The following is a 69,783-nucleotide window of genomic DNA, read 5'->3' as shown; positions in this document are numbered from 1 at the left end:
TACAGCGAAGGCTCGAGGTATCGGACAAGCAGCATCCGGAGCTGCAATCGTTGAGGCGCCACATTACATCCTGCTTTTCGGAAATTGCCTGCTTTCTCATGCCCCATCCCGGTCTAACGGTGGCCACAAATCCCAGCTTCGACGGGCGCCTATCGGATATAACGCCCGAGTTCAAACAGAGTTTGCGCGAACTGGTACCGATGCTGTTGGCGCCGGAAAATTTGATCGTGAAAGAAATCAACGGCCAGCGGGTGAAGGCACGCGACCTGGTGCAATACTTCAAATCCTACATGGCTATCTACAAGGGTAACGAACTGCCGGAACCGAAGAGCATGCTGGTGGCAACGGCTGAAGCAAACAATTTGACGGCGGTAGCGGCCGCGAAGGAAATTTACGCACAGCTCATGGAAGACGTGTGCGGTGGCACTAAGCCGTACCTCAGCACGGCCCACCTTGACTCGGAACACAACCGCATCAAGGAGAAGGCACTACATCAGGTAAGATGATCGGCTTCAGATTCGGTTTAAATGTGGTGTTTATCAAAATAATATGCTTCACTTGCTCTTTCTCTCACAATTAGTTTTCTTCGAAACGAAAAATGGGCGGTGAAGAGTTTTCGGAAAAGTACCGCGAAAAACTGGAGCAAGATCTGGATGAAACGTTCGTCACGTTCCGGGCGCATAATGAAAGCAAGAACATCTTCAAAGCTGCCCGAACACCTGCCGTGTACTTCGTTATCGCGATAGTTATGTACATCATGAGTGGCATCTTCGGACTTGTAGGACTGTACACGTTTGCCAACTTTGCCAATCTGATAATGGGCATTGCGCTGATCACACTAGGGACCTGGGCCTACATCAGGTAAATGGGTGGAATTTTCTGAGCTCGAGATGGTTTGGAATATTGCGCCTTTTCTCCATATTATTAACCTCTTCCTCTCACACTTGCAGGTATAGCGGCGAGCTGAGCGACTTTGGCGTCCGGTTAGATGAGATCGCGAACCTGCTGTGGGAAAATGTAAGTTACTTTTGCTATTCCTTTTATATTGTCGGTGTCGGCGCGCTGCTGTACCTGCACCAGGACGAGATCGTGTACTATATGCGTATGCTGAACATACTGTAGAGAGTGTGGGGGCCAATGGAAACAGAGAGTGCCGGGAGGGGCAAGCATGATGGGTCCCAAGTGGATGGGTGGGTGGGTGGTGGGAAACTCAACTCAACTAGCAATATTGTTTACCAAACCGAGTACAGTTTGTGAACGAAAATGCAAAATCTCTAGACCGTAGGACGAAGAAACTAACCTCTGAGCAAACGAAACAAGCAAAAGCGATTGCGGAGCGATGTATCGGAAGCATTAGCGAAAGGAAAGCGCAGTGTGGATTTTGCCTTCCAACGTCAAATGTTGTTGTAATTGAAGGTAAACAGGACGAAAACAAAGATCTAGCAAAAGAGTATTTATGACGATGCAGGTCGAATAGTTAAGCCAAAGCTCTAACACGAAATAGAACTAACGAACACAATTGTGTAAAAGCAAGCAAACAAAGAACGTCAATCAAAATTGACAAACTAAATCTAAAAAAAGGTTTCTCTCTATATGATATATGTTTTGGTGCGTCTTGTTTGTGTGGTTTCGTGTGTTTATGTGTGTTGTTTGGGGATGTATTGTTTTATTTTTGTAGTTATAATTTGACTTCTTATTTGAGTGATTTTGTTTAATGTTTCTTCATATGTTTTCCTTTAGTTTAGTTTTGTGTTTCGTTTTTTTTATTATAACAATATCAATTGGCTTGGCTTTTCATTATGAGGAATTTTAAATTTAATTTTTTTTTCACGCACTGCCGGAGGGGGTGTAGATTCTTGTTCGCTTTCTTTTCGAATCCATTGCTTGCCTGTCGTCTCCGGTCGTTCTCTAGGTAGGTAGGTATATGTATATCAATGTCCGGTTTGGCTATTTGTTTGTCCGTTCGTCCGAAATCTTTCGTGTCTACCGGGAATGGAAAGGGGGGTATTTAATGTCTCCAAGGGTCATATGTGTTACGATGTACCGAATAAATACAATGTTTCGTCTAGCGTTACTAGTGGGTGTTACAGATCGGAAATGGAATGCTAGACATAGCACTTTTACATCAACACGCTGATTTCAATTGAGCTGAGACAAGCGATTTCGAGTTGAAGTGGCAAAATTGAAGGCATTTTCGGATTTCTTTACAAATGTTTTTCAAATGTGTTAAGGTAGATGTGGAATTTTTAATTCTCTTTAAATTGAAATTGGTCATCTTAAAACAGATGGCAAGATTATGAATCTTCTTATACATATTCTACTTTAAAAGTGTATATAATGGCTGTAGTTTTATTAATTGAGCTTGAAATGATAGCAAATGCCTTTAAGATTTATTTGAAGAAAACTGTATTTAAATGTGAGAAACTGCAAGAGTATCAGTTAGTTTGAATATTAGAATAATGGTTTAAATGTTGAAGGAGTTAAAAGTTACACAACGGCAACACGAACATTTAATTCTGATCTGTAATACACCCTCCTGTAAGAGCAGCGTGTCTCTCCGTTCCGGATTCTAATCCATCAAGTACGTACCACCATCCCGGCGATGCGTGTTGTTTTGTTCTCTTCCTTTCAGATGATGAAACCGATCTACCAGTCATGCATGGAGAAGGGCATCCAGCACGTGGCGACGCACGCGACCGAGTACGCGATCAGCGGCGGTACTACAGTCGGCAGTGCCGGCAGCCGTCAGCTGAACGGCAAGGTGAAACACTCTTGAGAGTACGCTCCTAGCGCTTCCACGTCCGAGCACCGCAGCCAGTGGTTGACCGCGCCAACCGACACCACCACCTTCCGCTGGCGACCCTGGCGGTGGTCTTGGAGGTATCGTAACGAGGCGACTGCTGCCACGATGAACGCAACAGCGACACATTCATCGTTCCACCAGCCATCGCTGACAAACAATAACGCACCCGATCGGACATCCGCGTACTGTGTGGCCGCCGCGGAAGGTGACAACCATAAAGCACCACCATCATCGTCAACACCTTTCTGTCGAGGCACCATCAACAGTACCACCAACAACAACACCAATGGTCTGAATAGCAGCAGAAGCCATAGTAGCAGCAGTGGCATGGGCAGTGACAGCAGCGACGGCAGTAGTGATAGTGGCAATGGAGCCGTCCCAAGCGATGGCACTAGGTTTAGTAAATTTATCAATAGCATTAAGTACGCCCTCGGTAGTAGTAGTGGTGGTAGGCAGCAACGCGGTACTGCCGTGCTGGTGGGCGACCATGAGAGCAGCAGCAGCACGAGACCACTGGTGATCAAATTAACGTCAGTCGTAAACGTAAAGCGATCGACGCACAGTTGCAGTAGCGGCGCAAGCGAACTCACCGATTGTACTAAACGAGGAGGACGTCACAAAACATCGGCGGCACCGGATGCTGTTACCCCGGTAGCAAACGGAATCCGCAACAGCCGGCGCACATAAGAGTGAACCGCAAAGGAAAAGGTTGGTGGTGGTCCACCACCCACCCGAAGCACATTTTTCATTCAAGAATAGAGAAAGGCGCGCTTTTTTTGCTCAGCAACGTTAAAACTATGAGATAACCCTGTTATAGTAGACACACAGACACCTTTATTACCTGTTGTGTAGATCGGCTCATTCGGAATGTGGTACACGATCTTCGATCGTTCCTTTCGGTATTTGTTTACGTTAACTTACTTTGTTGAACCGCCCCACCCGACACACCGTTTTGTTACTGCTGATTTGTTTTATACTCTATATTTACACTGCATTTTTGTGTTGTTTTGTTGGAATGATGATGCTGGTGATCATGCAAAAGGGCAAATGAGAGCCAAAACGACCCACGTTCGTATGGGAAGAATTGATAGTGTTATTGTGCCAAAAGGGAGAGGATACAAAGTGTACGTTAGGCAGCTCCTGCAGAAAGTTGATATCTTTGCAACAAGGGCAATTAGAAACAAAGCGTCTCGAGATGTATGAAAGGCTCTATCCCTGTTATTGTTCGTTGCTTGTTAAAACCCACACCCGCTCAAATTCGGACACTGGAACCGTAACCGTGTTCTCGGCTCCGCTTGCATTGCATGTTCTGTATTAAGCGTAGGCGTTTCTTTTAATTCTCTTGCCAACACAGCAGACAAAACGTTGTTGGGAATCGGGAGGACGAAGTTCGAAGGGCTCACTCCTGCAACCGACGACGGTACCTGCAAAGCAGCGTTGTGTTATGCATGTACGACGTTTAAAACTGTGTATCGTGACGATGACAAAAACAAAGGCAAAGGACGCGAAAATTCGCACGAAACCATTTTTGTCAGATCATTACCCACACGTCTCGCCATTTAAGAAAGCATACAGATTTGTCTTTTTTGATTTTGATAGGAATTTATTATTATTTTGTTACATCGCGCGTACCAACGCCGTTAGTTACGATAGAAAGGGTGCAAAGCAAAACGTTTAAAGAATTTCTTGTACATAAAAAAAGAACAATCTATCCTACTTTGTGCTGTTGTGTGTCACGTTGGATGACGTAAAATGAAAGAAATTTGTGATTATATTTGGGTTTACTACTTGCGAATGGATAATTAATCAAACGGTTTCACCAATTCTCATGTGTTTTTTTTTTGCTTGGTTTTGCTTTGCTTCACCGTGTGTTTGCCGTTAACGAATAGAGCAAAGGAATGGCTCACGCATGTTCCTCCATCCCATTGCAAAAGACCTGCTAGCTAAGTGTCGTTAAGCAATAAACAAAAGGCAGCATCGTAAGGTGAATTTTATTTCAACTACACACGCATTGTGGCTGAATTTTGGTCGTGCTATTGCGCTCGCCAAAACAAAATTGATGGTTTTTATTAATAAAGTTTTATGCGTTTTGTCGAATGTAATAAATGTAATTGAAGTTTGCGTATTGTTGGGTGAAGGCAGAGTGCAGTCGTCTGAAAATCCATTATCCCAGCCTTTCTGGCGGAGACATCAACGCTATCACTCCTTCTCAGATTGGACCTACCACGCCTACTCTGTCCATGTGGACGATCTAAAAGGACTTTACAGGTTGGGTCGTCCGGTGTCATTGTCATGACGTGATCAACCCACCGAAGCCCTACGAATTTGCTGTACGATACTCGTAGAACTCATCATTGAAGCGGTTTCTGCATCCTTCCACACATACGAGGTCAGCTTCGTTCGTCGCAACAGGTGTTTTGATTAGAGAAATCGAACACAAACTGCAAGCGTCCATTAGAGTGGTACAATACTTGGTGTGCTATTCGATTGATCTTAAATCTCCAGCTATATTTAAGTATAAAACAATTCCGAACTCAGAGGCAAGAGGTGGGATTATTTCCGCGATAGTAGTGAGAGCTGCGACATGTCCTGGCAGGGTTCTGTGCCATACGAATTGTTTTAGTTTGTAGTGCTCCTCCAAAACCTTAAGCCAATAGAATCTTGAAACCCGACAATTTTGCTGTCCCAAAACATATCTGCCTCAATTAATCAGCAATATCTAGCGATTTCTCAAGGATTAAACATTGTTTTCCACTACACTTCCATGCATACTCGCGGTATGCCTGGCCGTATCGCCTTATTATACCACGTAGGATAGTCAGTCCTTGTTAGGGAAGATTGGTTCGTTCGTCTAAAGACCGGCACCGCACCCATCATGCCACTGAGCCGCCCGAACCATGTTGAACACACCGCCTCTCGGCCATAGATAAAGTTAGACTTAACAAATTATATACTTCTACTTCTACTTAAGCTACACACTGTACAGAAATACTTTTCATTTTTCTTTCGACCGTACGAAAAACCTCCAACAACTCAGATCAGTGTAGAAATCTAATTTCCATTTTATTACATCTTATCAGCGAACCACCCTTTTGTTGCTGGTCTTGGATTTTGTGACTAAATTTGATTCGTTTCCTAGCCATCTCTTCCACTTGCGGAAAATTAAGAAACAAACTGAGGCAAGCTCTATAATGTACAATGGGTACACAACAGAGTTTAATAACAATTTTAGTCCCTTAAAAGTGGGAAATCGTGATTTTTTGTTGTATTTTTTAGGATTTGTTGCACTGTTGTTGTTGTTGCAAAAAAAAAGAATAGAAAGAAAATACACATTGGTGGAACCAGTGAATAATAATAAATGACCCTAATAAGACGTGAAGAAAATAGCTGGAGTGAGATAAATAACACAAAAAAAACGGTTGAAAGTTACAGAAAAAAACAAAACCATCTAACATTAATAAAGCAGCAATTAAAGGTAGAATTGAGAGTGATTAATTATCTTACGCTCTTCCCTTTTAAACTATCTTTGTATGCCGAGTTCTTCCGTTCTACAACCATTCGGATAGTACGTGAATATTGTGACTCTACTTCACTAAGCGTGGCAGGGCAGCTCTGTTGTGTGTTCCACCGGCAGGTTGTTTTGAGTCGACTAAACAATCAACTTTTGCGACCAGACAAGAACAGCAACGAAAAAACCTATTACTAGCCAGAAAGTGGAAGTAAAACAAACCTCTGTAATGAACTGCTGGTCACAGCAATATTTCAGTTCGAATCCTACACTTGTAAGGATGCAAGGATTTGCAAGGTTTAACGCACCTGCATCGAGAACACTTCTTTCCTTGTTTCACTCGTAAGACTTAACTTGTATTTTACCATTGGCGTTGTTTCATGAGCAACAAGGTAGTGGTAGGTATTTACGGCACCTTCTAACTAATGTTTACCATATCTTTGCAACACTTTTTAAACTAACGAGCAGTATTTGTGTCTCCTATGCTAGCTTCCCTTAAAGCACTCCAACAAATCAGCTCCCCTCCCGCTCCAATTAACATTAGAAAACACGATTACGCGATTTTGTACAAAAACGAACACAAAAACACACACACAGTTACTCGCAGTCCTACGGTTGTTGTGTCTGTGGCGCGTTTATAATTTACTGTTGGCCATATATTCCAGAATCAGGATCGCTTTCTCCCCTCCCCAGTTTAGATTCACAAGAAAACGCGGACACCAACCCCGAAGGCCTTTTTATGCTGCCATTTTTTTCTTATCCGAACGATCTAAAACAAAAAATATCGAAGAATAGTAAGAAAGAGCATAAGTACAGCTCCGGATTGTATGTACGCGAGTGTAGTGCTACGCATAATCAAAACAAAGCTACGTGCAGTAGAAAGAACCGAATGAGTAAGCATTAAACACGAGTGCCTAAAATATTGATGGTGTGTATGTGCAAAGGAAGAGGAATTGTAGTTAACGCGCAACACAACAGACACCGGGGAATGTGGGTTGAGAAAGGAAAGATATAGTACAATTTAATGCCAAATTAATTCCCAAAACAACAGAATAATTTTCATGGACCGCCGTGTGGGTTATATCGAAACGAGGACCTTCGCCAGACCGATTAGAAAGATGTCTTTCGTTTACCTTTCCCAAAGGTCAGACACGTTTGAAACGCGATTAATGTAACATGGTTGCAACGTTCAGTTCTCTACTTGGACGCCATTGCTTGATCAGTGCTTGTGTCCACCACTATACGTGTAGTTCGTGGCGAAGAGAATATCGTCCTCATCCATATCACAGTCGATAAAGTAATCGGCAACAACATTCGATGAGGCGGCTGTTGCTACCGTGGATGACGTTGCTGCTGCTTCTGGAACGAACGTTCGCGTAGTAACCAATATGGTTCAGTAAAGAAAACACAAATTGAGAAATAATGCAATGGGAAAGTAAGCTCGGTCGGCGAAAGGAGGGATGGGAATTTAAAGCAAACAAAAACAAAAGAAGTACAAAATAAAACTACAACCTGAGACGATGAACTAAACCTAAGGTATTGACTATTCCTATTCACTAAATGTTCATGCACAATGCAAAACAAAAAGTGTTTCCTCTAGGATAAGTATTAATTAATAAAAAAAAAAACAATGAAATGCAAACAATACTGAACACATTAGATCGAAACCATGTGACAACACCTTTCATTTACAAACGTCAATGTGGTCTTCCGTAACGGTGCCCAAAACTGCTTTTTACATCTCGGAACCGACACATACCGTGAAATCGTTTACGATCGTGGTATGAACTGCGCCAGCGGAACTTGTTGCACTTGGATGTTAATGAGAGAAGAAAGATACTACCGCTCAAATTTTCTTCATCCATAACTCTAGGGGGGACACCCTTCATTGTTGGGCCTAAACTGAGCAGTGGAAAAAGATGCTGCTTCTTCGCTGTACTTACCATGCTGTTGTTGCGATTGTAACGATGTGCTGTCTGATTTTCGGTTTCCACCGCTGACATTGTGCTGCTGCTTCTGAAGCTCCTAAAAACGAGTAATGTCACACATCAGAGTAGTGAACTTTATGAGGCATCTGTGTCACACAATTTTACCTGTAATTCCTTGAGATCCTTCATTATCTGATGGACGTCAACGTCGATGGGTGGAGGTGTATCCTTCAGTCGAACGCTTCCTCCCCCACCGGCACCGGTCATCTCGGGAAGCAGCCCAAGGCTACCACTCACATTACCGGATGGCGCCGCAAAACCAATGACACCTCCCGGTGAGTGTTTTGCGTACTTTCCACTGCTCATGATGGGTAACACAGTATCACCCGCTGCGATCGGACTAGAGCCCGCACTGCTGCTACTTCCACTGTGCGTCTTATGCTTTCCTGCGATTAAGTTCTTATACTTTTCTTTGTTCAGGACTGGCAGATTGGGTGTACTTGGTAGGTGTGAAGCTGGAACCGTTTGGTGCACGGGCGAGGAAGCGGATATTTTGGAACCGGCACCAGATTGGAAGGGCATCGCTGAACCGGTTCTAGGAACGTTATATTCAGCGATTATCTCGATGCTACTGTCACTGTCATCCTCGCGACTGTTCCATCGCTGCCGGTCTGGCGATGGTAATGGGTGTTTTCTTTCAGCGGGTGATAAATTGATCGACGCTGGCGTCGTAGGCGATCGTTTCAGACCATCTGCCGATTGGTCGACAGCATCGAACGAGCGTCGTTGCTCGCCGGATTGCTTATCCGCTGGCGGTGGCGGTGAATTCATGATGTTAATAATGCTATGGTCCGAGGTACGCTTGAAGGAAGAATTGGGCGACAAGCAGGTCGTTGCATTCGGTTGTTGTACGGTGGTTGGTGAGTGATGTGTCACGTTGCTCACAGAACCAACCCTCTCCACCTCCACCATGCCTCCGCCCTTACTGTTCGTCGACTTCACACTCGACGGTGTTGACGATCGGGCAGGTGTGTAGACGTCTTGCGGTTTCATACCGTTCACACTGTTACCGGTCAGTAGAGTCGCATCTACCGACGAAACGGGCGATACGAGGGGCGAAACCGTCGGTGTAGATTTCTTTCCCGTGGGATTATGTGTACCAACAACCCCGCTACTGCCCTGACTTTTCGCCAATGCCTTTTTCCGCCGATCCAACTCCTTGTGGATATCCTCGTACCGTATCCAACCCTTAGGCCACAGTGGCACTACCTTGGTGCGCATATACTCCGCCACCACCTCTTCCTCCGTTTGATTCCGGGGCCTCATCAGTCCGAACATTAGCAGGCGGATGTTGTACAGCTCCCAGAGCAGTGTGCGCGATCGTTCATTCCAGGAGTATTTTTTCTTTGGATTTCTTATCTGTGTTGTTGGGTTTGGTTGGGCATCGTTTTTCTCACCATTTGGCAGTGTGGTGGCGGCTTGTGCTGCTGCTGCTGCTGCTGCACGCAAATCGTTCACCTTCGTACAATCTAACTGGTGCTTGGCCAGAACCGTTGGCATCGTTTCGGCAATGATGTACTCGAGCTTGGAAAGTATCGACTTTGTCTTATTCTCGAGCTTTCGAATGCGAATCTTTTTCAGCTTTAGCTGGAGAGACTGCCGGCTTATCGAAAGCTGCGCCTCCAGATGACGAAATATCGCATTCCTTGTGCTAGAACCCATGCTGGAACGTGCAGTATCGTCGATCCGCAGCAACAGGTCCGCTACCTTGCTTTCGAAGAAATTTAACTTCCCAGACCCGGACAGAGCTCGCGCGTGTTCCTTCAATGCTTCCACATCGTTGCGCAACTGTTCGGGAATATCGTCGGGTAGTTTGCAGTCCTTCTGCTTCCGTTCCTTGGGTGGTTGCTGTCCGCTCGGTGTTAACACCGTACGTCCGTCACTGTCAACCATCCCGTTCGTTGCCGCGTTGCTTACCGGCTGTATAACTTTCCCCCTTGCAGCGGTATCCTTTTCACTTTCATGGCTGCTCCCACTATCCGACACCATTTCCACATCCGAACCGGATGCACGCGATTTTTTGTCACTTCCTACTTCCTGTTCATCGTACTCCTCATCTTCCTCGTCCTCATTCTCATCATCACCCTCGCCAATTTCTTCTTCATCATCTTCCTCATCGCCTCCACCGTCACCATCCTCTTCCGCTTCCGAGCTGGAAACTCGACTCGAACCACTGCTACGTCCTTTCTTCTCTTGCTCCATCTTGCGCAAACTATCGCGCTTGGCCCGCAACATGTCCTTTACGGTGGTGGTTTTCAATTCTTTCACTCCACCATTTTCCTCCTTTTTATTTCCGTCCACAGTGCTTCCTGCTGCGGTCACACCCGTCATAGTCCCTGTACCGGTCGATGATTTCCCTTTTACCCCATTTGCCTTTTCCTTGCCACCCTCACCACCGGTCGAAGGTTTCATTTTCTGATCTACTGCAACCGGCCCATTATCCACCATCTTTTGCTTCTTTGCAACGTGGCCATTTAGGCGAGATTTTTCCTCTTCCGGTGTAGCTGTTGGCGCATTTGTTACGGTCACTCCCACACCACCTTTATCAATCTCGGCAGGCTGTGGGCGATTTTGCTGGCTTTCCGCGGAAGTAGCCGACTTTTCAGCCGGTTGTTTCTGCGCTTGCTGAACGCCGGGCCCACTTTGGGTCGGTTTCTTTTTCGCTCCACCCGGTTCCTCATCCTCGCTGCTTTCGGATGACGTTGAAAGGACACGCTTCTTCGGTTTCGGCATACGGTGTGCATCTTCCGGACGTTCAAAGTTCGACAGCTGCTTAAATTCTAGCTGGCCCGAGTTGATATAAAACCCACCGCCGACCGTTTCCACTTCCTGCGGTATGAGCTCGTCGTACTAAGGAGAAAAAGAAACAGAATAAGTAAACAAACCGTTAAAAAAAAACCTCCCGGAAAATAATGACAATCGTCCTTACCGCCTCAGAATTGTCGATGAAGGAATCTTCCTCGTCGTAGCCCGCACCACGATCATAATAGTCCAGCTTGGACGGACGGGCAGATTTGCCCTTGGTTGCATATTCTGACCCCATACCATACTTTCGCTCCAGCTCTTGGGAAATCCGTTCAACTTCAACGTCTATATCCGGATCCGACAGGAACCCATTGGTCGGTCTATCGTTTTGTTTCTTCTGTGCTTTTTTAAGACGTTTCTGCAATAAAAAGAAAAGCAAATAAAATATCAAGAACAAGGAAAAGAACAGTAAAAAGTTTTTTTTATATAGCAATTTTACATCCCAATGACACATTAGCTAATAGAATTTCCTCATTTCACATAAAAAAACGACGACAGACATCGTAAAATACATGGAACTTTATGCTTCAAAACCTTGTCCATCTTCTCGGATAGCCATCTATTTGATTTAGTTGAAAGTTTCAACGAAGATTTAATTCACTAATCTGCTCAATGTGTCTGATAAAAGGTTTTGCATAAAAACACACTTTTTTATCTCATTAACAAAGCATACAACATCAAACTCGATTGCCGATTTCCCATTTCCCATTTACGATACTGCGCTCAATTATTTGCTACGATTTTTTCGGTCGGAGAGTTTTTTTTCATAAAATCATTTTCATCCTTTTTTAAATTTTTCAATCATTTTCTCCATTTTTTCCCATTATTCACGTACGAAAAACTAAGGAACGATGGCGCATATTTTCCCTATTTTGAGTTCAAATAGTAAGTATATAACAAATAAAACCTAATGGCATGAAGGAATTATTCGAAACAGTAAAAAAAAAACATTCTATAAGAACTAAAAAAGTTTTAGGTGCACAGCAGCATTTAACTACAAACCATCCAAAACTTCGACTCATAAATGAGTTTGAGCATATTGTCAGTATCATCTGGGCTGTTGAGCTATCAGAGCCGAAGCACCCGACGGAGGGCGGTTGAAACTGTCAAAGGTGGCTGCAGGCATGTTAACCAGCCTGGTCAGGGTTGGTGGATATTAAACCGATTCGCACCGGTTTTGCGATTCAATGAGATTGTAGCACGGCGATTGTGGAACATATATTAGCGTTATCAGCTGAGTTATCGGTTGCAGGAACATAGAGGAATTTGTTGTCACGATCACGGTAACGTGAAGATATAGGATAGTATATGGAAATATGGAATAAGTAAGGAGAGGACACAAGACGAAATTGAGGAGATTTAAAATAAGATAATATGATGCCAATTCTCTCATTTTGGTAATTACAAATTTATCTTTACTCATGTGAGTTTAATACAATGTTCATGAAGGAATGTTGCTACATTTTGTTTTATATACAATCTTATAAAGACTTGACTAATAGTTGTAACAACTGTTTACAATTAATTTAGTAAACAACATAAATATTGGATTCCCTATTGATTTCATGAACATTAGCAAACGTGATCTACAGTACACTCTGAATTTTCAGCACATAACTTAAATTATTTACTAGTTTCCATACTTTGGCTCTTTGCTTTGAGAAGTTTGCCGACCACTGGTCTACGCGTTTGAATTCTACTCAACGTACGCACATTTGTTATGCGTAATTTTGCATCAAAAAAGGAATAAATCGTGATCCATTTCTAATTACGGGGATATTGATTATGGGGATGGAAATTTGTTGATTATTTAGGTCATCCTGTACTACCAAAAACAAAAAAAAGGCCAATAATAACAGTTGACAGACAATCAAAATGCGCGCTTGACGTAACTTTCATCCAAATGTCAAAACGCACCTTTTTGCCCAAACACACACTCACACACCGTTACCGCCACCAGCATCACCTCACTGACACACATGTTGGCCATTGACTGCCGTCCATCCACAACATCAAGAACAGTCAGCCCCAGAGAACGGACGAATGAGAGCAGTGGCCACAAACAAAATGAAAAACGCGAGCATACATAATCCCTCTTTCCTTACATGATTCGCGCAATTAGAAAAAGGACCGATCGATAGAGAAGAAGAAACGAAGCGGGGAATGATAAGGGAAAGGCTGTTTGTGAGGCGGCGTGTGGTGCATCTTTTGCACCACTCTGTACCAAAAATGCAACAGAGCCTTACAATAATAGAAGGAAATGCAGGATGCTATCGGCTAGAGTAATATCTGGAAGAAAGATATCATAAAACACTTGCTTTACGCGAAACAGAGAGAAGACCAATTATGAGCGACATACGCACACGCACAAAACATAATGTTTCATTGAAGAGTTCATACCACCCCAATAATTGCATTACAGCAATCAGGCAAATGCACGCCAAGAGGGGTTGCGTGAAAACACAAACTCTTCGCTTTGCTGTGATTGTGAGTGGAATGGTCCAACACACGGCCTACTTCGATGGTAAATCAGTAACGTTTCCAATTTGTGACAAACGCGTTCCGGGACGATGCAAAACGATAGGACCATACACAGCAAAGATGGCCACGTTCTTCAGAAAACCTGTAAATGTGTGTGAGTTTAGTGTTATTTTTTGTTTCACGCTACAATTACCTGTTCGTCGTGGATCAGTTTGGAGAAATTAAATTCCGGAAAACTGTCAGCAGTCGGTTCGAATAGGTTCAGCTCCAGCCGTACCGTAGGGAGCTTTTTTCCAGCCCGGCCACCACCACCACTCCCGTTCGACCCATTGTTACCTCGATCCCCTCGGCCATCTTTGTCGCTATTGCCGAAGGGATTAGCGGATGCCGCGGAACACTCGGACGCCGATAATGTACCACCACCGCCCTTTTTCACTGCATCGCCGATGTTGCGTTTTACATCCGACATTATTCGCCCTTTTGTTTTCCCAATCTCCAACCAGTGTGTGTGTGTGTGTACAACGCACTTTCACTCTTCTTTACGCCGTTTTCGTTCTAGCTGGTCGTGGCTCCCTGCGAGAGGAAGCCCAAAAGGCGGAACGCGCGGAGCGAGTGGCGCGCGCGATGGTTTTCTTCTCCTTCGCTTCGGTGTCGCTTCGTGCTTGCCCGCACGCTACATTCGATTAAAACCGCCACGAAACGATGGTCCTACTACTGCCAGGGCCGGTTGTTCCGCTTTTCCCGTCATTCGCAATTCGCGTATGAAAGGACAGTCCGTGTAGGTGGTAGAGGTAGGTGGTTCTTCTAAACCGGAAGGTGGCGCAGAAAACAGAAAAACGCAATAGGGCCACTCACACTCACACACTTAGGCAGACTCTTCGTCCGTCTGATGAAAACGGTGCAAAACTGCTGCTGCTGCGGTGCTCCGGGGTATACCAAACACGGACCACGCGAATCGAATATCACTTATCACTTAAACGTTCGAGAACACACTAAGAACGCAAGGAAATACAAAATGGTGCACACTTCTAGCGCGTTGCAATTGAACAGTCGGGCACGCAGGGGACTTTCTTGGGTTTACTTCGGGTTTTTTTTCGCAAAATATATTCCCTGAGCGCACTAAAAAGAAACACGCACACACGTTTGACAGCAGCACATACACACATGCACACATGCGCCTCATATATCTACAAGCACGCACGTTGCACCGAGGAAGAAAAAAACCGAGTAGCCGGACGTGCCCGATTTTTTTTTTCCTTTTTGTTTTGCACCTGCCGCCGATTACGAACCAACACTCAACACGCACGCTTTTTTACAAGCAATGCACCGCGAAAACGTTCTTTATTTTGTTACAAAAAATCCGTAATGTTTCCGCTGCTTCCCGGGATGGTCGTGAAAATTGGCGTACACGCATCAAGAAAGCGGACAATCAGATTTTTCTTCTTCTGCCTGTCTGGTGCTTCTGCTGCTGCTGCTGCTGCTGCTGCTGCTGTAAACAATCGGGCAACTGTCAAATTGCCAATACCCAAGCGGCATAATTTCCATCTGTCTGGCGCGATTTTGCCTTGACAGTTATAGTCGTACACAGGTGAGAAGAGAGTCAGACAATGTGATAATGTTTCTGAATGAAAATGTGTGTAAAAATAGAAAACAGTTTGTACATTTGTGTCAAATTGTGCTTCGTAGTGTGAATATTCTTCCGATTTAACAAAAACCGTAAAATGTTATTGAAGAAGTGGCAAAACAGTTCAACAAATGTATCTTAATCCATACGCAAGAAATATTCTCGTTTTTAGCTGTATTTATTAAACTAAATAGCCCAACTTGTTAGATGATAAGAAAGCCATTAGTACCAGGATCATTTCTCGAGTCAATTTTAATCTTTCGTGTAGTTTTTTTCATGTAAAGTTCGGGACGGTTTTAGACGAAAAAATTATCATCTAAACTTTCAAAAATAAAAGCTCTCTTTCTTCTTCGGCGACGAATTAATTTGTGATGAAATGATTAAAGATAAGTTTGGAATATATGTTTGAACAATATTCGAAGAAAATCACGAAAAAATTTAAAAAATAAATGATTTATGTTCTTCACATATTTTTTGGGTTTTGAGGATGGTCAAATGAACAGAAATGTCCTTGCTCCCCCTTTTTGGGTTGCTTCTAAAAGAATTATAAAGTTTCATGTTACTGTTTTTATGTACGCTTTTTTATTTACCTTTCGATTGATTCAGCTGTTTGTAAACTATACCACAAATCTGAAAATATCTCTACCAAAACAATTAAAAACCATGTGAATGGGATGTGTAGATTCGCTTTTTTCTCCCAACATTTACCTACCTGTATCTTTTTTCGGGTGTACACTGATTTAAAAATATACAATTTTTAAAGGTTGACGATGATGTGAAAAGGCCGTGTAATAGCTTCAACATGTTGAACTGTTATTTATGGAGATGATCGTTGTTTGTTGAAAAGCAATCCACTACAAAGCGTAAAAATAGTGTAATTATTGAAATTTACTATCAATATTTTATCCTCTCTGCCTGATTAATACCTTGATATGCGTTTGTTCATTGGGTTTGGCGAACAGCGTCGAGAGAGCAGGAATTGTCAAAAAGACAAAAATTCAAAATTGCAGCTGGGAGAAACTGTACAAATGTGTGCAGCCATCCAGCATTTGTAGTGCTTCGTCGACCGTTGTTATGTCCATACACCACATTTGAATGCTAGTTGAAACTATTTAAGACCTTTTTTGGTTTTGGGTGTGGTTAATTTTGGGAATTCATAAAATACGCAGGTGGACTCATACTTTATTCATAATTCTTTCATTAATCGGATAAAATAAAATCTTTGCAAATTGTATTACACAATTAAACACTGCTCACACGTTTTCAAGGCATTGTTGTAACTTCAAATTTAAATTTTATTCTTACCACAAAACGCATACACGTTTAATACTTTCTTTTTACACGAACAATTATTTCTACAACAAACATAATACATTTCTAGCGAGCTACTTCTTTCACATTTTACAACTTGTGAAGTATGTATTTTCGGAATGTACAATCTTTCCGCAACTATTTGCCACTTTAAAAGCATATTACAACCATTGAGGCCTCATGGTTCCCTCCCTCGACCATTCTACGGGCTACCAAACACGGTTGCATTACGTGCTCCGTTCAGCTCGTTCAGCGAACCTAGGGGTACCAAAAGAGAAAGAACAAACATTCTACCATCAAACTCACTGCACCAGCCAGTCAAACTCACGCTCGGTCTCACATTCGCGCAGCTGGGCCTGCAACGTGTTCACGTAATCATCGTACTGCGTCTGGAAGAAGTTTCCCGCGTACAGGTTGCCAAGATCGTACTTGCGCGTAAAGTTCCGCGTAGAGAAGTACCGCCGCACCGTACCGCACTGTGCCGAGATCCGCGGTTCGTTGGAAAAGTCCAGCTTCTGGAGATGCTCAAACACGAGCAGCACGAACCGATGCAATCCGGTACCACGCGTCGTGACGGCACCGAGATACTCGACGAGCGTTTCACCACGATCAATATCATTGCCGGGAATGTTACCGACCGCCCAGTGGATAAACTCTCTGTAGCGTGGATCGTCACGCGACGGCACATCCGGATCGGTCAGGACCAGCGTGTAGAGGGCACGCTCGTTCGAGTTCCACGTGACAACGGGCGGGTTTCGTATTTGGGTTGGCGTTAGCCGATTACCACCCTCCGCCTGTCGGCCGCTTTTGAACGACACACGGGCCCAACAGTCGGGCGCTTCGTCGACCACATCCGGGACCACCTCGTACGACGCGAACGCACGATACACATGCGCATCGTTCAGTATGTCTGAGGCGCGGGATTCTAGCAGAAGCAAACACATCACCAGCCAAAAAACACCACGTACTGAGGAGTCCATCCTGAACGATCGCAAGAAACGCAGTGGAGGAAGCAAACAGTGCGCACCAACTGTCGCCGGGACGGTGATGAGATTTTCCTTTTAAACAAATCCCCACTAGAAATCGAAGGAATACAAACCGTTGCGAAAAACTGGTTCGGACCTTCTGTGGGTACCAGCTGTGTGTGTGTGTTTCTGCGTAGAATTTCCCCCACAGCGCGTGCAAAGTGAACGGAGAACGCCAAAGACTGGAGTGGATCAGATGTTGTGCTCGTCCCGTGTCTACCTTTGCATCGATTATCTAACTCTCCACAGGTCATTGAATGCTGTGGCTGGTAGGGCAAGCTAAAAACGATCATTAGAGCGTACACGAAGCTCCTTAATTAGAGTATATTTGATGTGATAATGACACTACGCATGCCCCACACGGGACCTTGATAGCTGCCAACATTCTTGTTTCGATTGCATTTTTTTGCGTTACGAACCAGAATCGAAACATTTTTTTTTGCTGAGCATTCAAATAAAAACCACCCGATTGGCTTATCGGCGCTACTCGGTTCCGGACGATAGCTGAGCGTGCAGCGTCGGTACGTAGTCATCGTACTGGGCCTGGTAGAAATTTCCCGCCACCAGCTCACCGAGCCCGTACTGCTGCACAAACTCGCGATGCTTGTAGTTTAGCCGATGGTTGCGGCTGCGGTTCGAGACGCGCGGTGCCTTGGAGTAGTCGATCCGCCCGGCCGGCTGTTCGTACACCAGGAACACGTACCGATGCAAACCGCTACCGTTCGGTGGGCCGGAACCGACGAACGCGTACATATGGTCACCGTCCTCCACCTTAGTGCCGGGAATGTTGCCCACCAACCAGTGGCCAATTTCGCGGAACTTTGGCTCCTTGCGGTTCGGTGCGTCCGGGTCAACCATGAACAGTGTGTAGTAGGTGTCCGGTTTGGCCGTCCATTCGACGCGTGGTTGATCCTTCACCTGTGTCGGACGCAGCTCGTTACCACCGTCAACGCTGACACCGCTCGGGTAGGTGATCTAGTGTACCGAACAACAGGGCAAAGCTAGTCACGCGTGTACTCACACTCTCACTACTTACTCACCTTAGCAAACTCTTTCGGTGCCGCATCGATCACATCGGGAATGACTTCGTGTTGCGCGAAAACCTGTTGCACCTCAGCCATTTTGGTGGTTGTTGTTGATGAAGGCACTGTCGACGTTACGTCACCGCTTGCACTCCAAACACCGTCCAGCAGCAAACACAGCCCGATCGATACTAGCGTCACCGTTGTTCGAAGCATCTTCTTGCCTTCCCGCACGGGGCCGCTGTTATCACTTGCAAACAATGTGCTATCAGAACTGTCACACAGTTTCTCTTTTTATGATGACTGACCAGCAGAACGTATGCAATAATCTCCACTCCACCAATGCTGGACGAGATAAGACACCACCGATCGAGAGTGATTGTTGAGCGTGATTTTTAGTTATGCCTGTGTTTTTTTTTGTGTGTGTCTTGCTCTCAACAGTCAAGTGGTGTGGTTGCTGGTGTACTCGGCCTAATGCCGTGAGTTGTGCTCTCCAGCAGTACGTACCGGTTTTGAGGAGCGTGTAGGGCCCGATCAAACACAAACAAAAACGGTGTGGTTTGTGTGAATTCGTGGCACGCCTTGATACGATCGCAATGCGTATGCTTGTAAGGGAACATCCATTTATTACGTTACGCGTAATCCGCCGGTGTACCGATGTCCTCTCAGATGTTGATTATTGGATTCAGGTGTATAGTGGTTAGCTATCTCATAGCACTTTAGTTTGCATCATTGATCTTTTCATATCTCAATATCACTGAGTGGAAAAGTAATCGATTTTCTACAACTAGAACGTGCTCTTTGTCTTGAACGGTGTTTGTATGTCGGTGTTTGAAGTCGGCATACCAGCTAAAGTAATTGATTTTAATCGTTTTATGTTCCACAATGCTTACCAAGCCACTTTAACCATATTTTATACCCTAAACCTGGTCTAGATATATTTAACCTGGTACATGCAAATGAAATTAATGAACCATACAGGCTGGCTGAAAAATAAAAACATGTTTATGAAGAGCATTATCGTTGCTATATCAATTGAAGAAGGTTCTAAATCCATTTAAAAGTAATAGTATCTATTTATCACCGCTTGTGTTGAAAATGTAGCTAATGGTGCAAGGCAGTTCCTTCTTGCAATTCGCCTTAACCCCGGACATTTCATTTTATTTAACAAAATGCGGGTGGTCGACCAAATGGAACCAAAAAGCCAAAATGGCAGACCAAAAACTCTTGAGGTTGTTGTGCCGATAATGAACAAGGTCTATCGAATGTTAGGTAATTAATAGAGTACTGACGCTTCCATTGTTACAATAAGGGGGAAGGGGTCGGAAATTTAACAATTTTTGCGCTACGTAATAATTGAATGAACCCTTTCCCGCCCGTGTGTTAGTACATTTAGCTCCTTCTCATCTGCTCGCGAGTTTATGAAATTGTTTAGTTTCCTACAACGTTTTGTTATAGCTTGACAAATCTTCATGAAGTTGTACTAATGTTTTGATCATTTTACTATGATTTGTTTTGCAATTGACAATAATTTTTTGATCGATTAATGATCAGATACGTTCGTGGAGGGATTTGGACTGTTGTGTTAGCGTAATTTGATATTTGTCACCTAAATTTCCCATTATCAAAGCATTTAGTTTTACGAGGTGGAAAATAAACGAATAAGTCATGAATTCAACCGAGAGTTCCTGGGCCTTTCCTTCACGGTCAATCAACTGTAAGGGCAACCCATGAGCATGTGCTAGTCGCCCAGATTGAAACACATTAATTATTACCTCAACTACTTGCAATACGTCTGTTTTCAACAACATTTAATGTGCTCTGCATCTCGTACAGTTATTCTGCCTCATGATACCCTTTCTTTTCATCTTGTAACGCATCCTTTCTTTCATTGCTGCAACATTGTACCTTTTGCTTGTGCCACTGTTCCCACCTCTCGCGTGTTCCCGTACATAAATTTTCGCAACAAAAACTCCCGATGAAAGAGGTATGATGTACACAGTGTGCGTGTTCGCTTCAACGTACCACAGACTATGTACTCCGAATAAGTCGCATTTTTTTATTGAACACCCCAAACTGTTGTTAGACTACAGCACAGGCCACACACAAGCACCGTTGCTGCCTGTCTATCTTTTCCCCGTACGTTCGCATCACACAAATAGTAATAAGAGAGCAACATACAACAATCACGAAAAAGAAACACACGCTTTTTCCACTGCCTGATTCCTCAATGTACAAACAACAGTCACTACTTTGGGTGTTTTCTATCTCTCTTTCACTCGCTCGCTCTCTCTCTCCCTTGATTTCTATACGAAAGGATTCCCGTTCGGTCGTTCTATCTCACTTTATCTTACCATTATGCTAATCGTTCTAACTACCATACGAGGAGCTTTGTCTCTACATAAAATCGTTGCTGCAGCTCCCGTTTGGTTCTGTTTCCCTGCTGGCTGAACGTTTTCCTTATCCTTTTTCGCCTTGCTTCCATGCCCGGTCAAGGATTCGGAGGATGCAGAACGCAGCCCTCAACCCTTTTGCGTCCCCGCGGACCATCGGGCACAGACACACAGGTGAGTATGTACGCAACGTACAGCACCAGATCGCGTTCGCTTTAATCGATCGTTCCCGTGATCTGTCCGTGTCGTTTCACGCAGCACACATTATTATTTTCATCTCATCCTCCTATGTATCCTGCCCTATGCTGACCACTGACATTCGTCGGTCGCTGCCGGTGCCATTCCATCCTCGGAGGCTTCGCCTTTTTTACTGCAAACTTCCCAGATGCTGTTGTGTGCGCAGCATCTTCGTCCAAACCCCGACAGCACCACAAACACTGCATTCATTGCGCATCCTCCCGTCCTGGGGTCTGACATGCATCTGGGCGAGGATCCTTCTTCCTTGTCGAGGCTGATGAGTTTAACGACCTTTCGCGTACTTTCTTCGAGCTACGGCTGTGCCTAGTGTGCTGCATTATATCTGCACCATCTTCCAGCAGGACAAGAATAAGGAAATGTTCATCCCCTTCAGCAGCAAAACGGGACAGCCGAGTCGTGTTTTTTGTTTTTTGCTGTTTTGCGTTGTTCTTCAGAATGCGTTTTGAAAGTGGCCCAGCTGACGGTAGAGCTTCGGCACGTAGTCATCGAACTGGGACTGGAAGAAATTGCCCGCCACCGGTAACCCCAGCTCGTACTTCTCCGAGAACTTGTGCGTGGAGAACTTGCCCCGGCCCTGGGTGCTCCTGCAATTGCACGGAACACATGCGGTTATGGGACGTCCCTTAAGGGGTCGCTCGCGGTACCCGGCCCCCTTACCTGTTCGAGAGCCGCGACTCCTTGTAGTAGATGCGTTCGTTCTGTCGGTACAGCAGAAACACGTACCGGTGCAGGCCGGTTTTGCGCGGTGGCGCTGCACCGATGTAATCCGACAGCGTGTCACCCTTGGTAAGATCTAGCCCGGGTATGTTCACCACCAGCCAGTGGTGCCACTCGCGAAACTTGGGCGCGGTACGGCTCGGTGCGTCCGGATCGGTCATGATCAGCGTGTAGTAGGCGTCCGGTTCCGCTTCCGGCCAGCTGACCTCCGGGACGTGCTTCACCTCGGTGGGGGTGAGCACGTTGCCGAGGTTCACCCGCAACCCACCGGGATACACCACGTGCAGTAGACTTTCGGGCGGAACCGGCACCACGTCCGGGACGATCTTGTGGTTGCGCATATCGCGCACAAAGTCCGACATCCTGCCGGGGTTTCGCGACAAACGCGACTGGCACGGTTGGCACCTCGCGAATGTACGCGGGTATACTCTGGGCCACTACCCAGCACCTCACCACGGTCGAGTATCTCTTGCGAGGGAGCTCCGGACATTCGAGAGCGAGAGCGGGAGACCTTTACCCGAGCTTCTAGCGGCTGGTGCGCCAGAATTGAGGATTTGTGTTCTAGGTTTATAGGTCGTTACGTGTGCTGACTGCTTCAATATCGTTGCGCCTACACGTCGAAATGGAAACCAGTGCAACACGCGCTACTCCCTCTGAAGTCGAACTATGGAACGAAGGCGTTGCGTTTTTCATTTTTGACACCCCATCCCTGAATGCAACGGCAAGAAATGCAATTAATTAAACTTTTCCTTTTGCTTAAACAAAACACCCGTACCGACTGCTACCGTACGTACGGTGTCATTCGAGTTGCCTGTCTGCTGGAACACTTGCCGGCCAACTTCATCGATAAAGTTCTCAGCGCCTCTCGCAAAGGGTAACAACCGAGGGCGAGAGGTAAATGACCTGCAATAATTGTTGTCTAATTTTAATGGGACTCCTGCTTTAGTCCGCCCGGCCAAGGGTTGCGCCCTTATAATAAAGAATTAACCAGGAAAGTGCCTGGGGAAGGCACACGAATTCTGGCCACCTTCCGAGCCCGGTGTGGCTGCGATGAGCGCACAGTGTCATCGGGTGGTTTAGCGTGCTGGCCCGGAAACGGAACGAAACGAAACGAACACCCCCGTGAAAGTGGGTCTTCCTACCGTTTATTACGACCTGCCGCGACCAAACAATAATAACAATAAACAAATAACTTCCCCCACCCCTGCCGTGCTGTCAAACGAGGCGGCTCCAAACAGCGACTTCCGAACGCCCAAGGACTTCCCACACTTTCTCGTCACCGAGTGCGGCAACGGCGTACAGCAGGGGATGGTCCTGAAACACGATTTTTGGTGCAAAGGTACGGCATTTGCCAAACCGCCCCCAAAAGGGCACCCTAGAGTGAAACGCTGGGCGAGGTTGTTGGGATTTTTTTTTCTCACGATTCTCGTGTTTTTTTTTATATGTTTTATTGTAACACGGTGATTTTGTGCAGTGGATGGAACCAAAACAAGTTGTGTGGGGAGATGTGGCTAGTGTGCGTGTGTGTGTGGGGGTGTTCGTGGGAGTACCACTGGGAATAGTGGAGGTAGGGAATCGGAGGGACCCGGGATGGGAGACACCAAGGGGGAAAGGGGGAGGTTTTTTTCCAACAGTTACGAACGCCGAACAAGATCCTGCCTCGTTCAGGTCGTGTCCGTAAAGGTGGCGTACAGCTCCGGGACGTAGTCATCGTACTGGGCCTGGTAGAAGTTGCCGGCAACCGGATCGCCCAGCTCGTAGCGCTTCGCAAACTCTGCCGGATTCCATTTGCCACGGTTCGGGTTCCTGGAGCGATAGGGGGGGAGGAGATGCGTATGTACTGATCGTCTTTGCACGAGCTGGCCGCACGGGTGGTGCGGACAAAGACCTACCTGCTGCTGAGCACCGTTTCGTTGAACGTTACACGGTCCTGCTGCTTGTACACGAGAAACACGTACCGATGCAGCCCGGTACCCTGGGGTGGGCCGGACCCGACGTAGTCCGCCAGTATCTCACCGGCCGCCACATCCATGCCGGGAATGTTGCCCACCACCCAGTGTTTCCAGCTGCGCATCTCCGGGTTGCTGCGCGATGGTGCATCCGGGTCGGCCATCAGCAGCGTGTAGAGGGCGTTCGTTTCCACGCCCCAGCACAGCTTCGGCTGCGATCGTACCTGCGTCGGGGTGAGCTGGTTGCCGAGCGACACCTCCACATCCGACTCCGGGTACGTGATCTTGATCGTTTGCTCCGGTGCGACGTCGATCAGATCGGGCACTATTTCGTTGCGCGTGAATGCGTCGCCGGTCGGGTTCGCTGCCTGTCCGCGGGCCATCACCAACGCCAGCACACCGCACATAACGGTCACACGCAGCACCATCTCGTTGCCGACTGAGGGAGCGCCTTTCGTTTGCCGCACACACAAACACACAATGTTCCGGGTTTCTTTCCCGTCCGACGGTTCGTTCCGCTCGGTGCGAGTGCACAACAAAGACTGAGCCGGGTCGCTGTAGTCGGTCCCCCTGTTGACCAGACGGCGAGACAGACAGACAGACGGTCAGTTCGGGACCCTGCGCAAACCGTTCTTGCGCTATGTGGTGTGCGTCTGTGTGCGTACGTCTTAGCAGAGAAGGAAGATGTTTTTTTTTCCCCCTTTTTGAACTTTGGGCACTGATCGAAAAAGACAACGAGACGGCGTCCACCGTGCACCACGGACCGGTTATGTAAAGCACCTTCCAGATGCTCTTTTATATAGAGGTTGCTCGCCGTTCGCCACACATCCAGACACACACACACACTGGTAAATTTGTCAGACGATCGGACGGGGTTGCACATCGATCCATCATCAGACCCTGCGGACCGGACCAAACCCGCCACCATTCACCCAAAGCTACTCCTCTTTCACTTTAATTCCCTCGTTTCCGGCCGCTGACACATAGAGCGATTTTCCGACGATCTTACCTATGGTTTCTGCACGAGTGTTTGTGCAATGCTGCAGCCACCCCGTTGCCGTCGTCGCGCACCCCACATGTACAACCGCGTGCAGTACGATAATTGGTTTTTAATGCCGGCCGGCTTGGGCTGCGGCCAGCGACATTGTGTGCAAATGGTTGTTTGCTTTAGCGAGCGCTTTAAATCGACCCCTTCCGAGCGCAGTGAATGAAGCGCTGGGGCTTTTGATTGTCCCGTCTAGCCGGTGGTAGCCGGTGGTTAGTAAGTGCTGCGACAGGTTTTGCGCATAACAGCGACCATTTTCAATGGTAGATCGTAGCAGCGGCTTTGTTTTGAAGCGAACGCATGTTAAGCGGTGCATTCTGTAAGGGATGGTACTCATTCATATCTTTGCTCACGTTGGTTTGTTTATGTCATTCGTGTGACGAGTGATAATGTTGAAGAATTCATCGCGCCTACCGTCAATCGGAGTCATAATCGTGGTTGTTGAACGGTGGCTGATAATTGTGTCCAGTGTCAGGTGTGTCGATAAGCCGAACCAAACATCGAGTATGTTCTCTATTCTGCAATATCATTGTACGAACAAAGCATAGATAGAAGTGTGGATTTATAATCAACCAACCCAGGGACAAATCCTTGAATGAACTCCCTGAGTAAGTGGAGCACGCCTATGTTTTAAACATTAACATTCGCGAGTAGTTGTCTTACGCTGTTGTTGATTGCTGAAGAAGTCTTCGGAATTGATGACCGTCGAGCGTCGTTATCTGTGAAGCAGCTATCCCATTATTGGTGACACAGCAAAGGTATCACATTATCTCAGTATGGGTCTACCATATTCACTAGTCAGTGAACACAAGACAAGTGAACTGGAGCTACCAAATACATCGTTTGCGGCATAGGTCCCAGTGCTATTTTTAACTTCTTCTTCTTCTTCTTATTATTCTTCTTCTTCTTCTTCTTCTTGGTCAGATAAGGACTGAGCACTAGTGATGGGGTTGGGATGGGAAGTTGGAGGTGGATCGGTTGATCCGATCCGATCCAGGCTTGAAAAATCTGATAAAATCCACTGTTATATAGCGCTGTTGATCCCTAACGATCCGGGATCACCATTGCTTTGAAATAATGATCCCTTGTATGGGGATTGTGATCCCTATCGATCCGGGATCATCGTTGCATGGAAATAGTGATCCCTTGTATGGGGATTGTGATCCCTAGCGATCCGGGATCATCATTATATGGATAAAATGATCCCTTGTATGGGGATTGTGATCCCTATCGATCCGGGATCATCGTTGCATGGAAATAGCACTCTTCCCTCCCCCTCCAACCATTCCACCAGAAATCAGGGATCATTCGATCCCATCCGATCCCGGTATCGTGTAACTTTACACGATCCGATCCCAACTCTGGAATCATTTCCCATCACTACTGAACACGTCGTGTAGACTTGGTCAGCTCGCCAATCCGCTTCAAGGAAACTCGGTTCAGGACTGCATTTGTCCATCCACGGCTGCAAACAATCTCCGACATGTTCGACTCCACCTGATCCAGCCACCGCTGTGCTCCTCTACGGGTCGCTGACTTGAAAATAGCAAATGCATTGTCGTCCTCGGCCCGCATATTCCAAGACTCGTATCCGTATAGAACTACTGGACGTGCGATATATCATGCATTTCGTGTGTTGCTGGAGTCTTCGGGAAGTCTGGAGTCTTCGAAGGAGTTTGTGGAGCCCATAGTGGGTAGGATTTCCCTGAACAATGCGCCTTCGGATTTCGCTGCTTAGGTTGTTGTCCGAAGTTATGATCGTATTAGAATTCCTCTACCACCTAGAGATCGTCGCCATCAACTGATACTCTACTTCTGAGTCGGGATCTATCACGATCAGAGCCTCCGGCAAGCAGGTACTTCGTCTTTGTCGGACAACATCCATTTCTAACTTATTGCAATCTATTAGACGTTCATGTGATTGCAACGAAACTCATTTTCCAGGTTAGGACGTCCGATTCAATTGTCATTATATAATCTACTCATCTATAGCTTATTGAGCACATCGTTAGTCCAACATTTTACTTGTTAAGTATACGGAGATATCTCAAGATATGAGTTCCAGTTGCAGATTATGGGCTCTCAAGATCTCCTTTATATATCTGGTATATGGTTCCTCTTTAAACTAATTTGCTACTGCTGCGAATATAAATCGTGTAGCACTGTAGTCTGTAGTCAGCTGCTGAGACTGTTCCTCGACTAGTTCACATCTTTGTCGTCATCATCATAATCGAAAGCCATACATTTTCTCAAAGGAATCGGAGAAAGATAGAATTTTCCTTGCCACTGACTATTAGGGATCAGCCCATCCTTCAACTACAACCTTAGGCAACAGCTTGTTCCATGCAGAGGTTAATATCTTGTTTTAACACCATGTTCCAATTGCTTATCACGATCTTATAGAGGTCATTCCAGAACTCTCGTAGGATATGTGTCATGTGTAGCGCTGTACTGTGCGATATATGTGAAGACCGAATTTAATTTGGTCGCTCGAAACACCCGTATCTTAAGACACTCTGTAAGTCGAGGTGCCACAGTACCTGGAAGCTAAAAAGAGAAGAAAGCTTGAGAAAGTTTTCGGACTTGATAAGTTGAGATAGTTATTATCTTTGAGAACATTGTGAAAAGTACCTCACTTTTATTCCCTCTTACATCATTGTCTTTTATTTAAAAAAAAATCATCAAATTTCCACCGTTCGTGATGAGTGTATCAATTCGGTTTCTCACTGCGATCGCCCTAAATGCCACGCTTATGTCAGCACGTTCGTACACATCATCTATTGACTAACGTTATTGTTCGCACTTGTAAACATGTTGTGTCTATCCTGCGATCCTACTATCCTCTATCGTCGGAATGTTATCTACCATAGGGAATATGTTAGAACCTTTAAAATCGATCTCTACTTAGCTAACGCTTCGCTCCACTAAGCTATGTTTGAACCGGTCGTACGACAAAACCGGCAATAAAAACTACTACCTTTGTTAATTTGCTAAAAATAGAAAACATCATAATACATTTGAAGGACGGAAGCTACACGTACCACCTAACCGGGAAGTAGAAGAATTCGTTAAAGATTCGCATACGGAAAAAACAGGAAAAAGACATAAAAATAAAATTAACTAGCACTTTACACCTTGCAGAACGCCGCTTCGGGCCCGCTTATTCTATGTCCTATGTAGAGGCCTGCACAGTGGAAGGCTAAACCCCTACGTGTGCTTCCCGGAGCGGCCCTTGTTCTTCTTTCGCAGTAGCGACTGGCAGTTGAGTAGGAAGACGAACATGGTGAGAGCGAAGAACACGATACAGGTAAGCAGCAGACCCAAAACGGTGGAGGTGTACATGTCACTCGCATCCAGCACGTGATCTCGGGGCAGCAGTTGATGGTCGGCAAGTACGAAGGTACCGTTCGGTGGTGGACACGGTTGCTGCACGATGATTTCGGTGTATTGAACCTAAAATGTCCCAACAAACGGATCAGTTAGTATAAAAGATCCGGGCAGCACCTCACATCACCTCACACATACCTGTTTGTTTCGGCACTGCTGCTGGCTGGTGATGCTCATCAAAGTTTCCGCGCTGTACTCGTTTTCGGTCAACAGTGGTGTAAGCCATTTCTGTGGTGTCACTAACTCCATCCACTGCAGGTAGTCGGGTATGTTTGCCACATGTACGGCAAAACCTCCGACAGCTGCCATCAGCAACAGGACGAGCGTGGTGACTATCGATGCCGTTACACCGCACGGGATCAGGTGGGAAATGAAGAGCACTATCGTTTGTATGGCCATTAGGTAGAGCAGCATGTAACCTGGGGAACAGATCGAGTATCGTGTTGCAATACGGCACGTAACAACTGGGAGCAAACGCAAACGCTCTCTTACCCATATACAGATAGATGCCAGTGTCGTTGTTGGTTGTGTACGAGTATAGTCCGGCCATGCTGTGTGCGGGAAGCAAATACGCCAACCATATGCAGAGGCTAGGCATTACGCTCAGTATGCTCTGAATGATGATGTACAGGAAGCGGCCGTACAGGTCTAGTTTAAGGTCTTTCTCTGCATGTCGACGATCCTCCTGTACGTCCCGTATCTGAAGAAGTAGCAATGGCCACAGGGCCACCATCATCATGCAATGGTGATAGCTGCAAGGAATAGCAGGAAGGTTAGACACCGTTCAATGTTTGATCAGCAATATCTCCGGAAGATCACCTACCCAAGGCGATCGTTCAGATTCAGCTGTGGGTCGGAAGCCGGCACATCCCAGAAAATGCAACCGATAAAGAGTGAGAGCACCGCGGCCAGTATCAACCGACTGATCCAAGTGAGTAACGATCCCGGCTGTTTGTACGTCATATACCTGCAAATGGATCATTGAGGTTAGTTGCATTTCGAGCTGCCTGGTTCCAGGAGCAATCATACCTCTTGGCAAGTGCGTTAATTTGACTGAAGAATCCGGCACTGCGGGTTGGTTCTGGTAGATTGGCCACGGGTGCCGCAAGCGGTGGTTCAGCATTTACGTGATCCCACGAGTTGGCCAGTGACTCAATGCGCGCCGATGACTCCAACAGTGCTGCCGCGGACAGATCGTCCAGCGTGACCAGGTCGAGATAGTAGTCGGCGGGATTCTTGAACGGTGGGCACGGATAACCGAGCTGCCCCATATGTCGTGGCAAATCGGCTCTGCTGCCCGAGTAAACGGTACGCCCGCCGGATAGCAGCAGCACGCCGGAACACATCGACAAGATCTCGAACGTCGGTGGTTGCAGTGTCATGATAACGATTCGGCCGGCACTGCACCACTGGCGCAGATACTCCACGAGGAAGAACGTGTCGAAGATGTCCATGTTGATGGTGGTCTGATCGAGCAGCAGGATGGATGCCTGCGTCAACAGCTGGCAGGCAACGTTCAGTCTTTGCTTTTCCGAGTGCGTCAAGCGGGACACGTTGGCGGAGCGGACCGCCGTTAAGCCGAGATCCTCCACCAGAATGTCGATGCGTTCCTTCAGATCCGCCCGATCGTATGGACCGCGCAGTGCGGCCGCAAACGAGAGTGTGCTCTGGACGCTCATGCGTGGATCTAGCGGTGCGGCATCTAGCGCAGGTACGTACCCGCACAGCTGGCGCAGGATGCGCTTGTTCACCTGCTGACCGTTCACCAGGATCTCACCGCCCATACGTTGCCGCACGCCTGCCAGCGCTTCTACCAGCGCCGTTCCTTCGCGCTGTGCCGTCGCCATGATGGCAAACAGATCGCCTGCCTTCGCCTGGAGCGACACACCGCGCAGCCCGGGCAACACGTCCAGACAGTGCACCTGTATGTTGGGATATACTAGCCCTGCCAGCGAGTGTCGGCGGCTCTGTGTGGCGTAGAGGGCATCCTCTGGGTAGAGCCGGGTTTCGCCGTACGTCGGCGAATCGTCGTAGTCCCATTCGGCCAACAGATCAGCTTCACTCTGCGAGCGCAGGTTGTGATGCCGCAGGTTTGTCGCGTACGGGTTGTACACGTGCGTTCCGGCTATGCTGGCTCGACTGTTGGCTTGTTTCAGGGCGGCTAGTGGTATGCCTTGGGCACGGGAACTCGGGCGCGAAGTGTTTGTGGCACCGATGGCTCGGAAATCGGACTCGCTGCGATATTTTCTACAATGTAAGAAAAGAAATCCCCAATCAGTTAGCATGTAGCGGGCGATTGTAAGTCGGAATGCACCACGTACCTTAGATTAGCTGGCACACGACCACGGTTTGTTTCGTTGTCGCTACTGTCGTAGCCGGAAGAGCCCGGACCCGGTCCGGTACTGTCCCGGTATCCACGGTTCACACGGCCACGACCGTTTGCCTTGGAGGAGGCACGACCCGGCCGCCCATTTGCCATCGGTTGGCCACCGTTCGGGGGGAATACACGCGGCAGGCCGAACTTGAGGTAGGTGTACATGTTGGAGTTGATCGGGTTCTGTTTGGGACCGTAGCGCGGATGGTTGAGAATGGCTGTGTCTCGTTGGTGGTACTGAGAATTGTACGGTTTCGGTGATTTGTCCGACGAGCCGAGTGCCGAATCTGCAAAGTCCGAGTTGAGGTTTTGGCTGCAAGAAGAATTTACCCGAGAATTACTACGTGAAATTCACGCATTCTTCCACGCGCAGAATTCGCATGCGAGTCATATGCATCCCTGTGGGTAAACCTTTGCAGACGTGAGGTAAATAATGAACAACAGCAAGGCATTGTGGCGGGCAATTATAATTTTACATTCCAACGGCACAGCCCTCGAATTGCTCAACTTCCCTTCGGTGCTGAGGTAGCCCCGGTCTGGTCCGTGGGCTTTGTGGCATAGATTTGTTTAGGCGTTGGTGTGCGCCTACCGAAGGTCACCGTGGCTGTGGGCCAAGCGCCTGCAGGAGATACAGCTTCTGGGACGGCCCTCCCCGATTCGCGACGCAACTTTTGCTTTCACGGGTCAAATTAAGCTTCAAGCGTTGACGTTACGTGTTGAGACGTTGAGCGCTAAAGGCGTAGCATTTCAAGGTTATGTCGCCTGTCTTTGGGTGGAACAAAAAAACCTACTAAACAACCCATAAGTACCGTGAGACTAGCGCAATCGATCCCACTTTAAGCGGGTGACAGTCTATGGCCCGTTACGGTGCCGGTGTCCCCTTAAAGGTAATAGAACTGCAGCAACCCATTCGCCAATCGGTCCATGGTGCGTTACGTTGCGAAAGGTCCACGGTCTGAAAAGCCAAATCATAACAGTGCAGTGGAAACGATCATTTCCAATCGTAGGACAATCTCCGCCCTTGCTTTTCCCCAAATCGAACGCCACCGGCCACATTGGTGCTTTGGTCGTGCATCTTGGTTGGCTGACCGACGCGACGAAGAACAATTCGGGCTCGCGAGCTCGACCGCAATCAGGTCAGCTTGAACCGCTCACGAATCGATTAGGTTTGACTGCTTTGCGGTGCGTACCACACCTAACGCTGCCACATTTTCCGTGGCCCTGGCTGAGATGGGGGAAAAACCGTAGCGCCATCAGGCGCTGGAGAAGCGAATTCGTGCCCCGATTTGCGCAATTTGTTTCGATCCGATCGGTGATCGGTGTGGTGGGAGTTGGTATCATGATCAGTTTTCCCGCACGATTAACGATCGATACGCCTGGGGTAAGGCAATATTTTCTTGCTTCGCTAGAATTCAACTCAGCAAATAGATATTTTTCATTTAAACATACTTAATATCTTGCTGTCCAGATGGTAGAAATGTTGTCCTTGTTAGTAATTTGTTTCATTATCAACACTGCCTTCAAAAGAGTTCAGTTGTTTACCGATCTATTGTGCAGTTGTTCTACTTCGTCTATAATTACCCAATATGTTTGCACTAGTGAAACAGATTTTGTGTAGGCCACTTCGACGCAACAGGTTCGTACGCCCGTATGATTCGATTAATTACGGCTTATGGTTAATTATTGGCCTAGAATTTGGCACAGAATTGATTTCATTCCTTTTCCACGCCTCATTCGGTAGCTGTGGCATCTTCCCAAACATTTCTTACCGATAAATGGACCATGCGTGCAGATCATCCGTTGCCCCGGGTGGTAGTGTGCCGTGCATTCCGTGTGGCATCGAGTATCGACGATCTTCGCGCTGCTGTAGCTGCTGCTGCTTGGCCGTACTCATTTTGCGCAGTTCCATAACATGCAGAAATCCCGGTGAAGCTGAAAGCAGAGATTAGACGTTGTTGAGCATTACATTTAAATACAAAATTCGAAACTCTTCTAACGTTATGTAGCGTCTCATCACCCCGTTTGGCAAGGTTGGCTAGCACACCTACAGAGCACAGAATGTGTCGCATCAATCTTACAGTGTGATGATTAAATGCGTTTTTTGTTCCCAGGGACACATTCGGCCACCACCTTCGAGCGTAATGGGGGCTTCATCTCCGGTTCCGGTTTGTTTTCGGATTCCCAAGAGTGCGCCACCCAGCCCGGCATGTGGAACCATGGGCGGTAAGTTCCCTTCGCTGTTAATGATCCAACACCCTTCCGGCCATTCATTCCAACTGTGCCTGCCGCAGCTAATATTAAAAGCACCACCGATCCATTAGACCGCACGGACTCAATGGACATTCCTTTCGGTTGATTTCATCATGACATTTCTTGAGGCGGCGGGCAGCAATCTGACTTTATTTATCGTCAGTTTTAGTGAGCACCGTTCGAGTTCGACTAGCGACTTTTTGTACCGATTGCGCTTTTGTTTCATCAATCGCTTATCAATAAATCATAACTTCGCCGACCGGGCAGAGGAGTTATGAAATGAGACAACCGGGTGTTGGAGATTTGTACGTTTGCTTCACCAGCTGGAAACGAGACCCTCACGTGGCACGGTTTGTTGCGCAATCTGGACTCCGTTGGCCGTTTGTGACGCATTCGCCCATAGATGGTTTGAAAGTGAGCTGAAACAGTTTCATCCGTTCCGTTCCTTTCTTGATGCGGGGATGCATTTTACGATGCATTTCGTGAGCGCCCGCGCCGGTGGTGGTTATGCTTCAATCCGTAGCGGCCCTATCTGTCCGTCCGTGTCTGGACGTTCGACAATGGACGTGACGGCGTTGAGTGAAGTGACTAGATCTTATCTGACAGTAGGAAGTAATATACACCCCCCGGGCGGGGCTTTGAACATTCCAAACCAACATGCATGCAATTGTTGTGGTCTGCTGAGCTGCAAGATGCAGTTAGTAAAGCAACGCAACACAATAGCTCAAGAAAGAGTAGCAAGTAAGAAAATCTGTTTCTTCCTTTGTTTTAACAAAGTGTTAGTCCTTTTTTGCCTATCGTTTTGCTTGATCTGTCAGTAGTAGCCATAAAAACCACACAGCACAGCATCACTTTCATCGCGAATGTTAACCGTCCATCAACTTTCACCTAGTTGGCACCGTCGCGGTATTCTTCCTTTCCATTTGATTGAGAGAATTAAAGCAGGAGCAGTGATAAACTGCAATGTTTAGCAATCGTTAGATCACTATTATGACAGAAGCGTTTGTTAGTTTGTTAAATTGAAATAAATTGGATGGAATTTTTGTGCAGATGGGTCATGTCAGAAGCTGCATAAATTGTTTGCGCTTGTCATACACTTGTCAGGGCTTGTCATTTCTTACCTAGAAAATACATAAAATGACTCAACACACACAATGATCACACACTTCCTGTCTCGCGGCTGATGAAGCCTAGATGTACCTAAACTGTCAAATAAATGCACGCAACGCAACGGCGATTGCTTCCATTGCATTTCCGCCCGCAAGCTGACTAAACGTCTGTGTTTTCCCATCAACCAACAGCACACCTGACGCATCCAGCGTGGTGACCCTGGTGCGCGTCACGTCACCCAAAAAGCCAACTCACCACGCAAGAAGCTTCACCGGGTAGCCGGTTTTGAGGGCTCCGTTATCATACGCGGGCTGCACAGCACGGATGAAGAAATTATGCCATTGCGTGTGCCCTCCGCACGCTGACGCTGTGGGGATGGCGTTCGCATGCTACATCCTTCCCTATGGCACCACGGGGAAATGCCACAATTTACACGCCTTATCACGTACAGTTAAGCGCAGCGCAGTGTGTGTGTGTGTGTGTGGGGACCAGTGTGGACGAAAAAAATAAATTCCGTTAGCTGAGTCAAGTGGACTGTACCAACCGGCAGAACCGGGCTGGTGAAGAACCGAACGGTGAACATAAAGTGAAGCATCAACGACAGCCTCCGTTAGAAGATTTTAAAGGGTCTGCCTGGTTGCCTGCACCTTCTGCAGGGCTCATTTGCATTTGCAGCTCCGTTTGTAGCTGCCTCATTCGCTTTAACCACCAGCCCGAACAGAGCAACTTGCAACTGCAAAATGCACCCCACGTGAACGTCCGTTTCCGAGAACGATGAGTAGGTGATGATTGTCCAATATGTTCCTTCACTTCCTGCCCAGAACACTCACGGACCCCGGGTCCGTTAATTACATTCGTTTGCATCCCCCGTTGCAAAAGTGCTGCAAATTCTATGCTGCTTTCGATTTTCGAGAGCAAGCGAGAGAGAGAGAGAGAAACTCCATGTGGGGATGAGGCTTTTGTTTTTGCTTATTTGAAATCCACTCACTTATAACACCCCTCACTTTCACGATCGATCGTGGCGAGGATTGTGATCGACAGGGGGTTTAGGGGTGGTGAAAGAGAAGGTAAGGAGGTAATTAGGTGGGAAAGTGTGTCTATTGTTTTACCACTCGCCTGTGCCTCTTTTGCTGCTGATGATGATGATGATGATGCTAAAGCTAGAAGATAGGCAAGCGTCAAACAACGTTGCGAATGACGTTCGATGAGTCGTCAGTGGATGGAGTGTCCGGGTTTGGTTAAAAAAAACCCCTTGAATATTGAAAATGACTGAGTGAAGATGTCCTAGTCGCTAAGAGTTGCAGATATATGAAATATTCAAAAGCCCTCAAGGTATAAGGTAAGTTTACATTAACGCCTGAATATATGCAACCGGATTAACAAAGTTGTGGTTTTTAATACATTCTTTGTATATTCTAAGCCACGGAAAGGTACGTAAAGTACCGGAAAAATTTAGAATGTGATGATGCTGTGATGATGCTCAACTCCATGCCTGGTTTGTGTTATAATCTCAACTTTATAGAGCCTCTCCTCCATCCTCTTATGACAAAAACTTTAACGTTCGAAAGAATATTTTCACTAAAACTGTGAAAGCAGACAAATATTTAATTTGCTCAATTGTAAATATTGTTCATTTTTAACATATGTTTCCCCCCTAAATTTATGTAAACCGTTCAACAAAAGTATTTATGAGTTCATGATAATTTCCTCCATGTCTTTTGCCTTATCGCGGGTATGCTCGTTTATAGCAAAAGTGTCAATAATACAATTTACATTTGTGATCTTACATCTGTAAAATGTTTTTTTTTCCTATACTTAACCTATTTTAGTAACGCATAAATTATTATCTCAATAATTTAACCTTCCAAAGAATGTTTTTGTTACAAATTTAACATCATCCACAGCATGTAAGCAACCGAGTACCCTCTTTCTTAGCTTCATTTGTCAGAAACGATCAAGGCGATCAGCACCGATCCGTCCCGATTCCAGACGGCTGCATACGGCTGGTCCGGTTTCGGGGTTTGATAAACGACGAGCAAACATCTCGCAAACCCAACACGTTCGCCGTGTCCACTTCTTGCGCGTAACACACTTTTTGTGCTGTGCCGTTCCATTCCCCGGCCAGTACGCACCGTCCTGCTCACCTAACGCTAATTGTAAATCCGTACACCGGGAACGGGCTATCTCACCGGTTTTCCACCATACCGGTTTGATGATGATTGTTTGCTGTTGCTGCTATCCTCTTCTATTTCCTGCCTTCCCCCCCAACCATCGTTTCTCCTTTAGAAGTTGGCCGTCCGAGGGGGTTTATTCCAGGCAGCCACAATGGATATGGGTACGGACCGTTCCCGATCACCCAGTTTTCCTTTTTCGCGCAAAACTAGGGGTTATATTTGCAAAACCACGGGATGGACTGTGCTGAGGGCTGCAATTGCACCGTCTTGTCTTTGTCCGAAAGCGCATTATGCGCACGGGTACGGTCTGCTTGCAACGAGCGAACGGACCGTCGCTGTTTGCTTGCTTAGTTCTGTCCATCGCGGATGAGTTTCTATTTACCAGCGCTTTATTTGAAAGGTAAAGTATGCTTTAGTTTGGGTTTTCACACCAGAGAGAAGTCATTTACTTCGCATTTTGTCTACTAATAATAGCCAAACTCGTGTGACATTTTCTTGTCGAAACTATCATATCACTTTCGCGGGTCAAAAAATCACTTCGAACCATTCGAAAAAGACACACTTTTTTGTCGCAAATCCTTCAGGCAAAATGTATCCGCACAGCCATTTCCCCGTTCGGTGGTTTCCGTGCCGCCAGTGAAAGTGTTACACACATTCCATTGCCCGGATTTGTCCGTCCGCGGCGTGCGTTCGATTTTGTTTATTTCGAAAACTTTCATCACAAATATTTCTTTCTTCGCTCGTATCATTCTTTCCTTATTTTTTGCTCATTTTTTATTACTTTCAATGCAAAACCATCCCTCGTTCGCGCTCCTTTCCTGTTGGGCATTGAACTTGCAATGGTTTGCAGTGTCATTCTGGGTGTCGGAACTAAACTTGTCGCCTGTTTCCCCCGAGGGGCAAATGTGCTCGGGTGGCAATGTCTCAAAAGCCCCCCAACACGACGTATGTTGTGGTGCCGATTGAGGTTGTTATGATTGGGCATGCAAAGACAGGGGGGGGGTGAACGAAATGAAACTGGGCGTTGACGCGCCCAGTCGGTTTCGTTCGGCGAGGAGATCATGAGCGAAATTGATGGATTTTTGATGGGATGAAAGTTTGGCCGGTTGTTGTTGGATTGGTTATCGTGTTGCATTACAAGCGGGCGGGATGTACAAGGAAGGGTGGAAAGGGTGCGGTAGATAAGTGGGAAAAAAGGTTGATTGAAGGTTAAGGCAAAACACGGCATGGAAAGTATATTAATTATGGTTGGATTGCTAGTTTGAAAGCGAAGCGTGTTTAAAGCTCCACATTTGGGGAGCGGCACCTTCGCCTTAAAGCACCTAATGTTTATAAATAAACTAAATAATGCCTTTTGATAATGTTGATGTTAACAGTTCAAACAATTTCCAAAAAGGCTCAGTTATTTATATCAAATATTTTGTTCAGACTATGTTAGTAAATAGTAGAGCTACTATTCGATAGATTGACAGCTGTCAAACATGTACTAACACATACATGAATTGATGTAAAACGACAAGCACAGTGAAAGCTTTGCAAATGAATGGCGAAAGCTTGGAACAGAATCGATTTCAACAGAACTTTGTCTCATGGAAATTTTTACAAAGCCAATTTTTTTAAGATAAAAAAGCTTTAATTCTAAATAATAATTAATAAAAATAATAATATAATAATAATATAATTAATAATAAGCTAAGCTAGCCATCTAAAGTTTCTTTACCAACAATAAAACACACAGAACAAATAAATTGTACACTTGAAAAGTCCTCTCCATCATGCATTATACGCTAATTATTATAATAAACAGAAGATGTGCTTATTATCCGTGTTATCCGATTATCCGGTAACCATCGAGTCCCGACGCGCACGGATAATCGGCGCTCCAGTGCATTTGTTTTCATTTTTAAAATACATTAATCTACAATATCCCACTGTGTACGTTTAATACATCATCTTTTACTAATAACGTCACGGATATCTCATTCCGATCGCCACCTACATCGAGGTATGATTAGATACATAGCAAACCAACCATTCCTCATCGAACCAGTCGAACGCTTCATTAGCAATTCATTAGCCATTCAATACATAATCCTTGAAAGCGTTCAAGTTCACCAAAGTTTTCCTACGGGGCGAGTATCTCTTTACTCTCGTCTACACGCACCCAACTCACCTGACCAAGGTGAGGTCAATCGAATCGACAGCACACCCCACGTACCGACAAAATCCAACGGAATATTTCTCCCTTCCGATCGTATCGCATTTCCCGCACGAGAAACCAATTTTTCCACCAACCGATGTCAGCCGATGGGGTTTTTTTTCTCTATTCGTTGTTACGACCGATCAATCACCCATCGAAGCCATTTACTGTGCCTTTAACGGGGAACGTCTTTTTTTTTCTTGACTTGTACATAAATAAAGAAAAGAAATGTATCTGTTCCTTATGCTTAACGCTGGAATTTTCAGCACCATGGCACGATAGTTTGGGAAGCTATTTCCGTTCGCGAGTAGGGCCCTTTTTCCCGTGTACCGTATGGCTGTATGGCGAGAAGGGCAGTGGCCGATTGTAGCACGAATGATCAGCTGCTGTTTGGTGGAGAAGATGAGTCGTTTGGCCACGTAACGGACCAACCGGCTTCCTTTACTCGGCAACGTTTGCCGGCATCCCGCGATTGGCTTGCCGATGCTCGGCAGGTTTGAGAATCTGTTGTTTGCGGTGCAGCAATCATGCTTTTTTTTCGGGTTCGGAAACGAACGCACTACAAAACCGCTCGTTAGCAGCGCTTCTATTTGCTGAGCAGAGGTGTTGATTATTTTAAAATCCAGCCTGACCTACTAACACCGAGGCTTTCCACCGCACCCCAGTTGTGATTTGATTGGCCTGGATCTTGGGGCGTACTTTTTTTTTCTTTTGATGTAAAATCTTGTACTTGCAAGAGGGGCAAAAATGTCCGTGCTAGATAATCTAGCAGCGTGGTGAAAATCAACAAGCACCCATGGAGTAATGCGATAACCAGGTTCAGTATTTAAATTACATCATCATTGAATAATGCGCGGAACGAACGCGAGCCGGCGGTCGGATGTGTTCGCCCAACACTTGCTCATAAAAGGCCTTTTATCTCTGGCGCGAGACGTAAGTAACACATTTTGAATCGAAGGAAGCACTAACCAAAAGTGGCATTAGGCTGGTAAGTCGTCTCGCCGAGGGTGTCATAATACAACCGAATGACACTCTTCCGTCCCATGCGCTCCGCGCTCGGCGGAAAGGCGAGAAAAAATTAACGCAACAGAAGGAAGCAAATTAGCCACAGATACGTCGTAACGTCCGTTTAGTGTCTGATTCGATGGCACCGACACGTACGCACATACGGTGGCCGTTATACTGAGACAAAATTCGAAACGGTCCATCGTTACTCCCTTGCATAATCTTCAACGGCTTAACCGTGTATGCTTAGAAGTCTGCGGAACTCTCCGACGGAAATGAGTGCCGGCAGTTGGTAAGAAGTTTTGTTTGTGTATGGCACCATTTCAATTTGTACCACGCTCAACCTACACTCGAAAAGGGCCTGAACTGTCACATACCACGGAACGGCTGCAAAAAAAAGGCACAGTGAGGCAACTTCCTGCCCGGCAGAGGCGGTCCGACCCGCTTTAGACTTTTCTTCCGCAACGAATCGTCAATCGTCCGATTGTCCGTGACCGGCCCACCATTCCGATCGGAGTGAATCTTGACCCCAAAAATGAAACAAAAAGAAGTAGAAAAACACAGCGTCACGATGTAAAGTAGCGTCTCTCAAGCGCATCAAGTTCGCGCTAAATGCATGGTACGAAACGAAAGACTTCAACGTGCGGCTAAGCGACGAACCGGCGGTGGTTCGTGTTTTTAGACGCCCAGGTTTTCTTTTATTTTCTCCCCCACCTCCTTTTGCCTCGGTAGGGCAATTCACCCACCCTGTGAACCTTCTAATCAATCCGCGTACCGACCGTGTTCGTACCGGTTGCTCCTCCACTACACTGCCACGGAACGGCGAGAGTCATTGGACACCAAAATTGCATCAAGAAACAATGGCTCTGGGTGTAAAGGAAACGCACCGCCGTTGGTGCTCGTGGAAAGCGATACCGAAGCTAATGAATGTATGGATGAGATGAGACCTTCCAAAACTGTAACCAGTGAACTTGCTAGAAGAAAAAAAAAACATCTCAAAACGGTCGTAAAATTCAAACTGATCCCAATCAGCTTGCGCACCCTTGCGGTGGAAGGATGAGTAATAAAGTGCGATCACCACGCACCGACCTTTCGGGATGTGCATCATAACCGGGTGTGGCTGAGAAAGATGAGAACGAGAGTGAGAGTGGTGACAAATCTGGAGCATGGGAAACACCCACCCACCCAGACCGAGCGTCATAAAGGGAAAGTTCGTGGGAGAAGAAAAGCTGTTTCGTTATGGCAAGTCGGGTCACACACCATACGCCACGCGGGGGAGTTTTTTTTTCGGCGGGTGAACATGATAGCAGACAGTGGCAGACACACAGTCACACCTTCCAGGCGCTTACTTTGTGGGCAATTAGTTTAAATAAAGATATTTGACAAGTTGCGTGAGTAATTGCTGTTCAGCTGAGTAGCGATCCGGTTTCCCGTGAACAAAAGGGGCCTCAAAGTATGGCCTAATGATATCACTAAAACGCTTTTCCAGCGCATCTAAAAGAAGAGTGCTAATGTGAAGTGATAATGATTTTTTGATTTTATGATCTACTGTGTCTCGCTGGTAGATAAAAATGAAAGCTTACTAATTTGGTAATTGCAGCAATTGAAAGCTTTCTTTAATGAAATTTAGGATTTGATTGCAGAGCAGAGCATCTTTGCTCGTAGTGATGCACGTATTTAAAGTTATGTTAACTATCAACACTAGCTAAATAACCTTCAACTAAGAGCATGCATATTTTAAACCTGACTATCTAAAAAAAAACTTCCATTCCAAATGCCACCGTGCAATGGTTGCCAGTGCGCTTAGTGCGAGACACAAAGGGCCATAAATTAAATTCTAAGCCACCTTCAACCTTGGTCCATCTGGTAAACAATAGCTCACCCGAATATAACACAACCCGGAATGCACTTGCAGCACCAGCGCCAACAAAGGCAAGGTCTTTCTATCGGTCAACTTCCTGCATCACTCGGGGTGTGTGTATATGTTTGTAAGCTTTTGCATGATTTTTCTACCTCAACTGGCTTAATATAACTCTTCTGTTCTATTCAGAAAAGATTTTCCATTTTCAAATGGCCAAGGGATTGGTCCGTGGTTTGCTTTATGTAGTGAAATGCTTTCATTCACCGGTGCATCAATTCAATACCAAAATGTATCAACCACACCCTCGATCGTGTCTATATGGAGTCTATATGGAGAACCCATTGTGCGGGGTAACATTTTCCGGTTGTGCCTTTAAAGTATTGCGAGTGCGCTTCGGTATAAATGTCAAACAAATATTTAAAAACGGGATCGGTGTACCTAACCCGGTCGCGATTCATTAAGCCGTCTGCCTTGAAACGGGGATAAGTAAATGATGTGTTGACTTGGAGGTTTGTTTTTTTTCACCTACTCCAATCTCAACCTATTCTTCATTTAATAACGCGACCGACTGCGCGAACCATTTTACGACCGAGTGGCCCGCGGCCGGTTTGTTTATTTTCAATTAAATTCCATCGCGGCTGTGAATAACTTAGCGCACCAATGCAAGCTCCCTACCTCCCCCAAATGCGGTGTCTCCGTCACTGCAATTAAGGTTACTCACCAAAAGCAAACGAATTATACTGCACCAACGTAAAACACGGCGATGATGAAGGTGCGTTTTGTGCGATTGTTTTGCACAAAACGTTCCTGAGATTGGCGAATTCACAAGAATACTAATGTGCTTCCGCCCATGGAAGGAGAAACTGGAAGTAGGTGGGATGTGGTGGAAATTAGGAAATAAACTGGCCAGAGACATTGAAGAAGATTTCAATGCAGTATCGTTCAGAGTTTTTGATGTCATGGTGAGGTCCTTGAAGGAGGAGCATGAAATGAATGACATTTCCGGTGGAATGAAGGAAGTTGTTTATGCTTTTTTAACGAAACCAACACCACCAATAAATGTGGCGAGCTTTGCCGATACAAAATGTTTAAATAAATGTCACACGATCATTTATTGTAGAACTTTTACCAAGAGTTGCATGTTCAAGAGAGCACAAACAAGAATTAAATTCGGCGTCATAAACGGTTCGTTCTAGTACGCAAATTCGATTCCTTTTTCTAAGCCTTAAAAAGTTTGCCTAAGAGTAACATGCATACTAAAAGTCTTACTAACATACTCTTAGTATGTTGTAACATTACTCTTAGTCTTACTTACATACTAAAAGTCTTGTCTTCAATCAAGCTATTTGCTTAAAATACACACTCAATCGTTGATCATTTGACTGGAATGCGGCACAAATCGAATTGCTTCATCAATCAACCGGTGGTAGCTGTCAACCGGACACACTAACACAGCAATCGAGTCAGAGAAATGTCAAAGTGAACATGCACCGCAATCGCAAATGTGATGCGTTGGCACGGTAAGATGCGTCGGTGTAGTAGAAATGTTGCAACTTGCACTTGAACTACTGCTCCCCTCGCAAAATGGCATCTTTACCGGTGTGCGACGTATCTGCCACCGTGACAAACGTGGACCTGGCTGGGATACCAGTTTCAGCACTCGGCCAAAAAGGAATGCAGACCCACTGTGTGTCCAGTTTGTCGTCGGACCAAACATCTTGGTGCTGAGGCAGCTAGTTTTTCGACTCCCGTACCTCCTGGTGTGCGCGCCTGCAGTGCGCGCTGCCCAACGATGCACGAACGGTGCAAAAGGCTGCATTATGCAACCGGCAAAGCTGCAGTGATATCACCGTTAGGTTTGATAATCTAAATGATTTTCCCTCCTTACCGGTTTGCAAGACAGCACTGATCTGAGGCGCTTTGAAAACTGGGAAATCAACGACACTTGCAACTCCTAGCGATGCTGTCAAAATGCTGTCAAATGCTGCCTTAGCTTACTAAGCTTACTAAGTCTATATGAAGTTGGTTACTAATGAAGTTTGTAAATGTTTTAGTATGGGAGACCAACTCACCCACTCATCCACCCCCACTACAATCGTTTCGCACGGGTAAGCTTTACGACCTTGAGAAGTGTTTTAGTGCATCGGGTGCAATGCTGTTCGTTGTTCGTTTCAATTGCCTTCAATTCGATACGAGTGATGCCTTATGTCATGTCACTGTTGCCACCTGTTTCACTTTTCCTTCAACTTTCAATCGATTTGCTTTGGAATTCGATCGAAACTCGTAACGATTTGGGGTTAAAAAAAAGTGTCTTACGCCGTTTCGATTCTTCAATCCGGTTTTATAACTGCAGTTAGTACACTTGGAATCAAAACATGCTGCATCTCCGACTGTGCCAACGGTACATTTCGTATGCACTTCTGCCTATCACACACTATTTAACCTACTTTGCGTACGATCGTTTATCATCGACGATAGGCAACAAACAACAGCAGAATCGTATCGTTCGCTTCGATACTCACAATTGTGATTTTTTTTTCTCCCGCCCAACGTTGGCATTTACATTCCCACGCAATTTATCTTGCAGTGCCTTGGCATTCACCGTTCAAACTTTTGCTGCTATAAAAAAGCAATCTTTGCGCTGCAATGCAAAACTCGAGACCCTCGGTACACCAAGACCCATTGGAGAGTTGATCGTTTTTGGCATTAAAAAAAAGGCACAACAAACAGCAAACATCAAATAGCCAACTTCATTTAATGAGTGAAACCCTAATGCCCATCGGTCATGAATGTTTTGCTCCCCTTCGGCTCCTTTCTCTGCACAAAACTTTCATGATCATTTTGCTAACGCTTAGGATGATGGATAAATATTTTGGTGTGCCGTATATTTTTTTGTTGCTAGAAAGGAAGGAAGGAATTTCCAGCATGACACAACGATCAACACCGGTAGCGGTATGGGCAAACAGTTGGTCGGCCTCGGTACCACGGATTGGGGGCAAAAACGCAGGAACCCATTAAAGTAAAAGTCTTCTCATTTGGAGCGGCTTCTTCTTGCGCTGTTTATTTGGTGTCTCAATTGAACTGCGGGAAAGAGACAACCCCCGTTCATTGGTGGCCGAATCCGAACGATCCTCTGGCGGACGAAATCAAGACAAATGAGCCCGAGCTTTGAGGGAAGCCAAGTCATGAGTGCGTGGAGACGTTTCAATCGTGCTGCGGCGCTTTTTGGGGCAGTGACGGGAGCAGTACGGGAGCGATACGGAACGGAACGGAACCCAGCTGGACCTCAAGAAGGGAAACTAAAACGAGAGCACGTCGGCAAGTCGGCCAAATGGTCGTGTGATTTCCAGTAAATTACCGGTTGTTTGTTTCCAGGGTTGAGCAAGCAAGCCCACGAGAGACGGCGCATTAGCCGAGTGAGATGACGTCTAAATAATTCCCTGTGTTCACCTCTCTCTTTCCCTTCTCCTTCCCCCCGAGATGGTATATACTTTTCGGAATCACGCCAGTTGGCTGGGGTGGCTTACTTGAGCGACAAAAAAAAACAGAAACAAGCTGACGTTTGACGTGTCACCGTGGCGCCACACCAAGATGGACGAACGGAACGGATGCTTGCAGGCTGTATACTCAGAATGGTTTAACGAGAATTTCATGCCCGTGTTTTACCAAACCGAAGTATTTTTTTCATGCTGCATGAGTCATCCACATACGTTTGACCGCTGTTCTTGTGTTACGCGAGGAACTCTACACAAAAACGCGCTTTAGCACACGGTTCGTTCTTTTCTGTCTGTGCGCGCTATAAGCCAACGAAACGTAACTGTAAACACCTGGAGCGTCACATGGAACGAACGATCTATACCGGCGGTGATACGCTCAGAGAAGCCACGAGATCGTCTACACCGACCAGATCCGGGAGTCGAGGGTTATGCGACTTGGCGGGCTTAGTAGCCAACGTGTGTTGGCGGATGGTTTTTTTTGGTCGTTAATGGCCATTTTGATGTTTATGGCAAACAGGCACAATTTATGGCAAAAGGTAGAAAGAACTAAACACATTGTTTCTTGCTGGCAATGTAATATTCTTGCAAATATTGATGTGCTTTTCCGGTCAAATTCTCCCATTCTACAGCGCAACGGAGAATAGCGTAGAAATCTGTACGGCTGAAAACGTTTACTTCTCGTTCTCCTTGCATAGCTACACCGTTTCGCTTGCCGTAAATAGATGCACTCTTTGTGCGTCAGTTCGTTTAGCTGGCAGACAGAACCCTTGCTCGGCTGTCGCACCACGTTTGGCTCGGTAACGATCGTCGTTACCTCACACTGACAACGAAAGCGTCGACCCTCGGCAGAGATGGGAAAAGGAAAAGCTTCCCCCCCCCCATTTTCCCGAACAAACAACTCGTGCCAACTTCGCAACACTTCCAGCAAAGATCGCTTCGCCATGCACACATACACATCGGCAGGCCGTAGCGAAATGGATGGAACGAAACGGCCATCAGAACCGCCGCGTACAGCTGCGACGCAAACGTGGCGCAGAAATGGTCGGAAAAACTATGGACAAAATCCGTCCAGCAGAAGACGACTGCAAAGCGTAGTGGGGGAGGAGTGGAGGGGCAGGAGGAAGTCGCTGAACTTTCCCGTGTGGCGATAAGAACGGGTTGAAATAATAATAACATTTACAGAGCACGCGTCGTCTCTAGCGTTTCCTAGCCCCGGAACGCGTCTGTCGATCGTGTGTTTCTATGCCGTATTTGAATGTGCAGTTTGAGTTTGTTGTCTCCCCTTATACGGCCCAACCGATGCTGTCCGACAGCTGTCAAAATTGTCAAACCACAGCGCCGCAACCGCGTGGCCACGGCCACTGTTGGAGCTTTGAACCTCCGGGATATGACATGCGGTTGCATTGTATCGACGCTGACGCCCGGGATGCTGGGACGTTGAACAACGCGTGTCAGGTTCAAGTTCGCGCATAGTTCTGGCACAGCAACTAAGGAAAAAAACAAAGACGTTCAGCTTCTCTTTATGGAGTTTACGTCTAACTCAAACATCCCTCCGATACTACTCACACACATACACATACACATACATCCATCGGGCAGAGGTGTGCTGACTGCGATCTTCCGTAAGTTCCTACGTACGCCCACCCATCTCACTTAATAGCAGCTTACACGTAACCTTGGGTTCGGTTTCGGTGCAAAACCGCCGGCTGAAAGAACGCCTAGCAGCACGCGGGACCGTGCGGGTCCGTTGCATGATGTTCTGCGGGCTCACGTGAACGTCTTCGCGGTGGCCGCCTTTACGCCCGTCGTAAGATTCGCTCGCACGGCTTGCGGGTTTGCGGGTGTGGCTGTATGCCATTGACCTTTTGCTGGTGATGGCGTCTTTTGGTTTTGGCTCGACTTTGCTCCAAGCACGTAAAGGTTCTCGCTCCGCTCCGGTGGTGTGTGATCATGATGATGTAGTGTGATTGTATGGGCTTGTGTTGTGATTACAAATAAAATCCCTCTGTGTTTTTACGTTCAATTAAAATAAAACTGTTAAATATTTGTGAAAATAAATTATAAAATTTATGTAGAAAATATTACGTTTGAATACATTTTACAACATCGTGATTTATGTTCCGCAATAAAGTATTATGTGGCACTAGCCAAATCACCACGAATTGTTCTAATTCACTAAATCAATAAACTTTTACTAATTTTGCCAAACAACTTAACGCAAGTTACCAAATTCGTTCAGAAAAAGATGGTTCCTCTTCTATCGCTCATTTAAATCTTTCGATGTTTAACACACAACAATCAATTGCTGGCGATCACTTCAAGCTAACGTTTCAACTAATTGTGAGAGTGTTTTTGCATGAAAAAAAAACTTCTTCCTCTGCTTTAACCTTCCTCCACACCGTCTGTACGTTCCCCCAACCGCAAACGTGCTTGTTATGTCTTTATTTTAATTCTAAATTTCCCCCTGCCTACGGTTCTTTGAAAGTGCGTTTAAGCATCATTACTCAATGGGATTTAAAGCTTCCAAGTGGAGAGAACGAATCCCAAGCAGCGAATGTAACTGTAAGCAGCATTAGCAACTCGTTCCGAGCGGTATCCAAGCAACCTATCAAAATTAGCCTAAAGAGGCAGAAATCGTTCCCTGTGGAAGCTGTGGGAGAGTTTAGCCACTTGGGGATGTTTCGATGGCGTAGGAACGCTCCCGGAACGTTTTGATGAATTTTGCGCCGCCGTAGGAAATGAAACACGACAGCTGATAAACGCTCAAGTGTGCGAGCGTTTTGTTGTTGTTCGTTCACCAAGCAGCGGAAGGAAAAGAATTTTTCAAGTTCTAAGCATAAATATTATCAAATCAACCGAGAGACACTTAACAACCTCTTTACAGTACGATCACCTGGCTGTGTTTGGGGTGGTATGTTTTCTGAAGTTCTTGCGTCGTGCAATGTTTTCGTTGTAAGTTATGGGAGAAATCATTCACCTTCGGTCGGTAGGAAGAGCATTCGCACACGGTGCATTCATCTGAGCGTGCCTCACTTTGCATACCACGCCCGCGGGAATGGGGAAATCGATTTATTTTCGGACCGTATCGTGTCTAAAATGCTGGCGAGATTTATTCCCGCGAACCGGTTCCCTCGGGTCGAGGCACTACCGCCTTCACATCGTTCGCGTTTTCGGAATATCTCATTCCCAAGGGTAGCCGCCACCGCTGCTGCTGCTGCCGACGACTACTACGACGATGGCGACGGATTGCGTAGGGAAAGTTGAGTGACCGGTCGAGTTGATCACAGCCGACCCTAGAGTATGCTTCGCAGCAGTCTCGCTTGTGTGTGTGTGTATTTTTTTTCGCTTCATCTCAAAGAAGATTTTATGGGATCGAACTTTCGACGGGTGCGGATTGCTTGGAGCCTGGGAGGAGCATAAATACAAACTCCTCGTCCGTACACATAAACACTTGTGCTATGCAAATAAACATACTACGTGATGGGGCACATATGTCAGTGAGCCGCGGTCCCGGTCAACATGTGTCGAAAGTGAAAGAAAGTTTTTTGTCTAGTGGAGTTGTTTTATTTTTATCGCTTTCGTGACATTTGTATATTTGATACACTTTACCACCCTGGAGGCGATGAGTAATGGTGCTCTTTTGTTTTCGGCGTTCGTTGTTTCCGAACCGGACAAGTCATTCGTATTTGTCACAAGCTTACAAATGAGCTTTCCATACCACAGGGAAAGTCTACATCCTGTCAGGAAGCGCTCAAGAGAAAGAATTGATTTAATTTCAACGTAAATTATCTATCTAGGGTCGCACAAGCACCGTAACAGAGGGTGCTGTTGAAGCAATTAAATAAGATCAAATTGCAGAACTCCAGCTAAGACGAGGTGCATGTGAAGAACGAGAACCTTAAAGCCCGAATCTCAACAATTAGCAATTGCTGGATGAACTCGTAAACGGGCACTGGTTGGGGAATGTCAATCACTCCAGGTGTCTCTCCCACCGTTCTGTAAAGTAAAGCACCCGTTGCTTTTACATCACTTACACACACGGGTGTCCAATTTGATTCGCTCCACTACTGGTGGTAGGCCCTTTTGCCGACGGCCGACTGTTGACCGATGTAAGAAATTAGTATCGTCTCCATTATTTTATTGTTAACTTCAATTTCAATTCCAGTTTGGGGGCCGTACAAACAAAACAAAAAAACGCTACGTTTCGGAAGACAATGAGTGCTGACCAGCGGGCAATGCGGGTGGGGATTTGGGGGTAAGGTTAGTTTAATTCGTGATGGATGATGTTACACGACGGATTCAATGGTGAAAATTGTCGAAGAACAGGGGGAAGAAAAGCCGAAGCAAAACCCCCAGCATGTACGGTTGCACTGATACGGATCAGGAGTTTGTAAAAGTCTTCACGCGTCAGGCACACCGCACCAAGGCAAAGAAGGCTCGTTCTGATGTAACCAGAAAGCAGCGATGACGGCACGATCGTATCACAATCGTTAACTGTACCGTGCGGAATAAGGTCAGACCGTTTTTGACTGATAGAAATTGATTCAACGTGCCGTAAACCGGCTGTGTGTGTTTGTTCCACAAGCAATTTGTCGGGGTCTTGCCGCAAAGCGTGGAGTTGAGATTGTTTCAATAAAATTACTAAAAGTATTTATCTACGATTAGCCTTAGTATGAAATGGATCATTGTATTCATTCCCTATCTTTTATAAACTTTTGGGGATTAAAGTGCATTGCAATCTAAACGAAAGCTCCACTACGACTTCATTAAATTGTTCTGATAAATGCCATCATCTTCTAATTCATTGCATATCATTGGATAACTTTTTTCCGCCTCGGAATAGTAAACCCGTAATGTATTTTACCATTGAACGAGAATCACCGTGCACCGTTGACCAACTTTCTTTTGATAGGGGTTTGCCTTGAAAACGAGTTGCCCGAAAAATCTTACCCCGAAAATTTGAGGTCAACATTTTCCCCCTCTCGAAAACAGAAAATCTCCACCATCATCATCATTGCTATAAAGTCTTCTCTTACCCACACCATGCTACATCGGATGCCATCATTACTATCGGGTATATTCTGTTGTTTGCCCAAGGCTTTCCGTGCGTCCTCAAAACAGGTTCAAGTGGCTTGCCAGTGCAGAGAAGAAAGCCGGCGCACGCAAACCGTCCATTTCAAGCTGACATTCATTTATCATCCGCGTTCCGGCGACGATGCCGGCCGGTCGCCTGCCCTGACGGTGCCGGATACTTGGAGTCTACATATGAGTGCATGCAAGTGATCGGTCGCCTTTTGCAACCCGCCTTTCTATGCACTTGTCTGGCAACTAATGCAAGGTTCGTCGCTTATAACGCTTTCTCACTTTACGAGGAGTCTTTCGTTTTTTGTTTGTTTGCCACGTGTGCCACGTTGTTCCGTGAGACGCGGGGGGAGGGACAAACGTGGTAACATACGCCGGCCAGAAAGAACAATCGAATGCGCTTGTTGTGCTGCATGCGAAAGTGATCTCGTGCAGCAGTACCTGCATATCTGCATCACTGACGTGCTGCCGTGTTTTATGCGACGATCCGATCGTCAAACGACAGAAGTGTCTTCCGCGAAACGCGGGAACGTGAGGCGTGTGTGGTACGGTGTGGGAGGACTTCTCCCTTTATTACACTTTTTTGTTGTTGTGCTCGTCGTTGTTTCGGGGGGAAAGTTTCACTCTCTTTCGCTAGCGAATGTGAGCGTTTCACTTTCGAACCGATCTGCACAAGACGGAAGAAGCAAGTGTGCTCCTTCGTCGCAAAGGGCTCAATGGGGGAGGGAAATGGAAGCGAGTAGAGGCAGGGTAGGCTTTATGGAAAAATGGCATCGTTGTGGCATGAAAAAAACGGCAACAATAACCATAAACACACACACACACGCAGGCACAGTTTATAAGCCATAAATGCAACCTCACAGCAGCCAGACGACAGCGACGATCGATTGTATTGTTTTTCGATGAGGTATCTCCATCCGTGGCCTCTATTCGGTAGGAAATTACCAGCCGAGCCATCTCTGTAGAAAAGAAGAAAGTAACCCTCCACGGTCCTCTCCACCCCCTCCCCCCCCTCACAAGCTCAATCGATAGCGAGAGGGACGAGGGCGAGAAGAAAAATGATACAGCGATGGTTGCTAATTGCTTTTGGCATTCCTTCAACCGGGACCCCCCATCGGCCCATCGGCCAACTAATCTGCTGGCTAGTGTGCTGTGCTTAAGGCGATCGAAAGGGCGTAAATTTGAAGGGAGAAAAGACATTAATGTGTTTTAATCGACCGATCGGTTTAATGTGTGTGTATGTATGCAGTGTAAGTGGAATTCCACCTAGAATGGACCCCGTTTTGGGAAGGGATGAAGATGCATAGAGCATTCGGATTTTAATAGTGACTGATCGGAACATTCCTTTACTTAGGAAGATCAAAAAGGAAAAATCGAGTTCATTGACCCGTACTCACGATACCGTTAAGGGCTGTTCGCAATGGTATGCTAATGGTTGGTGGTGATAGAGCCAACGTTGGTGGACAGTTTTGGATTGGCTTTGTTCGATAAGACGTCAGGGAAGAGTGAATTTAACGATTCAACGGGGAAGGCGATTTAAGGGAAGATGGCTTTTGATCTTCTGTGTTCCGTTAGCTGATCTTTGGCTCGATTTAATTCTCCATGAAGTGGAAGGAGTGTGAGAATTTATTGTAACATGTTTAAAGTCACCTTATAATCATTACATTTTACTAAGTAATGGAGAACTTGATGTTCATACTACAACTTTTATCACATTAAGCTCCATTTGGAGAAGATTGGTTGACAGACTTGACGACAGATCAAAATTACCGAAAGTCACTAGCCGTAGTCTGATGGAGGGGTTAGAACTGCCAATAGATAACTTCAAAAATGTACTATTCAAAAACATACTAGGTTTTGTTCTAATCTCCAGTAGACCTGTGAGACTAAATATGGATGGTTCAAGATCCACAAATAGCACATTGCATGAAATGGCAAACCAATATCGATTGTTTATAAAACTGTTAAAACTCATATGCTTCCAAAGCTTATTGTCAAAAGCATATGAAAACCTTGGATAGAGAAGCAAAGCGCGGGGAAAATATTACAAGAACTTCGGTACTTCGGAAAACCTTGTCTTCGCATTACTGGGCATGTTCTTGAGGTTAATAGTAATTTGAAGGTAAATTAAATAGAAAAGTAATCCCTGTGAAGTCTTCTATGATTTTAATGGTGAATTCTTCCTCAATTTCAAGGAATACCTCAACTCCATCAAGACATCCTGACATCTGTATGAATCTGACATTTCTTCTTCTATATGGATGAGTTTCGAGCTAAAGAATTTTACGAGTTGAGTGGTTTGGTATAATTCTCTTGACGTAAACAACTCATTGAATCAACGCATATGCTTTGTGCTGCCCAGAGAGAAGATCACGGTACGGTTCTACTAATGGGGTAGATCATCCCAAAAGTTAGAAAGCTTAAGCTTTAAGCCTGTATCTGTCAAATAATCCAGGTACCGGGCGGTATCATTCTGTACAGATTCGTAAAGGACATAGCATTTTGACATAAAGAATGACACAAGGGATCATTTTTGTGAAATTAAAATTTGAGAAAAATCGATTTAAGTTTAGTAATTTGATTTTAATTTCAATGTATTTGAAACAATATACAAGTCTGATTATCAAAATAATCCTTTTTCAGGTCTTTTCGTTAAAAAAAATTGTTTACCTTTTTCGCACAAGGGAAACATGGCCTAACCTGGCTCAGGCCAGCTAGCAAAATTCTTTGTTTTGACATTTGTCGAGTGTGGGTTTTGGGTACTTGGGTACTTTCATTGAGAAACCAATCTAATCCTTCTTTCCTAGGCTTAACTTGGCTTGCCATTTGTATGGCGAGCTGTAAGCGGATAAGCCTGGAAACGTTAAAACGCATACAAAAAACTGGCTTAGACCATGATCTACCCCAATATCAGATTTGACAAAGGTTTCTAATGAGAAAACTTCTACTTCAACTATTATAAAATTGGTATAACGTTAAGCTACCAGAGTAAGAACAGGTTGACAGCCTGCAAACAAGCAAATTGTTCTGTTAACTTACAAAACTAGAGCACTGCTGTACTTCGTAACTAGAGCAACTAGTTGCCACACTTGGCATTCCCACCCCGATCGAGTACAGGCATGACGATTTGCGACTGCTCTAGCCACCCTCATCCATCGTCACGATCATATTGAGCTCATCGAACCCTCATCATCAGGGCCTAACCAGCCTGCACCCATGATAACAAAATGCGGCATCGCCACACACGATTGCCCACAGAACACAACCCGGTTGGCTCCAAGCTGGCCCAGTTTTTCCACAAAAAAAAAACGCAAATAATTGTGTGGCCAAATGCGCATCACTGTAACGGTTTTGTAGTCTCTTCTGGGCGGAGGAAACAGGGGTAGGGGCGCGATCATGCCGCAGACTCCCAACATAAATCGAACCCAAATATTGGAATCGTGCCTGTTTTTTCGCGTTGCTGTATTTAGTTTGTTTTGCTTATTTTTTTTTATAGGAAGTAAACATTTCCCAAACCTGTAACGCACCGTGGCAGCGTGTGCATGATCGATTTAGGGGCTGATGGAATGTACGAATGTCGGTAAATAATGTGTGGTTTCACTTGTACCATTAACACACCCATCGGTGAAAGAGGAAGAAAATAGCGCTACCCAAATTAAGCAGCAGATTAAACGCGAGAGCCTTAAGCTTTCTTTTCCACCGCCGCAACATCTTGTGGTTTAACGCCCCAGCACACATGCACAACACCGTACGTAAACAAATAAACAATTAAGTAATATTTCAATTTACCCAATTTTACATGCACTACTTCGGAGGACGCCCTCGTGGATGATACCGTATGATGATGAGGCTTATGATTGAAACATACCGTCCTTCCTCTCGTTTGGGTGAAAACCAATTCGTCCAATCGATTGCCGGTTCGTTTCGGTCGGATGTCGAATATCAGTCAGTGCCACAGTGGCTCGCAACGCGATTGCAATTTGCATCCGCGTATCATGCATCTCATCTCCGATCGCTTTGCGTACCAGCTGGAAAATCGATCGATCATCTCCCATTTCCGGGCTTTCGCCCCGTGGTTCGTGCTGTACGGTGGGTGGAACGGCAGTGTGTGCGTGAATTTGTGTGAGAAGCACCTAGAGTTTATACCGAAGCGAAGGAAAGCGAGTAAGAAAAGTAGCAAAATTTGCACCAAACGATCGGAACATAATTTCTAACCAAAAACTACAACCACATCCGCGCACACGCACAGCAAAAACGAAGAAATGAAACCCACAAAGTGGTCCGGTAGTGGCCGAGTGTAGCATAATCTTCTCTTGGCAGACCATGCCTTCGCCTGATCGCACCGTTCGTTCGGGCTCATCGCATTTGGTTTGGCTCCTGATCGGCCGTAGAAATGGGGTTAGGTGGTTTTTTGTGCTGGTTGTTTTTTTTTTTTATTCACTCCTTCTTATGCCAATTTTGCGCACATTGCCATGTCCGGTAAAAAGTGTTCCAGCCTGTGCTCATGTAAACGAACGCCCGGGATGCAGACGTGATTGGATCGACGTGACCACAAGAAGTTGGTGGAGGGCTTTTTTTTTGTTGGTTTCGAGCAAATTTTGAGTACAAAAGAGAAATTGTCGATCGGGGTGGCGGAAAATGTTAGCTGCACCCGGGGTTGCGTAGCTATTGGGATGCTACGCACGTCACCAAAAGGATCGGATTGCGCATCGGTCAGTAGTATTTGCGAACTGCGTTGTTGCACGTTGAATAAAACATGTGCACCATGGTGAGTGTGTGTGCCTGGTGGCTTCATCGGGTCTAGTCATACATGCTGATGAGGATGCAAAGATATTTAAATATTTGCACGAATTGTTGGTGGCACGTATAATGCAGTTCAATATAATTTTTCCCCAGTGGTTCAGAACTTAAAAGGGTCGCCATCATCATGCTAATGTTAGCCCACTTCAATAACGCAATCTATTGCTAAACCTCCATTTTTTGTGAAGCTCAATTTCAGGAGAATGGATTAATCACAACTCCACTAAGGGAGGTTCAGAGTCGATTAAATGTGAGCCAAACTTACCCAAGAATACGTGTAATAAAGCAATACAGGCGGTAACCAGATAAATAATTGGTCATAAAATACTAACATCGAAATGCCAAAACAATGAATTCTGACATTTAAAGTTTAGTAATTGGACAGTAGTAGTAAGACAAACCAGTTTCAAAAATATCAAAATCATAACAAATCAAGTATTGTGCGACCTTGACTTATGCTTTTATGAGTTAAAATAAACAGAATGTGTTGATATTATATTTTACTAGGTGCGATTGTTACCTCTGTTCAGTTTATTGGTCTTGTCTTGAAGATACTCCAATCGTCAGCATTAATTTCAAATATTATTTAATTAGTATTAATTTCATGGAGATATCGATAACTTGACACTGGTATAAGATACATAAAATTAACCTTCTACTTCCTGTCATCATCCACACCGGTTCAATCTTGGTGTTATTGTTTACAAACATCTTACTTTATCTTCCATCAGGATGCAGACCATAAATAGCAACACCATTTGAAACTTCCTACCGCAAGCAATTAACATTTCCTTCACGATTGTTGCCAATTCCAACGCGTCTTTCCCGAAAAGTTTCCCAAAATTTACCGCATTCCGAAGGTCCATGATATTGTTTACCCCCAGTGGGGCACGCATTGTTTTCGGCTTCCTTCTTCCCTGGCCGGCCAAGGTCACTACGGGTCGGAAAAGCACCACCAAACTAACCGCCACAACTAAGCCAAAGCACTCGGCGCCACGAGCGCCCTGTGCTCAGGCACGTTCCACCCTTGAAGCAATCGAGTGTGGAATGCAGTTTTAAAATTTGGATTTTATGACCATTATGCTTTATATTTATTAGTCCCTAAGCACCTGCGCTGGAATGCTCCCGACCTGGTGCCGGCGTATAAATCAGTGTTGCAACTTTAATCGACCATGAATGCACCCCGTCTTATAGCCCGGTTTAGGTTTGGTTGGGTGAGTTTATTGAACGATTAAAGAACGAACCCTCGAAAGGTGAAGGGTGGCACCCCGGTTCACCTGCAGTTAAGCATTAGCGTTACGGCAAAACACACATTACACCGTGGTTGTAAAAGTGCACAATATAGTTAAAGGTTCCCAAAACAAAACACAAATACGACCGGTGCAACCGGGGACGGCACAGCCTTGCCGTTGTTGTGATAGTGAGGGGAGATGAAAAATAACATTTCCGAAGAAACCTCGCCGCATTTGTGCATTTGGTAATGGTTTTTTTTTAAATGGTTTTTACCTAATAGTTACACGTTCTTGTAAATAAAAACTAACTGCCCCGCCGGCCCTGCACGGAACACGCACGACTGCGCACCGATTTCTTAGCCGGTTCGGTTGACCTCATTGAGGTGGTTCGGTTTTGTCTCTCGGGTGACGATAGGTTTTATTTAGCGTTTAGGTTCGTTTGAAAAATGAAACCATGAAAGGAAAAGCAACAGTAACAAACACAACCAGTGGCACACGTGAACCACCCGACGCGGTGTATGGCGAAAGGGTCCGTCGGGAAATCTCGGGCCATAAACATAACCGCATAACATTTCATCTTCAAAGAGCGAGCGCAAGCTTTGTGCTACGAGTTACGATCATCTTCCAGGTTCCAAGTTCAACGTCACGTTTGATGCGGGACACATCATCAAGTAAGCCACCAAGACGAAACTTAAACTTCAACAAGGGGAGGAAGGAAGCCGGAGGGTGGCGTGCGGGGATCCAAACTGTCAAGAAAAGCGCTGCGGACGTGGTTCAGTTGCTTTCAGGTTCATCCATAATTCATGGACGGCCGGCTTTTCGGTTTCCCTTTGCGACGAGACCGACCCGGGCGGGGGGGTGGAAGTGCTGGCCGGAAAAGCCGATGCACCATATCCCGCTGCCCATTCCACCAACCCAACAGCCGCATGGGGTGGGAAGACATTCAAACGAGCAGAAGAAAACCCGCCAAAGCCAATCCGTGCAATACCCAAACACATCACATCTTTGCCGAAAACTACAAAAAAAAAACCTTGGGTTACTTTTGTCGGTTTCCATGGCATTTCCATGATTCGTCACCTTACTGTGTGGCCGTGTGCTTTTAAGGAAGACGCGATGACCTCCACGGCGGAAAGTTAAGCTATTCCGATGTGGTAACTAAAAAGCTTTGTTTTGCTCTTTTTTTTTTGGTTGGGTTTTTGTTTGGTCGGTTTGTGAATCGTTTTGCATTTGCATTTTATTAATTAAATCTTCATTAATCTTTCCGATGCCACTTTGTTTTAGCTTGGCGGATAATGATTCGAATGGAAATTGATCGTTTTAACCATTTTCTTTATCGTCATTAGAGACAGAACTTTCATAACAGTGGACTAATAGATATGTTAATATTTTCCTCACTTACCTTTTCTAAATCAAAATATCGTTAAAGATGCGTTCGCTTGATTGAAATGCGATTCCTTTATCGCTTATATCAGAGGTCACTTAGTTCCGTTTATGCTTCTGTTTTTTTTTTCAAAATTTGTTTCACACTTTTGCGCGGTCGTTTTCTCCTCCCCGTGCAAGTTGTTTATGTTTTACTTCCTTTCGAAACTATTTAAAATGATTTTATTCAAAAATTCTCTTCTTTCACTTTCTGAAACCTTTGCCGCTCACACGGCGGGTTCACATGGTCGAATCTAGGATAGCACTACGAAACAAAATACAGCAGCAACAAAGAAAGCCAAAAGAAAAGAAACTGGATCACATTAATTCGGTGTGCCAATGGGAATCAGCCGGAAGATCAGTCGTCGCGGCAAATTGATGATCACTTGTTTTCGGACGATCCGCACGAAGCTAACCTCTTGCAGATTCGGGAGGGAATGGGAGAAAGATTTCACTCTTGACACTGTTTCACGGTCAAGCCGGGAGGAATTTTCTGGTCACCCGGGGACGGTTTTATGTTTGTTCTTCTTCCGTTGTTTTTCTTCTCTTCCGCGCCCCGAGTACCAACCAAAAAAAAAAAAAAAGGTATCAAAGGCTGACCGTGATCACTTTTTCACACCGAAACGGGGTTAACTGTTTTACATTCTCGACCGATGGTTTCTTTTTTTGCTTTCGCCTTGCCGGAAGGGTTTCGATTTTCACACCTGTTTTTTTTTTTTTGCTTCCGCTCTCCAATCACCAATGTTCACAGCGCGGTTTTTTTACTCTTAAGCGATGATCTTTTCTCTTCAATTCAACAAAAAAAGGAACAAAAATATAGATAAAAGATTTAACATCTAACCCTTGTTTAAATAACCTGTTTGGATTGGAATTTGATTTCATGCTTCCAAACCGACCTCGATAAATGTATGCTTTCGGGCTTTCAAAACAGCGAGCGACGACTAATCCTACCGACTCGTCGCCTTTGCACGCGTTGAAATCTTTCTTTTCGATGTCGCGGTACGACAAAAAAACCTGTCTTTGTGTGCCACGAAGAACGAAGAACGCCCGATAATGTCGCGTTCTTCTCTTCCCAACACTCACACACTCACTCATCTGTACACTCACCCAGGTCAGAATCGTTTAAATGATCTCATCTGCCTGTCATCCGCTGGAGAAGATCGATCAACAGTTGCCATGTGGCTAAATTTGGGTTTATTGTTTTCTAAACTAAACACTCTGAGTGCTAACTCGCAACGAACAAAATCATTCTTCCAGCGGTAAGCGCGTCTAGCAAATCGTGCACTGTTTGTGTATGTGTGCCCGAATCAGCTAGAACACAAACGGAAAAAAAAGAATGAAGCGTTGCGAAAGCTAAACGATGCATCCAACCGCCCGCAACGGTTTGTGCAATTGTGCAACGGCATGCCCATGCCCTACAACCAGCTGTAACCGAATGAATCATAGAATATTCTAATGGGCTCACTAACACTGTCAAAAAACAAACAAACAATAACAGTGCTGAAGACACACGGTGAGGACAAAACTAGCGCATTGTGCGAACGCGGAATAAACACCACTGGCGTTGGCGGAAACACGCGGCACCACAATAGATGCCCACAACGATGATGACCTCTGCAACCTTCAAAATCAACCTGCGATCGCGATCACTCGCAGTGTCATAATTCGCCAAGAGTTTTGCATTTTAATCAACACTTTCGGGAGTTTGTTCCATTTTTATGCTAAACCTCCACATACACGTACGCACACAAGCGCATCACACAGCGTCAGTCATCAGGCGGAATGCATGTGTTCACTAAAGAAAGCTTCTTCACTTTGATTTAAAAAAAAAAACCCTTTCCAAAGGAAGTGCTTTTTCACTGATTGCAGAGAAGAAGATTTCCGCTAGCCATCCACTTTCGCCCACACCACACTCGATCGGTCTTTTTTTTTAAGGGATTGCTTTTGATCAATCGGAAATGGCTTTAGAGCAGCAGCACTCACTTCACGGGCAAGGTACGCGTTGGACGTTTGATGCTGCTGCGGCTTGCTGGCAGCGAAGCGAAACTACAACTAACCCTGCTGCGGGACGCCATGTTGGTTCGGGTGGCTCCAAAGCACGATCGTGCCCTATGCGGTGCGCGACTCTCACGCACACATCGAACGTCCGTGGCTGCGTCCGGTGTGCGCTTTGTGTGGGTTTTCCGCGGTTTCTTCGCGTTCCGTTCCACAGTCTGCCGTGGGCAGAAAGGTAAACATTGCGTACGGAGAAAGATTACCAAAAAGATCGACTTGCCAAAGACACCCAGGGAACAACGGAGACACAAAGTTGGGTTTGTACGCTTTGGGATTTGTACAAATTGCATAAATTGAAATGGTTATTAATTTAATAGAATAATAGCGAAACATTTAGAGAAAATGGTTTTTGCAACTTGTGAAACTATTTTACAACTACATAATGAGTTTTAAAATGAGTTTAGCAATTCGACAACATATTTAAAAATACGGAAATTGTAATACTCTCTTTATTTGGATAAAAAGTCACATTATACGGGATTATTATACAAAAAAATCACAAAATAAAATTCATTTCACACTAGTAAAAACACTTGTGTTAAAATACAGATAATTTGACTTCTCTTTTGCGACTCTCATAAGGAAGGTATAATAATGGTTTAAATCTCTATTTAGGCTGTTGCTCTAACTATGAACTTGTGGCGAAACCAATACACTAACAATCTCAGACGCGTCCGTTTGTTAACCTGTGTTGGAACCTTTCGGCCAACTGTTCATCTACCCCCACTTGGAAAAGCGAACGCACTCCGACGAAACACCGACGATCATCTGCGCCTACAGTCTCAATTTCAACGTTGACGGTGGAGGTTGTTGCTGTTGCCGTCTTCCGCACATTCCAGTTGGCCACAGTGTCTGTTCGTTGCGCTTGTGCCACTTCATCGAAACGGCACTCACGAGTGGCATCCGATCGTACGGGGTTTGTTTTCCATTTCTTCGGGTTCGTCGCTTATTGTTGTCGTTGCCACGAAAGATCGCCCAGCTAGCAGCATGATCGGGAGCGATTACGTGCTTGAAGCGCACAACATCTACCACACAACCGAGGTACGTACAAACCGTGGTGCGACCGTGAGTTCCCAGCAGTGAACGTGCTCCGGAGTGATGCGGCACCGTGCAACCCAAGGTTCCTCTCTTGCGCGCAGCCGTTGATGTCGTTTGTTTTGATTTTTAGGTTGATACGGGCGGGTGCTTCAATGGTGGCGGCCAGTCCGCGCTGGTGCTGAAGGGAGTGCATCTGACCGTGCACAGCGGTGAGGTGATGGCCATCCTCGGTTCGAAGGGCAGTGGAAAGCGTGCCCTGCTGGACGTTATCGCCCGCCGGTCGGACGGTTCGTCCCGTGGACAGGTGCTGCTTAATGGAGCACCGCTAACGAAGTCACTGTTCCAGCAGCGGTGCGGATACGTTACGCACGCCTGTGATTTCATCCCGGGTCTTACCGTTTCCCAAACGCTCCACTACACACCGACCATCGTAAGAAAATGGATGCGTTTTATGGTTTTTAGTTCGCGAGCATATCTTTAATTTGCAACATTTCTACTGCCACATTTCAGCTGGGAGGCTATTTGAAAAGCTCCAAAGTGCGTCAAGTGCTTGCCGATCTTGCACTGTCGCAGGTTTCGCACAAGAAGGTGGAAAATCTTAACATCAGCGAACGGCGCCGGCTCGCGATCGGCATTCAGCTGGTGCGCGATCCCGTGATGCTGCTGCTGGACGAACCGACCCAAGGGCTGGATCCGCTCAGCGCCTATCTGCTGATTAGCATTCTGTCCAACTCGGCCAAGAAAACTGGCTGCGGCATATTGCTCTCACTGGAGAAACCACGTTCGGATGTGTTCCCGTTTTTGGATAGGTACGGTTTGGGAAATATGGAAGTTATTCTGAATTCATAATGCTGATTTATTGTTTGTGGTTTTTTAGGGCATTGTTTTTGTGTTTGGGTGGCGCAGTGTATTCCGGTGGCACTAGAGCTATGCTGGAGTACTTCCATGGCATTGGTTTTCCGTGTCCACAGTTGGAAAATCCTCTGATGTATTATCTCTGTTTGTCGACGGTGGATCGAAGGTATGTGCCTTTTCGTACTATTGCCATTATAATTTATTATTGTATTCACATATAAATGTGTTAAAATATCATAAATAAGGATAATTTTTTGGACACGATAATGCAAACATGCACTACATTTACCATCTTTGATGCATTTACTCCAAATAATATTCCTTGTCCTTAATACCTTGAACCTTGATCTTAAATAAAGTTGCTGATTACGAAGGATACAATTGAAGGATACAAAATCAAAAAAGGGATGGTATCCTAATCCAGAGAAGATAAAATTTACACACGTTTGCAAAATTTACTCTAATATCGTTAAAAAATCAGTAAATCAGTCATTCTGTCAAACAAAACTGTCAATCAGTATGTTGGGATGAAGACTATTTTTGATATCGTGTACAAATATTCTGTCAACATTATGAAAAACTATTCGACCTCACCACGCCACATCACTCAAATATGGGCGATGCTCTATGGAAATCGTCTAGAACGATTATTGATTTGGGTTAATCAATTATTCAACAACCTATGACGTATTTCTTCTTGCACATATCAGACATAAAGAAGATAAAAGTAAGCAGGGATTGTTTGTTTAATGTTTAGATTATTACACTATTTTCCATTTTTCATTGGATTTTGACGTGGAGTTTCATGATTTCTAAAGAAGGTTTATGTTCGTTGATTACTAATTTTGCTTGATAGTCATCAGATCTATCAGAAGTATTTTGAATAATATTGAATAATATAGCCTCCGAATTGGCATAAATAGGGCTGTAGTGTGTATGATATTCACAAAGCATCCCGAACCTGCTCATGAATGAATGTTCATTGTCATGAATGTAGTAAAAAGTTATTATCATTGAATTTTTTGTTGTTATTTAGCTTGTTAAATCCAAGAGAACACCATAATGTATCATTCCTCTTTATAACATCAAAAATAGTAATTTTTAACTCACGATGTAAATAATGCATAAAACATTCCAACAGTACAACGTTGTTTTTTGTTTTTTCCTCAGGTTATTTTAATTAAGTATCGTTTCAATCGAGACAACCTTCTTTATAATCATTAAACAAACAAGAAAAAATCCATCTGCCAGTAATGGCTAATTCTAATTTTATTTTAATAAAACCTTTAAGTACATTTTTAGTTAATACATATAAAAGCAGTCCCCGAGACACGCGGTTCCTTTTATACGCGAATTTTGAGATATGCGTTTTTTTTTAATTTGAAAGCTGCTTTAGTTTATAGCACAAAATCTAAGCAAAAAGGTGAAAAATTGGTCGCAAATATCTTCCCTCATCATTTAAGACATTTGTTTTTAATTTAATTTTACGAATTCTTGCAAAAAGACGCCTGATTTGCTCAAATAATTAAGTCCAGAGAAGAAAGTCAACTATATAACATTGTAGTATAAACGATTTTACTGCCAGATTAGACTTAAGCGGAAATTCGGAAATTCTATAATAGCGCATCTCTGGGACTATCTGTATTTAAAACAAACTAGAGAAATAAGTATGCACTCATGAGTCTAATCACACTGTGTACATTGTGCAAGGCGTTGGATTGTATGCACCTATGGTCGTGGATCAAATCTCATTCAAAACAACATGCCTTTAAGGCTATTAGTCCGGTTACGTGCTAAAAATGGAAATCTCCAAGCACACATGATCTCGTGATCGAATACACAAAGTTGAAATAGTGCATCGGCCCTCAATAAGCTAATTGAAATCACTGATTATGTATTTTCATTTATTTAAAACCAAAAAGGATTAAAAATGTGAGATACGCTAAAATTTTCCCGTTTACAGTGAAGTCACGTATTCCCCAATCTTTAAGTCTTCTTCACAAGTTGGATACCAACACTTCCACTTCTACTAGACAGTAGTAAAATACAGGCGCAATCATGACCCTAACGGCACCCTCTTAGGGTAGGGTATAACTCTCCGTTTCGTGTCGTGCTTGAGTCACGACGGTTCACAGTACGATCGGCACGAATTAAACGACACCGTGCCACGAAACGGACAGAAATTAAACAAAAAACAAATGTCCACAATGCAGTGTGTACCGTTTGCATCAGAGCGTCAGTAAACGTGCAGAAAGTCACGTTGTAGAGAAAAAGCGCTGACCTCCTGTTCTTCGTGTACCGAGTGAGGTACGACGCACAGGGAAACGTACCTTTGAGAAGAGTTTGTTCCGTGTGTTTACTCAAGCGTCTCGGAAATGTTCAAAACGTCACGAACCGTTTTGAAGTCGTTGTTTCGGCTGCGTACTTTGCGGTAGTGGTAGTGGCTGTGATTCACGACAAAATAATCCACAATCGCTGCTTCTCCTTCACTCTCACCTTTAGTTCGGTTAACCGTACCGGAATCGTACGCTACAGACGGGGAAAAGAAACTACCCCGCGGGAACAGCATCACGCCAACAAGGGGTAGTTTTCTCGTGAGGGTGCCACCATGCGAATGTCCGTCTGTGTTGGTGATGTTTTGCCTGCACGGACCGCGTTTTGTGACGTACGAAGGCTCCGGTATGGTAGAAGAAAAACAAGACGAAGAGAACGGTACAAATGTCGAGAGAGCACTGTGCGTGCGTCTTGCGAGTGGAGAGTTGAACGTTCTAGGTACTTTGCGTGCGTTTGCACTAGCCCTACCGTAGGCGTGCGCACACACATACGCAGCCACGTGAGGATAACACGTTGCCGCACGTGGGAAGGGCGGGAAGGGCGGGAAGGGCGGGTCGTTGGTCAATTCGTGCGGTGCGAAGGTGCGAAGATGCAGAAGGGAAAGATGGAAAAGCGAAAAAGAACAAACGTAAAGAACAGGTGTAGCGAGGTGCGGAGAAGGGTGCAGTCAATGCGGGGTGAAAGAACAGGGTGGAGAAAGAAGAACGAAAGAAGAGCCAGTCACGCAAAATGGCAAAATGCGCCATCGTTAGGTCCGATCACGAATGTGGTGTGGTTTGTGAGAGGTTTTTTTTTTTTTGGGGAGAAAATGAACAACCGTCTTTTGTGATCGGGCTGGAATGGCCGGGAATGATGCCTGGACTTGGGTTGTGTGAAGATCATCCACACATACACGCAGTGTGAGGCAAGCTTATGTTAACGTTATTTGTGACTTTAAGTTGTTTTATAATTTATTTTCTCCTGCTGTTTTAATAAACACTGCACATTACCATTTATCTATTAACGTTAATTATACATGAAAGTGTTAATATAATGGTATGCACTGTAATGTTACGTTAATTTGTTTAAGGACATGTTTTGCTAAAGTACTTTTACTGTTAAGTGTAAGTGAGGAGTGAATTTGTATTTTTTTTTTTTAACAACTTTACAGTAAAATGCGAATGAAGCGATAAAAGTCGTGTCTTCTTCATTTGTTGCACTCAAGAGCATGCTCTTCCTCTAAGAATACTTTGTGATGCTGGGGATTTTATAAGACAGACCCCTTAGCAAGGTGTACCGAAAAAGAGGAAAAAAAACGCTCACACTTACGACCCTGGAATCTTGGGACCTAAACCATCCGCCAGGACAGGGGTACAGGTAGCTTCCACGATGCTGGAAAACCCACCCGTGAAAGCCAATGTGAAAGGAACGAAGGAAGGAAGAACCACAGCACAAGTGACACCCGGACAGTCCACCACCGGTGGAGGGAGGGATGGCGTGGGGGTTGGAAGGAAGTTGAACGCGGTGTGGACACGGACGTGGTGCAGAACGGACCAGTGTGTAATGGGAAAACGTGACCAACGAACCGAGCGGCCACACGGAACAGAGAATCCGAACACGCAACACACGACGCAGCCGGGCACTCGTTGGGCAGTGGGCAAACAGTGTGCGTGTGTGTGTGTGTGTGTATGGGTGGTGGGGGGGAGGGAAACGTGAGTGAATATAGAATGTTGAACCGTGGATGATTTCGCAGAACGGAACGGGCAACACCGCGGCGGTGTATGTGAGTTAAAGTACACCTTTTGCCAGCAGCAACCAAACCAACCAACAACAAAAAAGCGGTTGCGTACTATTTGTGAGATTCTTACAAGCCCCCGGGAGAGCGTATGTGTATGTACGAGAGAAAGAGAGAGAGAGAGCGAGTAAGAACGCACCGCAAACACAACTCGAGGCTCCGGCTGGATGCGCTGACTTCGCATTCTTTCAATCGTTCACTGAAATCCTGCGAGAGCGGCACGCAACCACGGCTCTGCGTTATCTTCGTACAGCGTCACACAGTTGGCGGTGAACGTGCACGCGAAAGAGACGGCAAGCGAGAGGCAACGATTAATCGAACGAGTGTGCGAGCGAGTGAGCATATTCAATTGAACGTGAAAGGGGTTTTTTTTTGTTCGTTGGTCTTGCTGTACGCTTGTAGTGGAGTTAACCGGTAGCTGAACACTTTTTGTTTAATTTAGTATTGTGTCAAATACGCAACTGCGGAAGTCCAACAGTGTGACACGAGCTTTGTGCTCTCTGTGCTTCTGTGTGGGTTGGAGAACGCGTTCTACTAGCAGCAGCAGTACGCATGAAACGCACTCGCCCGCCTGCTGCGTGACGGCAGTCTTGCATATCAGGAAACGTCAAACTACGAACAAAAGCAGCAACAACAACAACAACCACCGGCTGGCTGCTGCATTCTGTTTCGATTCGTGAAAGGGGGTGCAAACGTGTCTAAAGGAGTGTGTGTGTATGTGTGCGCGTTTCGTGAAAACGAAAAAAAAAAACATTCTCACTTTGTGCGAGTGAGACCAGAATCGGTGGTGTGCTTTTTGTAACGCGCTACACGGTGGCAGAAAAGCACGAAATAATGGCGTCATCTCACGCACACAGCGCACGGCACGGCAACGCAACCACTAGCCCGTGTTACTGTACGGTGGTGAAGTCGTGAGCTGCACGTACGGAATCCAATTCACTGAGCGGTGTTTTTTTTGTGTCCACAAGAAAACCTTTCAAAGCGTACGTCTGTGCACGTGAAAAGCAACACACCTCGCATGGAAGATAGTGCAAAGAAATAAAAAAAAGCACACACAAACAAACTAATGTCACAGTGAGTGACAGAATTTCACCGTGAAGTACGAAAAAAAAAAGTCAACAAACCACCGCCACTGCAATTAATCTCACACGATGAACGACGCCGTTGTCGGTACGCTTGGTGCCGGCAGCATCCTTACCGGAGACTCGCCAGAAGATTCCCCAATGAGCCCGACGGGCACGGGCGGCAGTGGCAGCGAGAGCAGCAACTCACCGAGCGCACCCTCATCGATTTCCTCCTCCACCAGCGGTTCGTCCGCGTCCACCTGTGAGGCATCGTCACCACCGGCCGTCACCGCACAACCGGCACAGGTGCTCTACATGCCCGTCGGGCTGGCCAACATCAAGGAGGAACTGCCGGAACCGGAAATACAGGTAAGCCATCACGCACGGCGTTAGCGTGATATTCGTGACAGACAAAATGGCGACCGTATCCAATTTGTGAAGCGAAATACGCTTCGCTTCGAAGGCATTGAAGGTGGAGGTAAATTTGCTCATTGTAAGGTTTTTTTTTGTTGTTTAGAAATGTTTTTGTAGGCTACATTGGTTCACATCTGACTCGACAGATTCGGTGGTTGCTGTTCAGTACAGTTGGTACGGTAGTGTGTGACTACACCATGGGGAGCAAAATGGGGAGTTAACGATATTATTGCGCTGCTTTGTCACAGCGTTTGTCACGTCGTAGGTTTTGTGATGTTTTTTTTGTCTTCTTCGCTTGCTTGTCTACTCACGCGCAATACAGACACAAACCGTCCGGCAAAGTGCGGTTCTGTAGCAGTACCGCGCTCCAGTGAACGTATCGGGTGCACATTGGGCCAATGCGTTTGTGTTGAATTGGTAAACTGGTACTCGACTTCTTGCAAAAAAAAAAACAGTAAACTTTTATGCGCAATTGAAGATGATTTTAAATGCTTCAAATTGAAGCAAACCTTTAATTTAAAATACTAAAAAATTATACTAAAATATTACTTCATCAATCTCGTAGTATTTTGTTCCTATGAAACTACTTTGTAGTGTTTTATTGACAATTAATTCAATTGTTTAAAATTCTTTTTACGTTTCATCCGACACTTGGCTTTACTTCCAGCACTTAATAAGCTCGTTGTGGCTATCAAAACACACAAATGCTAGAGAGCGATATGAAACAGAATGTGAGATAAAGCAATTTTGCGCTCACGCAACTTTATTTGGTCGTTGTGTGGCTTCGGAGATAAATGTTGCGAGTAAAAACTCCTTACAGTGGGTATCAAATCGTTTAAGGAACAGTGACAATGCGTCATATAATTTTTAAAACATTTACATTCGAATTGTAATTGTGAAGAAAGGATTTTCAGTATACGTTATTCTTTTATTCTCTTTTTGATTATTATAATAGATCTTCAATCATATATAGAACATTTTTTATGGAAATTTGTCATTCCATTTATTATTCTTGGAATATTTTTATTAAAAAAAATTGTTATGTTGTTATAAACTTTTGCAAGGCACTGTACGAATGTTTTACTCTCTTTCTCTCTCTTTATCTTGAATGAAAAGCAACGCTTGCTCTCCCAATACGTTTCAATAGTACGTGCGTTTAGCGAAGGGTTGGGAGCAGTGAGAAACAACCCCCAAGCGCAAACCTCCCTCCACCCACCAACCCCTCAAAATTAACGCAAAAAACGCCGGGTTTGTTGTTGTGCGCGGTTTGTTTTGCTGATTTGCTTGCTTTTCCATTGCGTTTCTTCTTGCTCTCCTGTTCGAACGTCTGTTGGCGATCTGGTTTGCCTTCTCGTTCTATTTCTCCTGAAGTTTACTTGGCTGGGTCACAGAATAGTCTGGCTGTGATGTCGTGAAAGTATGCTACATGTTTCCTTCTCTTCGTTCTTGTATTCTTCATTCTTGAGAAGCCACCGGCTGTCAGGTTCGCATTATCCCGGGCAATGCAGCAAATTACACAACCTACTAAGATTCCCGCATTGTTTGGCCGTTTTGTGACTTTTCCAGAGAGTTCCGGTTTTTTTGTTGTTGTTGCACGTTTTTCTCATTGTTCTAGCTGCTTTCGGTTTCCTCTTCCTCCGCCGTATCACGATCTGGCTAGCTGCTGCAGAGTTTACGTTCCTTTCGTGCTAACCGTCGTGTTGTTGGCTTCCACAGAACCGTTTTGGAATCTTTATTCCGTGGTTCTCTTACTGGTCTGGTTTGGTCGTATCCCATCCCCCAATCTCCATCCGTCGCCGCAGGGAAGAAGAACGTTTCAATGGCAACTTTGATGCACACACACACACACACACACACACACACCAAACATGGCAAACATGGCATGCTCTCGATACTCGCAGTTTCACGCTGTTCTGTTTTCCTTTTCGTTTGTTCGTGTTTGTTCACCTTTCTATTTCTTTCTCGCTCTCTGGTTTGTTTTTCATTCGTGCATTTTCTCTTCACTTCAAAATGGCTCCCACTCGGTGTTTTTTTTGTGACTGTTCGAGACTAAAAAAAATATCTCACCAAACCACTTGTTGATTTTTTTCTTCTGTCTTGTTCTGTTCGAACAGAAAAATCTTAGGAAAAATGCGTCATTTCTTAACAGTGTTTTGTGAGTTTTATGTTTACCTACAATGTTCCAAGAAAAGCGATTCTAACGATTGCCATTTTGTTTGGTCACAATAAACTATGTCTGGCTAGTGTAAATGTGTAAAAAAGTTATAAAACTAATCTTTCTATTGCAGGCTGATTCAGAACTATCCCTGGAGGAAGGTCACGCATTGGTTCAGGTGCTTGAAGACACGCCGAACGATGAGGCACCTCCACCCGAACCGGAGGTGGAAATACGTGCCGGCAAGGCGGACAAATCCTTCCGCAAGCTCACCTCCGATGGCTATTCCGCAAAGTCGGCCGTCGTGCGTCTGCAGATGGGCAAGGTTACCTATCAGCTAACGGACCAGATGCTCAAATCCGGTGCCCTTGCCGCGATGCATAACCCACTCCTCCTGACCAAGGATCAACTCGAACGCATGATTGCCGAGAAAGATCCCGAGCTGGAGTACCGGAAGCACCACAACAACAACAGCACCTGGCAGCGCTATATGCCGATGTACTATAAAGGCATAAAGCAAAACTATGTGCGATGTCTAGAATGTGGCTGGCTAGTACTGCATAAGGCCAGTACCGGTACGGGTAGCTTACTCCGGCACCGCTGCAAAATAAAAGTGGCTGGTGTGGAGGTGAAGCTCGAACCGAAGGTATCCAGTAGCTGGAATACTTCCCAGGGTAAACCGGCTCCGATGGCTAAATCGGCGGCAGCTATAGTGGGTAAGGTCCAGCCGCCCCCAACGCCACCGTCAACGACGTCGGTATCGACTCCACCTCA

At 45.5% G+C, this 69,783-nt stretch overlaps 9 protein-coding genes across 9 annotated transcripts in view; 3 read left to right on the top strand and 6 right to left on the bottom strand.

Annotated features, from left to right (window-relative positions):
• The window catches only part of LOC128719484 (atlastin), a 3,639-nt gene extending 863 nt beyond the window's left edge, over positions 1–2,776 (top strand). The window contains exons 4-7 of the mRNA XM_053813108.1: positions 1–497; positions 581–861; positions 951–1,017; positions 2,633–2,776. The exon at positions 1–497 is cut by the window's left edge and continues 133 nt beyond it. Coding sequence (XP_053669083.1) covers positions 1–497; positions 581–861; positions 951–1,017; positions 2,633–2,776 — 989 coding nt within the window. The remainder of the gene's footprint in view (positions 498–580; positions 862–950; positions 1,018–2,632) is intronic.
• A 4,754-nt stretch (positions 2,777–7,530) lies between these two features.
• Positions 7,531–14,054, bottom strand: LOC128707365 (yemanuclein). The gene is made up of 5 exons (XM_053802318.1): positions 13,779–14,054; positions 11,229–11,462; positions 8,405–11,149; positions 8,255–8,336; positions 7,531–7,667 (listed from the first exon to the last, which is right to left on the bottom strand). The coding sequence occupies exons 1-5, from the start codon at positions 14,052–14,054 to the stop codon at positions 7,531–7,533; spliced, it is 3,474 nt and encodes a 1,157-aa protein (XP_053658293.1).
• Positions 14,055–16,722: 2,668 nt separating this feature from the next.
• Positions 16,723–17,500, bottom strand: LOC128717967 (protein D3-like). The gene is made up of 2 exons (XM_053811644.1): positions 16,861–17,500; positions 16,723–16,778 (listed from the first exon to the last, which is right to left on the bottom strand). The coding sequence occupies exons 1-2, from the start codon at positions 17,498–17,500 to the stop codon at positions 16,723–16,725; spliced, it is 696 nt and encodes a 231-aa protein (XP_053667619.1).
• Positions 17,501–18,028: 528 nt separating this feature from the next.
• On the bottom strand, positions 18,029–18,783 carry LOC128719608 (protein D3-like). The gene is made up of 2 exons (XM_053813234.1): positions 18,586–18,783; positions 18,029–18,520 (listed from the first exon to the last, which is right to left on the bottom strand). Exons 1-2 carry the CDS (start codon positions 18,781–18,783, stop codon positions 18,029–18,031), a joined length of 690 nt encoding a protein of 229 aa, XP_053669209.1.
• Positions 18,784–21,648: 2,865 nt separating this feature from the next.
• On the bottom strand, positions 21,649–22,297 carry LOC128709886 (phosphatidylethanolamine-binding protein homolog F40A3.3-like). Its single transcript, XM_053804923.1, has 2 exons — positions 21,876–22,297; positions 21,649–21,802 (listed from the first exon to the last, which is right to left on the bottom strand). Exons 1-2 carry the CDS (start codon positions 22,295–22,297, stop codon positions 21,649–21,651), a joined length of 576 nt encoding a protein of 191 aa, XP_053660898.1.
• Positions 22,298–23,570: 1,273 nt separating this feature from the next.
• LOC128719478 (protein D3-like) lies at positions 23,571–24,312 on the bottom strand. Its single transcript, XM_053813102.1, has 2 exons — positions 23,828–24,312; positions 23,571–23,741 (listed from the first exon to the last, which is right to left on the bottom strand). Exons 1-2 carry the CDS (start codon positions 24,310–24,312, stop codon positions 23,600–23,602), a joined length of 627 nt encoding a protein of 208 aa, XP_053669077.1. The 3' UTR covers positions 23,571–23,599.
• A 3,824-nt stretch (positions 24,313–28,136) lies between these two features.
• Positions 28,137–32,599, bottom strand: LOC128717966 (ATP-binding cassette sub-family G member 8). The gene is made up of 7 exons (XM_053811643.1): positions 32,460–32,599; positions 30,638–31,003; positions 29,346–30,563; positions 29,140–29,283; positions 28,809–29,068; positions 28,455–28,735; positions 28,137–28,382 (listed from the first exon to the last, which is right to left on the bottom strand). The coding sequence occupies exons 1-7, from the start codon at positions 32,597–32,599 to the stop codon at positions 28,137–28,139; spliced, it is 2,655 nt and encodes an 884-aa protein (XP_053667618.1).
• Positions 32,600–60,362: 27,763 nt separating this feature from the next.
• The window catches only part of LOC128710216 (ATP-binding cassette sub-family G member 5), a 12,249-nt gene continuing 2,828 nt past the window's right edge, over positions 60,363–69,783 (top strand). The window contains exons 1-4 of the mRNA XM_053805261.1: positions 60,363–60,416; positions 60,544–60,843; positions 60,924–61,222; positions 61,291–61,434. Of these exons, the coding sequence (XP_053661236.1) occupies positions 60,363–60,416; positions 60,544–60,843; positions 60,924–61,222; positions 61,291–61,434 (797 nt within the window). The remainder of the gene's footprint in view (positions 60,417–60,543; positions 60,844–60,923; positions 61,223–61,290; positions 61,435–69,783) is intronic.
• Positions 66,528–69,783, top strand: part of LOC128710215 (uncharacterized) — a 4,682-nt gene continuing 1,426 nt past the window's right edge. The window contains exons 1-2 of the mRNA XM_053805259.1: positions 66,528–66,809; positions 69,143–69,783. The exon at positions 69,143–69,783 is cut by the window's right edge and continues 1,426 nt beyond it. Coding sequence (XP_053661234.1) covers positions 66,528–66,809; positions 69,143–69,783 — 923 coding nt within the window. The remainder of the gene's footprint in view (positions 66,810–69,142) is intronic.

Source organism: Anopheles marshallii, chromosome 2, assembly GCF_943734725.1.
Source record: "Anopheles marshallii chromosome 2, idAnoMarsDA_429_01, whole genome shotgun sequence".
In the NCBI taxonomy this organism is placed as follows: Eukaryota; Metazoa; Arthropoda; class Insecta; order Diptera; family Culicidae; genus Anopheles; species Anopheles marshallii.
Note: the sequence above shows the minus strand (reverse complement) of the source record. Positions and strands in the feature narration are given on the sequence as shown.

Excerpts from the sequence above, each read along its gene's own strand:
- LOC128709886 (XM_053804923.1), bottom strand. The coding sequence starts at position 22,297 with ATGTCGGACTTTGTGCGCGATATGCGCAACCACAAGATCGTCCCGGAC. Across the intron at positions 21,803-21,875 it reads GAGTCGCGGCTCTCGAACAG|GAGCACCCAGGGCCGGGGCA; the intron begins GTAAGGGGGCCG and ends GTGCAATTGCAG.
- LOC128719478 (XM_053813102.1), bottom strand. The coding sequence starts at position 24,312 with ATGGTGCTGCGTGTGACCGTTATGTGCGGTGTGCTGGCGTTGGTGATG. Across the intron at positions 23,742-23,827 it reads GAAACGGTGCTCAGCAGCAG|GAACCCGAACCGTGGCAAAT; the intron begins GTAGGTCTTTGT and ends CTATCGCTCCAG.
- LOC128717966 (XM_053811643.1), bottom strand. The coding sequence starts at position 32,599 with ATGGAACTGCGCAAAATGAGTACGGCCAAGCAGCAGCAGCTACAGCAG. Across the intron at positions 30,564-30,637 it reads CGTGTGCCAGCTAATCTAAG|AAAATATCGCAGCGAGTCCG; the intron begins GTACGTGGTGCA and ends CTTACATTGTAG. Across the intron at positions 28,736-28,808 it reads TGGCATCTATCTGTATATGG|GTTACATGCTGCTCTACCTA; the intron begins GTAAGAGAGCGT and ends TCTGTTCCCCAG.
- LOC128707365 (XM_053802318.1), bottom strand. The coding sequence starts at position 14,054 with ATGTCGGATGTAAAACGCAACATCGGCGATGCAGTGAAAAAGGGCGGT. Across the intron at positions 8,337-8,404 it reads AGGATCTCAAGGAATTACAG|GAGCTTCAGAAGCAGCAGCA; the intron begins GTAAAATTGTGT and ends ACTCGTTTTTAG. Across the intron at positions 7,668-8,254 it reads ACAATCGCAACAACAGCATG|CAGCAGCAACGTCATCCACG; the intron begins GTAAGTACAGCG and ends TCGTTCCAGAAG.
- LOC128717967 (XM_053811644.1), bottom strand. The coding sequence starts at position 17,500 with ATGGACTCCTCAGTACGTGGTGTTTTTTGGCTGGTGATGTGTTTGCTT. Across the intron at positions 16,779-16,860 it reads GCAGGCCCAGCTGCGCGAAT|GTTCGCTGAACGAGCTGAAC; the intron begins GTGAGACCGAGC and ends TGGTACCCCTAG.
- LOC128719608 (XM_053813234.1), bottom strand. The coding sequence starts at position 18,783 with ATGCTTCGAACAACGGTGACGCTAGTATCGATCGGGCTGTGTTTGCTG. Across the intron at positions 18,521-18,585 it reads CACCGAAAGAGTTTGCTAAG|ATCACCTACCCGAGCGGTGT; the intron begins GTGAGTAAGTAG and ends TCGGTACACTAG.